Source organism: Drosophila willistoni, chromosome 3R (assembly GCF_018902025.1).
Source record: "Drosophila willistoni isolate 14030-0811.24 chromosome 3R, UCI_dwil_1.1, whole genome shotgun sequence".
In the NCBI taxonomy this organism is placed as follows: domain Eukaryota; kingdom Metazoa; phylum Arthropoda; class Insecta; order Diptera; family Drosophilidae; genus Drosophila; species Drosophila willistoni.
Genome location: NC_061086.1, coordinates 16,926,948 through 16,999,036, shown reverse-complemented (window position 1 = coordinate 16,999,036; position 72,089 = coordinate 16,926,948). Strand labels below are relative to the sequence as shown.

Here is a 72,089-nt window from a genome sequence, read left to right as displayed (position 1 = left end):
GTTACGTTCCATGTCCTGTGCGGTGCGTGCGAATGAGTTGAACTGTCCAAACTGGCCCAACTTTCACAGCAAGAGCAACAACAACAGCAACACGAACACGTTGCCTGACACCGTCTCCGATTCCGCATCGCCATCTTGTGGCCCAATATATGCATGAGGCTCACATAAATCAATGTCAACCATAATCATTTAAAATCAATCAAAATACGAACGCTTTGACTGCAGAATTGCCGGGAATTGGTCGAACGTGGCCTGGCTTGGCCTGGCCGGGACTAAACCCGACAGGTTCACCCCTTTATCCCTCCTCCACCCGTTCACCCTCCTTGGCTAAGGAGCGAGGAGTGAAAGGGAGAGAGAGAGTTCCTCATGTACATGTACATTAGCTGTTCCACCTCCATCACCTCCTTCATCGGCTATCTGCCGTCTATGATCTGGTGGTCAGTCAGTTTCCAGTGTCTGCTGCGTTCTCTGGTCTGGGTCCACCAGTTTTTTTTTTTTTTTGTATTTCAAGCGATTAGCAGTGGCCTCACTCGCTCGAGTTGGCCAAAGCGCCCCCGCCTAAGCCTTTACGCCGTTTCTTTTTTGTTTCCCCCGTCAATTTTGTGTAGTTTTGACTCGTGTGTTGTGTGTATGTGTGTGTCTCAACCTGTCCGAAATGGCCTCGTCGTCTGTTAGATACTCAACATTACCATATCGTTCAATATAAATCCAAAATTCATTCGTAGTCAGTCAGAAAATGCCCTACATGCGTAATTCTGTCTGGCTTTGGCTCCACCTCTGCTCTGTCTCTGTCTTTGACCATGCTATGCGTCATTCCATCATCCATCTAATAGCGACTATAGTGGACAGTGGGTTACCCTTATCCTTTTAGTCGAAAAATTTGCATCAAGTCATTCTAACAGTGTGTCATAATTTAGAGAAGAGTTCAGAAATAGTTTACACTTTTGATGTAGTAGTATCTAATCCTGACCCGTCCTACTCAAAATGATTTTAGTCAGAGATTTGAAAGCAATATTTAACCCCTCTCGGTGTGATTATGACTTCCACTTCTACCGAAAATGGAATTATGTTTGCTGCTTTTTGATCAGTTTGCTCCACTGTAAGTTATGTCGGGAGTTGCAGTTGTTATTTTCTCGCTTTGGCAGGCACCACCGGCGTTGCAATTTTGAAGTTGGTAATACTGTGTTCCTCGACGACGACGTCGGGGGGTATCAATCTGGTTACGAGTGGCGGCTACAACTGCGGCTGGGGCATGCTTATCGTTGACGATGACGCCATTTGTGGAAGGCCTTTCATTTCCAGAGCACATTCAAATGAGTTGGGGCGTAAATTGTCAGTGGAATTATCAATAGATTTAACCAATTGATTCAAGTAAATGTTTATCGATTATAGAGTGAGGGGAAAATTAAATGCCAGCTGGTGGTCAGAATCTTCTACATTATCTCCAACTTATTTCCATTCACCGCCATTATCTCTCATTCCATCCCCATTGGGCAAAAGGAAAAGCATCTGCCAAACGATGTTCAATGCCTTGGCACCTGTCAGTGTGCGTGTGTGTGTGTGTGCGAGTGTGTGTGTGTGTGGGTGAATATATATTGTGTGAACGTCTGCATATGTTAATATTTTCCACTATTTTTCGCTTTAATTTCCTTTTGTTTCACTGTGACGAAAGAGAACGGCCACAACGGGAGCAGCAGCAAATGTAAAAGAAGCCGCCGCCAAAGATGGCTTAGAAAATTACAGGTTCGTCGAGGGAGTAACTAACTGGGTGGGTGATGGTGGGTGGTGGTGGTGGAGAAGAACAGGAGTGAGTCTATCCACTAGCAATGTTTCTATGCCACTTTTGTGTATTTGGTATTCATTTTTTTCTTTGTTTTTTGGGTGTTTTTTTTTTTTGTGCATAATTTAACGCTGAGAAATTCTTTGCCTTTGCTTTGCTTTACTTTGGGACTTTCCCTTCGTTTTGCCTACCTTAATAATAATGGCAATAAATCATAAAAATTGCACCTTTCATTCAAGTCTGGTTCAGAGATTTCGTTCGTATGGTCTTCTTCTTCTCGCCGCAGTCGTCTAATAACAACCTTGCAGGCATTTTTAAGAACCGACTTTTGTCGGTTTCTATATGCATATGTATGTATTTGCTTATATGTATATATAATTATATATACATATGTAAAGGCAAGCGCCATTCCTTTTATTTCAAATATTTGAATTTTTGGTCAAACTTTTCGTTTTGAGTTTCGTGTGTGTGTGTGTGTGTTTGTTGTTGTTCCATTCTTTTGTTGATTTGCGTGTTTTGAATAAATTTTATGCGTTTGTAGTTGACATGACATGTGCGTGCAAACATTTTTCATTTCCATTTTTGTATTTCTCGTTAGCATTTAAAAATATATTCGTAATTAAACAAAAACCAACCAACAACAACAACAAAAACAACAACAACAGCAACAAAAGAAAAAGGAAATATTATGCCACCAATTGAGTTTTATTGTCGTCGTATGTTCTGTTCCTTTCGGTTGGCACTAGTTGTTGGATAAGGATCATGTTGTTGCTCATTGCACTAATTACAGGACTCATTCATAACTCTCCAACATTGACTTCATGTGTAGGCGAATGCGTGATGGAATTTGTTTGGTTTTCGTTGGTCAAATACAATATTTTACGGGGCAAACAAAAACTACTTTCGGCCCTTGGAATTTTTATAGGGAATTTCTTTATATTTTGGTCAACCAGAGTAGGAATATGTAGATGAGTATTTCCATTTTAAGCTTTAGTTTTCATAAAACGAAATAAAATTACAATATTTTCCTCTATTTCGTCTAATATTGTGGTTGAAATATAAAAAGTAGATAGAATACTTTTATATTTATTATAATTTTAAAGGTATACGCTGATGTCTTTTGTTCTCCAACATAAAATAAAAAATGAAAAATACTTTAAAAAACTCGGTTTCAGTTTGCTATGTTTATAAGATTTTGGCCAAAGGTCGCTTAGTTTAGTCAAAGAAGTGAGATTTTGCGACCTCTTGCCAAAGTTATTATATATCAAAGGCCTTTAAAGCTGTTCTAAGCCTTTTTTATGTTTCATATATGTATATATTTGCCTGATGCCATCACATTTGAAAAGATTTAATTGTCAGTGTCAAACAAACAAAAAGATTTCATTTCTTGGGAATTTTTGCTTTTCAAACTAATCCCCCAAGCCAAATCCATTATTTAAAGAGGTTTCCATAAATTATGCCAAGTAAAGATTTCAAATTATTTGTCCACTGCCAAATGGAATTTGTTTTAAAAACACACAAACAACAAAAGTGCTAGAAATTATTTAGCAATAAATGTGCTTTTTAATTATGACAAGACCAAAACACATACATACATACATATACTATGGAAAATGGGGAAAAGTTGACAGTTTTCGATGCTGTCAGAGACGAGAAACATGAAACAGCAAAGAGAAACTGATGTTTATTATTTTAAAGAAGCATTTTTTAAATATATACTAAACATATTTTAAGTGTTTTGCAACATGTTTATGAGACGCAAATGTAGGAGATCTAAAACACACACACTCACACACTCACACACACACACAGAGACACCCATTCACACAGATGTTTTTGGGTTAAAAATTATTCGTAGGGACAAGGAGCTGGCGTCGATTGATTTATGGTCCCAAATTGAGGAGCTAGTGCCCCGGCACCAACCATTTTGGGATCGGTTCAGTTTCGGTTTTGCTTTTTGGCAGCCAAATTATATGGCTTTTGTTGTATAGGAACCAGTGTATTTATATAGTATGTATATATATATCTAGAGACGTATGTATATATTTTTGTATAAGGGCGCAACTTCATTTTCATTCAAAAGTTTCGTCTGGCGCCTCACTGCTCGCAGCTGCAGAGGAAACAGATGGACCTAATTTTTCAATAATTATTAAAAAAATTGATTTCAAAGAATACTGAAAATTAATTATAATTTAACAGAGAATAACTATTTCTGTCGATCAGCTTAAGGTGAGTTATGTCAGCTGTTTTCTATTTCACATAATCTTTTGAATTTTCCTTTTTGTCCATAACAAAAATCTTATCATTTTACCATCGAAACCTTGAAAATTTGTTAACTTTGTTGTTGTACATTTTGTGAACTCATTAAATTAAAATTTTTACAGCTTATTTATTATTTCATTCACGTCAACTCGTCGTTGACCCCCCACAAGACCAAAAATAAAAACAATATACAACTCCATTCACCCCCCCTCCAAAAAAAAAAAAAATGTTGTTAGTTGTTGTCTGTTTTCCTCTTCTTTCCTCTTTTTTTCTTCTTTTTTGTTGTGTGCTAATTAGTTGAAAATTTTATTGTAGCTAATTAATTATGTGACACGTTTATCTAGAGAACATATTTTATTTTCGTTTGTTTTAAATTTTTTTTTTGCTGTTCAACTTTGGCACTGACCTACGGAAATGGAAATGGCTATGGAGACGAACCCTACCTCACTTCCGACCTCGACCACGCCCTGTTTTTGGGGCGGGGATGGGGGGCAAGCAGGCAACAATTAAAAGCCAATAAGCAGCCAATTTCATGTAATTCACTTAAACCTCAAACTCAGTTAAGAATCAAATTCAGTTTCAGTTCCGCTCCCTCTCGTTCTTCTCTCTCACTCGCACTCTCTCTTTCTCGCTGTCTCTATCTCTCCTGTTCCCGTCGACAATACGAGGCCATAAAATGCCGTTTTACTGCCATTTGGGTCTGGGCCTTAGTCTGGGCATGGGCTTTGGGTATGGGCCGCCTCCAGCCAGCTGCGGTCTTTGCGGCCAAATGGCAAAATGATTGCTTTTTATGACCTCATAAAATTAGATACAAATCGTTTTGTCGACATTTATCTATCGCTATGTTGTGGAGTGTCTTTAGCTTTTCTTTCCACTGACTCTCTCGAAAATAAAAAGTATGCCAAAATATCTGTGTGTGTGTGTAAGTGTGTGGTGTATGTGATGATCCCTTTGGTTAAGTAAATAATTTAACGCCTTTTATGTTTTATGTGGCAATTATGAAGTGCTTAGCCTCTTCTCCTTTGCCCTGATTTGGTTTGGTTTACTCTAAGACTGTGTTTTGGGCTCGTTTTTACGACCTTCATTGGGATGGGTTGATTTTTATTGAGTCATGGCTGGTTAATTGTTACGCCAAAGTGATGAGAGTTTTCCTATAACGATTTGGTATGGTAAACAAAGTCAACCCAAAACCAAAATTGCTTTAAGATGTATTGAAATGTTTGATAATTCAATCAAGAAATGGATCAATCGATATTTCTCTTGGGAGAAATGTAAAAATATAAATTGATAGGCAGTTAGAGTTTCACTCGTTGTTAAAATCGTTGAAATCAATTTAATAAGACTAAAAAATTTCTTAATTTTTTAATAAGAAAATTCACATTCATTTGAAAATGCCCCTAAGCAGAGACTTCAAATTAGTTAAATTGTTTAGCCAAATGAGAAAAATGTCTTATTTTTACAGACTTTTCATTTTGAACTTATTTTCCAAGCGAATAACAAAAGAAGTCTCAGTTGAGGCAAACAAAATTTTTAATTAAATTCATTACAAAATTCATTCGCATCGAACAAAAGTTTACTGGAAAATGGTGGAGATTGAAGAGCAGAATGATGAGATGAGGGAGCGGAGAGAGGAGAGCGGGGGTAAGCAGCAGGAAAAAATAATAATAAACCGCTGCTTGAATTCGATGCAGACACGGGCGGATATTTTTTGACGTTGCCCAAAGGAGAAGACATGCTGGGCCTTCCCTTCACTTCCCTTCCCTTGCCCTTTCCCCAGTTTCAGAGGCAGGCCAGGCCAGAGAGGCGTAAATGGTTTCGAGGCCAAAAATGAACTGGTCAGACGAGAAAGGGAGAAGAGAGTGGGGAAGACTCGCAGCTGGGGGGCAACAGCAAAGGCAATATCCTTTTAGGACATGAAAAGGTGGTTGCAATTTTGCAGAGTGCACAAATAAAAACAAAAATTGAGAACTTTAAGCAATTTTTTTGCTTGCCTTTTTTCCTCTCTTCTTTTTTTTTTTTGCATATATGTATGAATGAGAGAAAAATTGAAGAAAATCTTTTGGTAAAAGGTGTCACAACTTTAATTTCCGCAGTAACGCCACAGGACCAACAACAAAACAGCACCACAACAACAAAAAAAGAACAAAAAGAACTGAATGAAAAGGCAGAAGGAGAGGGTAGCAAAAGCCATGCATGTTCACTTTGTATGTAAATCATGGTGGAGAGCGTCACCAGCAACACACAGGATACACTGGGATACACAGGAAGAGGATGAAGAATGCCAACTGAAGGAAGGAGGCTGGCTGCAGGATGAGGATGCGCCGTAGGTGGTCAACGTGGGGATGCACGTACGTACATACATACATACATATATGTATGTATGCCGAGTAACCGAGACCGCAGAGGGCGCCGTAAAAGCTTTTTGTGTCAACGCCATCAACGTTGAAATCAATTCAACCAACCGCCGACTACGACGACGACGACGTCGCCGCCAACGAGGACAACGGCTACAACGTCTGCTCCTGGCATGGCAGAAGAGGATGATGATGATGATGACGACGACGATGGTGATACCCAACTGGTTATGGTTATGGTTGGCAGACTTTTTCATTGTGGGGATGAGCAAAGGAACTTTCACCTACGCGTTTGCCTGCACAGCAGGAGCCACCAGTCAGACACCAGCCAACCTCCAGCTAGGATGGGATGAATATGGGGTTCAAGAGAGATGCCATCAGCAAGTGTCAATAGCAGCAAAACAGCGCAGGGAATTATGAAATATTTTATTAAAAGCGAAGGCAAACGTTGGAGGACAATGGATCAAAGAGAAGGAGTCCATGCTGAAGATTTTACATTGAAAGAGACAATCAGAGAAAATGAAACGGGACGAATTTCCTGTTTAACATTCTTATCCAATATAAATAAAATATTTAATAAGACTAAGTGTAAGTCTCTATCTACATATATCAACAGTAACAATTCCATTTGATAGATATATTTCTATTTTACAATTCGATCAACATGTTCTTATAGATTTCATTAAGTCTAAGGGTTGATTTTTCTCCAGACAAGATTTTGGGGTAGTTTCTAGCACTGGCTTCGGTTTTCGCTAACTTCCAATATTCTCATTTAGTTGAATCATCGCTGAAAAATTTCATTGCCTAATCTGTATGTAAATGCTATGAGAATTTGAATAAATTCCTAGAGTCAAGTCAAGTTTCATTTGCACAATTTACACAGAAAATTAAATTCAAACTGTCCTCGTCCTGGCTCTGTCCTCATTTTGCTGTCCTTCCATTCCAAAAGGCAATAAAATGAAAAAATTCCAATGCAACGTTTGAAGTTTATTGGCCATAAATAAGATGGGAAAAAAGGGCAGCAAGCGACTCGACAGCGATTGACAATTTGATTAAAAACAACAACCAGCAAAACACCATCAAGGATGCAATTCATTAAAGTGAAAGTGTGGAAAATGAAAATTGAATTTTCTACATGCGAAAACTTTTGCATACCACTCAGCCTGAGTAATTGTTGCTAATGAAAGGGCAGGCCAAGCAGTGAGGAGGTGAAGGTGGATTTTAAGTGGCTAATTTCGCTTTGAATGCCAAACCAAAAGAGGAGAAAGAGGAGAGACGCCAACAGTAAAGGTAGTAAGAGCAGGAAAATGAAAGAGAGACAGAGACAGGGACAGAGGGAGTGAAGAGAGCGAAAGCTTGCTGCTGCTGAAAGGGAATGGGCAACAGGATGACAAATGAAATTGCATTCGCTGCACAAAATGCAAATGAAATGCATGTGCAATGGCCATGTGGAGGATGCCACCAGCAGCAGCAGCAGGCAGAGGAATAGGAGCAGGAGAAGGGGGAGGAGAAGGAGGAGGACAATTGAATGCAATGTGCGAATGTGTGAACATGCATATGTATGTATGTCCGTGTGTGTGTGTGTGTGCGAACATGAGTGAAATGTCCACCAATGCAAATTGTCCGTCCCATTTCTGTCCTTTGTCCCTTGTCCCATGTCCCCTGTCTTCTGTCTGTTGTCCTGTCCTGTCCTGTTCTGTTTTACAAATTTTGCATTTATTGCCTGTGACAAAATATGATACGAAAATTAATATTATTGATTAAATAATTGAAATTGGCATTGCTCTGCCACCCATACCTCCCATCACTCCCCCTTTTTGTGGTGCCCCTCACTCCCTCACTCCATCATGCAATTGTATATATAGACAATAAATTATTATTCTGTTGGACATTTTGTGTGCACATTCTATGAGTTTTGTTTTCTCTGTGTTGACACTTTGACTGGGGGTCGCCTTTTGTCATCCTGCTGGAACATTCAAATTAATTTTGAAAGAAATCTATAACTTTAAAGTCCTATAAAGAAGATTATAGTAAAGAAAACTTCAGCCAATATCTGGTAAATCATATTTTTAAGAGTTAAATCAAACATTTCAGAAATTTGTAGATGGCTATGTAAATTTTACTATTCATTTTCTTTCCACCATTTTAGTAATCCATTTAAAATTCAATTTTACTTAATAAAGGTGCGAAAATATAGCAAAGTCCTTTGATACGCTTCGAAATTCGTCCTTTATTCATTTCTAGAAGTCAACATATTTCCATTTTTTGCTCATTTTTCATATTTTCCACACTCTTGTATAATTTGCATGGTAATTTCTTGTAATTTTCCGAAATATGACTAACATATGTATATTTGGGCATTAAATAAAATTGCATAATTGCAAAAAAATTTGTCAAAGTCATAAAAACTGATCATTAAGCTAATAACCATGAGAGAGATAAGTAGATACTTAAGGTTCAGATTTTTGACCTTGCTACACTTGGCCAACCACTACACATAGAGAGAGTCGGATTAAGGATAATAATAAACAAGGATGAAAAGTCATAAAAATTGCTGTTTAGGCTTTTCACTTTCCGTTTCCTTGACCTTGCCCATTTAGACAATTCTATTGCATAACATTATTTCGACCTATTCGAACAATTGGATTTAGTGCGTAGGTAAAAATCCACAACAATTGAGTGTCCTCGCTGTGAAAGTGTAACGAAAACGTAGTCCTTGTACGAATTGCATAAGTTTTTCTTAACTGGACATAAGAAATTGCAACAATGCAAGAACTTTCTCTTTTGCATCCTGGGACTAATCCCTTTTTGTGTACTGTTGCACTTTCGCTATTGAATTGAAAAGGAGTTGAGGTCCTTTCTGTTTTTGTTTTGTTTGGAAAACAGGTTCCCGGTAGATTTGCCTGCAGTCCAGGAGGCCAGCAGAATTTGGGAAAAAAAAACATGAACAAGTAGTACTCACGACGAAGATAGATTGTGTGTGAAGAATCCTTTCAAATGATTTGTTTACCAACACACAGCGAGTTCTACGTTCGTTTCACCATAACCATTCCTTTGCCTTCCTAGCCATCGAGCTGGTGCTGGTGGCAGCTGTTGCATTTTCCACGCATTTATCACACAACGCGCGTCTTTCTCTCTATCTCTCTCTCTCTCGCTGGGTCTTTGGAGTCGTCTTGGTCCTCCTCATCAGCTGGTTTTTCGGAACATATTTCAATGTTCGTGACTCTCGATTTTTGCCCATTTTTACGTTTTCATCTACCCAAAAACAGGGAACCAACGTTCGTGTTGCTTGTCCGTTGTGTCTGTCTTTGGTGTCTGAAACGTTTTTATTTTGTGCGATTTAATTTTTATTATAATGCTCTATGGTCAATCGCACACGGAACGAGAATGAGGTAAACAAGATGATGATGAGCAGGAGAAGGAGGAGCGAGCAGGAGGAGTCATCGTCATCGCCATCGCCATCGCCATCACCTTAGCCTTTGGTTTATCGACAAACACTTTACGTAGCGAAGGCATCACGGAAGAAGACCATTTGGCTGAGAGGTGGCAACAACAACGGGCCAGGGTAAAGACGTCAGAGGCGTTGATTGCTAATGGAGTACGTAGGGGGTTAAATTTCAGACGATTTTTAATGTAATATATCTCTGTAGTTAACTAAAAACTATCCTTTAACATGAATTTGCCTCTAATAATTGTTTAACTATTCGGGAGTTTTAGATCAGTCAAGCAAATGATTTTTCCAACTTTTAGGGCGTAGTAATAAGTAAATTGTGAATGTAGAGGAACAATTTGTTACCTGGTTAGAGATTACGATCTATTGAAATTTAAATCGAACTTAGCCGGCTCGAGGTCCAACTTTTTTCGCTTCATTTAGTTGGCAATGTAATTCCCAACTAGTTTTAGCGTTGAAGACATGGTATGGCTATTGCAATTCTTGAGTTCTTTAGCAAAGTCTGCTGATGATAGAACTTGGTAGTTCTTGAAATAGCTATACAGACAACCTGCTCACCTTTTTGTGCGTTGCCTTTGACATAATCTTCTTTTGCAAGATTGACCTCGAGCCGGCTAAGTTCGATTGGAATAATTTGTATATATATTGTTTTCCTCCTGTTATTCGTTTGATCCCTTCTTACATAGTTCGCCATCTATGCATTAAGCTGGACTTTTATTGATGGCATTTTTTCGCCTTTTTTTTGTGTTTTTTGGTTTTGGATTGAAAACATGTTTGTCTGAGTTTTTACCAGCAACAAAAACAAACAACTGCTTTAGCCGTTAGCTTTTACTCGGTGCCTTATTTTAAGCTGCAAAAGGTTCAATTTCAATCATTATGCACTCGGGTACCATAGATGCTGCCCGTTGTTCACCTGCCTGTCGCTGCTTATTAAATGATACCAACTCCGGGCAGCTAATCTCACTTGTCACTCGACGAAGCTGTTTGTTTTTGCTCCTCTCCTTCTAAGTGGCATCTGTGGATGGCAAATGCTGGGATCATAGCTCATAATGCTTGCCTCGACTTGGCGGCGGCATTGGCAATCTTCAATTCATTTACATTTTTATTCACGCAGATTAACAGTATCACAGGCATGTCATCATCTTCGACGGCTTATACTAAGAGCCAGCCAGCTGGCAATGCTCCATCTTCCATCCCAGAAGGCAATGCTATTGGAGTTGAAGGTGGGTAAGCAAAAGAAGAAGCAATCGCATCGCCTTTTCCCCCATATGCATGTGCCTCCTCCTCCTCCTCCTCCTCCTCCTCCTCCTCCTCCTCCTCCTTCTCCTGCTTCGTTTAGGCACTTTGTGCACACGTACGCCAAACTGTTGCAATGTCGCAAATTTTTATCGCACGTCTACAAGAAATTCAACGCGTGCACATTCCGCATTCAGTGCTCAGTGCCCAAACACACACAGCATCAACAAGAAGGCCAAAGAGAATATATAGTACAAACAGTGGGCAAAAATCTATACCCAAAACCAAAGCCAAAATGGTTTATTCTACATCGACTCAATCCAATTTAGAATAGATTATAAGGTAAGGTCCTTTATCAGTTTATAAATTCACTTCGAGTGAACTATTGAATATAGTTCTATTTTAATTAAAATAATTGTTTTGATTTACTTCTCTTAAATTCTTGCTGAATTCCCCATAGTAATAACTAAAAAGATTTTTAATTCAACTCAAATCTTCTGTTTGAAATTTCGAAGTTGGTAATATAAACAGATTTTTCATTTATCTAAACAATTATAGTTTAAAATATCATAAGAAGATATCTTTGTTGTTTTAAACTCATTTTGATTGAAGTCTAACCTAATGTCTTCTCTCATCGATCTCGGCCCGATAAAGAAAAAGGTTAACATAGATATTCTTTAACTATAACTCGAAGTATCTGATGAGTTTTGAATATAAAGCAAATAATTTTTATACAGATGTCTATCTTAAACTAACCATGATTCTAGAAGTTCTAACAATATCTAACGATATGGATCTATCGTTATAAATATATCACAACTCTTTTCTAAACCACTCTAAGCTTTATAAGAATTTTTTGCTACGTGTCGTTTGTTTTTGTTGTGTTCCTTTTTTTTTGTCAGTTCTCAGACCAAGGTGACATTTAGGTATTGTCCCTGAGTCTCTTCTGCCACGTTTTGCTTTCAGTCTGTGCGCGTAGATCTGTGTGTCTATTTATTTCGCCATGGACTTGGACTTGCCTGGCGGATTTGGACTTGGTGTTGGAGTCGGGAGATGGGAGATGGAGTTGGCAGACTGCCTTAGCTGCAATTGACTTGCGCTTGTTTGATTGCATTCGAACTCGCACCTTGGAGCTGGAGCAGGAGCAGGAGGAGAAGGAGAAGGAGGATATGGATGCTGGATGCTGGATATTGGAGATGAAGAGTCGCCTGCTTGTGGTTTCGCCTCTGCCATGGCCTCTCAATTCCCTCAATTCTCTGTGTCTGTGGCATTTCGCAACGAAAAATAAAGATGTTAAACGTTTTGCTGATTCGTGTTTTATGAACTCAATTTCAATTTATAATCTCTGTTGCCACTCAATGGCTTTGGCTGCAGTTTTTCGAGTTTGAGGCGTTTTAGCCTTTTGTGTTATCGCCCAGAAATACTGCTCAATTCTCTGTAGCTTTCTGTGTTGGTTTGTCTGTCTGTCTGTCAGTCAGTCAGCCAGTCAGACAGTCAGTCTATCTGTGGGTTACTTAGTTAGCTGCTGGCTAACTCTTGTTGTTGCATTGTCAAGTCTGCAATTTTAATGTTGACAGAAATCAGATATAGGTAAAGGCAGCGCGGCCCAAAGGAATGCTGCATGCACATTTAAGGTATTCGGCTATATGTTGTCTGTATCTCTTTGTCTCAATCCCCTCCCCAACCCCCCCTGCAATTGAGCTTACTTGAGTTTAACAAAGTGAGTGAGTAAGCCACTCAGACAGAGAGAAACAGAAAGAGAGACGCCATCAAAGCAGCTGTTGGAATAATGTTTGCGTGTTTACCTGCAATGACACCAAGAAGATGAAGAAAAAATTGATCATTTGTACAATTTGTTTAGATGCATAACTATGCAAAATTATATAATTGCAATTTAACATAGAATTATTAGTTATCCTTTATGGGAATAACAAAACGACAAGTGATAGATACAGATAATTTTCAACGTTTTTAAGAAAACCATTTAAAATCCGAGACATCTTGAAGATGGAATTAAATTATGAAATATTCTTTCTGAAATATAATCATTATTAATTTGAAGACCTATAATCTTGTCTTGTAAAGCTTTAAGTCAAAGTCGATTTCATATTCAATAAAGGAACATACATATTCTATCTTATCCTCTGATGGGACATACCATTTTCTATATCCCTTGATTCTTTTTCTTTCATTCTTTTTATTAAGCATTTATTAAATATTCTCCTACTTAATACAATCGTTTCTATATAAGATTTAACGAACCAACTTTTAGCATATATTTAACATATTTTTTTGTTTATAAGTTTGCACACTTTAAAGCCGCAACATCGATATCGAGAGCAGCAAAAAGAAGAGAGGAGAGAACTCAAACTCGACATGCATTTTTATCAGAGGGTAATAATTCATTACACACTTTTTTTTACCAGCCATCGCCTGGTCTGCGTTCCGCCCCTCGTTGTTGGGTTACTTGAACGCCTTAACGTTTATGGTTAACTGTGGGATGGACGATGCATTTACCGCATTCGACATGACCAGCACGAGGCCCCGTTAAAACCCCATACCCCCCCTCTCTTCACACACCACCACCTTAACGGCATTGGCAACGGGAACGAGTGTGGCCCAGTCGATTGCGTAAAAAGCAAATGGATAGAGGATCAAGAAGTAACAAAGTGAGAGAGAGAGAGAGAGAGGAAGAAGGGGAACAGCTTTTAACTTTACCGGGAAAAGTGTTTTGTTTCCCTTTTTGATAAGTCAGTTGGTCAGTACGCACCTAGAAAGGAAAATACAAAACAAAAAGCCAGCGGATAAGCTAGTTAATCTACTCAATTAACTAATTGCCGCCGCAGCTACAGCAAACAAGCAGAAAAAGAAAAACAAGGGACGAAATTTTCTCGTTAAAAAGAGAGATAAGATTTCATGAAAAACCAAGGGGCGAAAAGGAACAAAAAAAACAGCAGAAAACTGGAACCATAAATCAATGTAACTGTCAACGTCATCTCTGAACCATCAGCAAGAGCGTCAATATTCTCGCCAAAAAAAAAAAATAAAAAGAAATATAAAACGTAGCCCAAGCAACCCTCAAATGTGAGAGTTCCTTCTAGCCACGCCCTTTTGTGCGCCCCCAATCAGAAAATGGGTTAGTTTTTGAGGGTTTCATTTGCGTCAGCAATATATGAAAAATCAACGAAAATTGTTTCAAAATCCCCACACACACACGCACAAACACACACACACACACAAAACATGATTTCATACAAGAACTTCCTCCGTCGAATGTGAAACTAGACAGATAGACAGACAGACAGACACTCAGACAGGATATTACAAGCTGCTTGTGGGGAAATTAGATCTAACAAACATCGTCTTAAGTACACACACAACTCGTACAGTAAACTCTCACAGTGGCGACTTTAGAGCGGAGTGGGAGACTTAGACAAGAGTCAAAAGGTCTCCCCTGAGATGGGCGCCAAGAAAACGCATACATGTAACTCATAATTGGTTTGATTTTAGGGATGAAATATGATTTTTCACATTTTTAAAGAGCTGTCTACAAAATTCTTTTGAATTTCCTATACACTCGAAGAAAATTCCACTCTATTTGTTGAGAAACAACATTATTAAGTTAAGTTAAAAGAGCTTGAATAAAAAATAAAAATCTATTTAATTAATACTTCAACTAAAAATTAATATCTCAAAGTTGTTGCTGGTGTCTAATTTAAAACAGTTAACAAATGCAGTTAAAGTGATTATTAATTTAAAAGGATATTTAAGATATCTGAAAACTCAAAAGTACATATTTGAAAATTATAAGGGAAATCGAAATTATTATATATAAGGACTCCGAATCTGCTTGAATTTAGGAAGAAAGGTGGAAACGAAAAGTCATAAATTTAAAAAAATAAATACTTTTTCAGCCTATTGCATACTTTTGGGAGCGAATTTCGGTGATTTCCGCCCTTGCTTGTTTCAATTGTTTCATAAACTAAACCCAACTCGTTCTTTAAAAATCAAAGAATATGTTCATTTCGGTTTTCTAAGCCGCAACTAATATCTTATTATATACATATATATTATAAGATATATTGTGGATAACTTACAATATTAACTAATTAAGGCGTTTGACAGAATACTGAAGAAGTTAAACCCTGGGTAGTTGGTAACAAATATTAGCAATTGAACTTCTTTGGGGTTCAAAGTATTTTAGGCTAAAACAGAACTTATTTTGAGTAACCGATTCTCAATTTCACTACAATCTTTAAACCCACTCCCCAATTTTTTTGTTTTTTTGCTACAGATCAATTAGAATTTAAACATTTTCGAGGTCTAGCCAAATGAATTCATTTGTTTCGTTGCGATGAATCAGTTGCAATAACAACAAATAAACTTTTTGTGGGCGTGTCAAAGGAAAAAAGTTTCATAGGGGGCGTTAGGCGATTTAGCCAGCCAGCCAGCAACATCAAGACGAGGTGGAGGCAAAAGAAATCCGCTGGCTGCACCTTTTTTTGTGGTTTCTTTTTGATTGTGGTAATGAAACCGGCTTTTTTATTGAGAGGGGATTAAGTTGTGAATCGTGAGTTTAGGTAAAGTGCAAAGTGGATGAGCTTCAACGGCGACTCCAACTGAGTCGCGAGGCCTGCGGTGATTAATCCATGAAGTAGAAGATTTTCACCTAAAGATACTTGGCCGAGCAGATGCAGCAGCTGTAGCCATATGAAGGTTGCAGTCATCGTAGTCGAAGTTGAGTTTGTTGTTGTTGGAGTTAAATGTTGTAGAGCTAAAGTCGAAGTCGGAGTTGGAGTTGGAGTTGCAGTCTGGCGATATTTAACCCATGATTACAATGTTTGTAAATTTTGTTGGGTTTCTGTTGCTTGGGGGCAATTTGTATGCGAATTGTACCTAAATTGAGGTGGGCGGTAGGCGGGGAACAGGTGCTTGTTTCCCCTCCTCTCCTCCTCTCCTTCTCTCGATCTCTCTTGTTCTTCCTATCTGTCTCCTTCCTTTTCTGTCTTTCTCTGTGCTTCGATCATGCCTGGTAGTTGAGCAATTTATTATTGCCGCAAATTGATTTTTATCTAGCCTTAATCGATTGTTGTTCTTATGGAGTTAGCCGTTGTTTCTCTGCCTTGCCCTTCCCCCTAAACATTCACCTCCTTCTTTCATTCCCCATTTACCAGCACAGGCTCAAAGAGGAAAATTATTTATGTAAGTTCACACGTTGTTTTACACATAATTTATTAACCGACATTTTCTAGTGCAAAAACGTTGTGAATTTGTGACCTTGGGGGCAATGTGTGTGCCTATGTGTGTGTTAGAAAATTGTCTGTCTAGTTGTTGTTGTTGTTGTTATTATTACTGAATGTCTGCCGGGTGTGAAGGTGATTTACAATTGGCAGTATGCCTGTATTCGATTTTGGTGGAAAACCATTGGGCAAAAAGATATTTATGACAGTGAAATGAGCGGCAAATTGCTTGCAATTACTGAAAACCAGCGCGTGTTTCGCCTAAAGACCAATCATTACTCATAGATCGGCTAGAGAAAACACGATTTCAGGTGGAGAGTGGTGCGATCTAATTTGTGATGACTGAAAGCCATTACAAATGGTTCTGGTTTCTATTTTTTTCAAACTAGATCAAGCGCGAGGTGATAGGCAAACGTAGAGAAAAATGAACTGAGATCCTTTAGAAGAGGATTAAAAAATACTCTGAATATTTATATATATATTTATCATTCCATATGAAATGAATTGTTCTATATCAAAATATGTTTTACATGCGTTTCTTTTTAAAACATTCATGTTATTTTAGTTTCTTAATAGATGACATCAATTTATGTATAACTAAAGCCCAAGTATCTAAAGTTATAATGCATACATAATAGATGCTCTCATTTTTGCAAATGGCCGCCAATGTCAAATCTGTTTTGACATTGAGGACTAGACAGATACAGAATACAAGTGAATAAGCCATGGAGCGATACACTCCCCAAGAACGCGGAATAATTCTGAAGGACGCGTTTCTGGGTCGCTTAATTTCGCGTTTTGGCGATTTGCACTGGCACGCCAGATCGCCCGATTTAACGGTCCCGGACTTCTTTTTATGGGGTTTTTTGAAGTCCCGTGTTTACATCAACAAGCCTGAGACCGTGGAAGCTGTCAAGGCAAATATCCGACACGAATGCGAGAATTTATCGCGCGAAACGCTCGCCGATGTGATGGAAAATGCCAAAACGAGCCCGTATGGCAATGAATTGTGACGGCGCCCATTTGTCCGATATCATCTTCTCGACTTAACACAATTAATTCTAAAGGTATAAATGAACATAATCAAAAAACAGAATCGAAGTTTTTCATTTAGAAAAAAAATAAGAGCCAAACAATATCGGATGACTTCTTTTGCGCCACCTCGTAGAAGCTCTATTACATAAGTGTTTCTCCTAATAGAAATTCGAATACTTTTATAAGGTGAAACTTTATTTTGTCACTTGACAAGTACTTACTTAATGCTTTTATATTCCACAGAATTGTCTTTTTTAAAGCATTTAAATTGTTATTAACATTATGCATATTAAAATATATATATTTTTTGTCATCCCTTGGCTACAAATCGACGCGATTGTTGATTTCAATTCAATGAAAATTGTAACAACTGCCATAAAAAGAAAAAGTAAAAACCGCAAATGAAACAGAGCCCAGTTGTTGCCCGTATTTTGTATATACATATACATAGATATACATATATATATATCTGTAGGTATATATATATATTAATTTGCGAACAATCAAAAATCGACATGTGACACGCGTTTTTTTTTTTTAAATTTATGCGCTACGAATTGCATTTGCAATGTTTTTTGCAACCTTTTTTCCTTTTGCTCTTTGTAGTTGCAAATGCAACATCACTGAATGCAAAATAAGAGAAAGAGAGAGGGAGAGACAAGATGATGATGATGCTGGTTGGTGGCTGTTGCTCTTCTTCCTTATGGGTTTGTCACAAATAATAATAATCATCATCAACGAGAGGGAACAGCAGCAACCATGTAACCGACCTGCATCTGTCTGTCTGCGGATGTGTGTGTGCGGATGCGAGTGTGTGCCAATGTGTGTGTGTGTGTGTATCAGACATATCAAAAACAATTCGAGCTCATCAGCATCATAGTCGTTGTCAGGGCCTCCCCTCATTTTGCACGACAATTCCTCCTGTTCTGCCACACACACGCCATAAATCAATGTTCGATTTTTCCAGCAGAAGGGAAATTCGCAAAAACAACAAACCAAGCAAAGACAAAAACAACGACAAAGAGAGAGTGCGACAGAGAGAGAGGAGGGCGCAAAAAAAAGCTGCAAACCTACAATTGGAAAGACAGGCAAGGACACAGGACATTATGTTCGCGCCATGTTTAAAAAAAATATATATTATTTTGCGCTGTTTGTCTCTGATTTTCAATTCTTGTGCGTTTCAGTCAGCTCATGCGTTACATATTTTGTTGTTCTTTTTGTTGTTGTTGTTTTTGGTGTTCTTGTTCGACTGTAAAAATGCAGTAAATTTTGCTGTTCTTCTTGTTGTTGCCGATGACATGCGGGGCGCCGGTTGTATACCGCAAAAGTAATATGTATGTGGGTAGCAATTAAAAAGGAAGAGCAAAAACTGTCACCCACTGAAAAAGACTCGGGAATCAGGTAAGCCAGAGCATTACATTAAAACGAAACACATTAAGCATATTAAGAGCAAGGACTAAATCTTCTATAGAGCCTAGTCTCTGTCTCATAAGTAAGTCAAATTTTTGAATCATCAAAAGTTTTTTCATCACCCAAAGACACCTCATAGACAAATCTGACGGAGCGCATTGTACATTCTGTTATACCAAAAATTTAATCGAAATCCATCAAAAACCACCGAAAACAAGCAATTTTTCTTGCAGTTTATCAAACAGTTAAAAATTGGAAACAAGTTTCAAGCACTGCATTAAGTAAAGTTCAAAGTTTTGGCCCCTTCAAGTGGCCAGCAGCTGCTACAATTCAACAAAATAATACTTATACAAAAGAAAATGTACACACAGATACAAAACTTTTTATAGACTTGTCAAAATTTTACCTTCAAATTTTCTCTATATATGTGTATATATGTCAGAAATCCGTTGGATGTGAAACCCCAAATTTGGTTAAAAATATGTGTATGTACGGTAGAGGCAGAAATCTTTGAGGAAGATCACTTATATATATTTGATTTGAGGAAGATCACTCATATATATATATTTGATTTTTGGGCCCTATTTGGTTATGGGCTATTTGCGATACTTTTTCCGTTTCGTTCTTAGGCGCAGTTTACGTTTCTCCAAAATAATTGTACACAATAATTTCATTTCCGTTATGGCAAACATGTTGTTCCAGACCGATATCGATTTCGTAACCGGCGCGGCTGCCTTCGTTTTCTTTGATCATTTAATAAGCATTTCCATGAGAATATACGAAATGGATTTTATTTTTGAATTCTTATTTGAGCACAATACCGAAAACAGAAAGTCAATGCAAAATTATTTTGGATTGGATTTTTGCCGTCGGCAAAACACAAAACGCCACGCAACGAAAAGTTTTCCCTCGTTTGGTTTATTGTTTTTCTCGACTCGATGCCATGAATTTGCCAACTAAGTATGCCGGAGGCAGCCTTAGGAGCCAGAACACTCCAAATGAATTTATTTTCTTTTCGGCCAGGCCAAAATCAGACCAGACCAGACCAGCCAGCCAACATCCGTCTCGTAGTGTAAAAAGTAACAGATGATGCTTTACGAAACAAAAAAAACAACAAAGACAGAAGAAAAACGCTTAGCAGACAACAACAACAACAATGTGCGAAAGAAGAGCATAAATTATTTCCCAATAAGAGGACCCTAAAGAGAGATGAGAGAGAGAGAGAGAAAGATACAAGAAGAGTCCCTAGAAATTTAGCTTAAACATAATAATAAGGACATTTTTGAAAATACCCATAAACTTTAGCCAAATGACTTCATTTTTGGTTAAGGCAACACTACACAAGTCGAGTGCCACTATAACTCTTCAGTTCGGGTTGAGGGTTAGAGAAATTGAGAAAGAGCGAAAGGCAACATCATTCTCTTAGCCTGTTTCCAACATGCGCAGTTTATGGCCAACGATGAGCACCGATGAAGAACCTTATGGGTACTAGATGCGAGGGAAGGCTTCGTCATTGAATCCCATTCCAGCTGAGGACAGGCAACAACACACACACACAAGCTGACGGCAACAACAAGTAACTGAGAACAATGGGAGCCAATGGGATGATTTCGATCTTTGCATCTTTCATATAGATAAGAAAAATGAAAAAAGAAATACCTTTACGATATCTTTGATATCTTTAAACTAAAAAACTAAGCTAAGTAAAGCCAAAGATCTAATTAAATAAACATATATCAAAAAAGAAAGAATATTCTGCGAGAAAATTACAGAATTTCAATTAAAAGTTGGCCAAGGAAATCTAAAAACTTTCCAATAAACACCAACTATCCATACATTTGTTTAAGAAGTTAGGCAGCTTATATTTGTCTAGATTTTTAAATTTTTAAAATATATGAGAGCCTGGATATTAACCAAGCCGCAAGGTCGATCGATAAGGATTCTAAAAAAGAATGAGCAGGCTGTCTATATAACAATTTGAAGAGGCAGCAGGTTCTATTACCAGCAAGAAACCAGATCTCCAATTATCATACGACTTTTTTAAAACTCTTGAACAAGTTGAGAATTTTAACTAAATGAGGCTAGCAAAACTAGAATTCAGGCAGTAAGTGAAAAATAAATTAAAAGGACTTTTGAAAAACTATAAAAAATATATTTTAAAATCTATTATAAAGCTCTAATTCGAGGTTTAAGGGGATTTTTATTACTTCATTGATGTTTTCTTCTTTCTTTTGTGCTTTCTAAACAAGTTTTAGCCCACTGTGCCTGCTGTTGGCAACATTCTCATTGTCACCATTCGCCAACATCGTAAGCATTATCATCATCCACATCGTCATAGCCATCGCCATCATTGTGCAGCATGTAAAGGCAGCTAATAAAATTAAAATGCCATATTTCAGCCGTTGATAACAATAAGTGCGCCCAAGTTGCCATCGTCGAGACTTCGTCTCCGTCTCCGTCTCCAGCTCTCCAGCGTCTACATCGTCTGCAAAGTAGGAAATTATTTTTTGGCACGAACGGCAACGGCCTTGCGGAAAGGAGAGTCCAAAAAAGGACCCGAATGCCGCACAAGGACCCACAGCCAGACTCTCAGAGCCTTAGTCTGTTGATATGACAAAAGCAACGCAAAAATACCTGTAGGATAAAAGTTTGATGTTTTTTTTTTGGAATTTGAAGTTATTGATTTTTGCTTGTGGCGAAATTCTTTCGTCTCCCAAGAAAATTATGAATATTGAAAATGAATTTTCAGAATGGAATGAATATGTGGGGAAGGAGATTTTCCTAATTTGTGATAAACATCGCTTAGACAAGCAGGAAACAGTAAATGATTTATGCTGACTGGATTTTATTGATTCTATATGCATAAGTATATAAAGGTGGTGAAAGAGGGGCCGAAGGGGCAAGGCTAATCTATTAATGTGAATATTTATTCACAAAGACAAAAAAAAAACAATTTGGCAGCCCCGAAATAAGTTCGAGGTACACACAGAGACACAAGGAGAAGACTGAGAAGAAGTGTAATTAAATTAAAATTCCTGTTACATGACAAGCCAAGGCAAAAGTGTCGACACACACACACACACATATATACATAGAGTGAGAAACAGGATCCATGTCCTGGCATGTATGTGTGTGTGTGTGTGTGTGTGTGTGCATCTCTTGAGCTCGTTTTGTGCAAACTAAGACACGTTGTCAGCATTCATGTCACCGAGTAACTGGAAAGAGAATATGCCCGGAACATGCCAGCATCGGCTTTGGTTAGGGGCAAAACTGCCTTTTGAAGTGGCTTTCTGCATTCTAGAAAAGATTTTTCATTAAAATTTTACCCACACTTAATAGTTTTTCCGGATTTGTTTTGCTAGAAAAGCAAAATTCCTCGCCAAGTTGAAGAGCAGAAGGAAGCAGAGGCCAAAATAAAAAAAACAACGAAAACAATTTCGGTTTATGTATGTCAAATTTAAGGATTTAAGCAAATGTCAACTAGATAGGAAAATGCAAAATTTTGGCTTAGTTTCATTCTAAGTGAAACTATTTAACTTTCTTGAAAACTTCACATAAGAAATAATGTTTTACCAAAGTGATCAATCAGCAGTTGCTCTTAAATCTTCTTTTTAACTACTTACAATAAGAGGGTTAGAGTAAGAGGGACCGGGTGGACCACCCCCTTGGATCAGCCCCTGGTGCTGATCTCTAGTATCTAAAAGCGTTAATTAGTATCTAAAAGCATTTTAAACATTTGTTCATTTATTTACTTCTCTTCGCTAAAAATTCGAATAAGGTAAAGGATCAAAATGTAAAGTTTTTCATTGGGCTTGAGCTCAAGGAAAATCTTTTCTTTTTCAAGCCAAATTGCTTCAAGGGCGACCACGCTTGGTGTAGCCCGGCACTCAAATACATATATGTACATAGATTCCCTTAAATATTTCAAAATTGATTGCAAAGACTTTTGTTAAAAGAATCTAAAGCAGTTTGTCTGTATTTAAGAAATATTTCTATCTGCTTAGTTAACTTTGTCTAGCTCGGTTTAAGCCAAAAACTAGATTGAGTCAAATTGAGAATCAACTTGCGTAACTTTCATTGACATTTTCTGTGCCTAAAAACTTTACCGCCAATTCGCAGTATGTAGAAACATCAAAAAAACAGATACAACATACATGAATACATATGGGTAAAATCGCGTTCTTGTGGGCTAAATTCCCTTAGCGGAGGTTCCAAGAAACAACACAAGAAGAGACAACAACAACAACAACAGGAAAGCTCCAAAAAAAAAGAAGCCAGAATTCGTTTTTTGAGTTGAGTTTTTCATGTATTTTGTTTTTGTTACGAAGAACATTTAAAGAACCTCGGAGACCGCAAAAGAACTTTGACATTTTCCTTTTTGTGATCAACGTCTTCGCCTCGCCCCTCGACCGCTGCCCCAGTAACCGTCCCTGTCTCTCCTGTCTGTCGCCTGACAAACCCCCCCTAACCTAGCCCCTAACCATTCCTTTCTTGCCTGTCATTGTGTGTGGAACGTTTTCATGTTTTTGAGCGCAAAAGTTTTTGGGATTATTTTTGTGTGTGCGACTTTTTGGTTTTGGACATGTGAAGAAGTTGACTTTTTGACTTTTTCCATAGAATAACAGAGACTTTTGTTTCAAGAGAAGTTGGTTTCCGTTTTGTTTTTTTGGGAATTAGTTTGCCGCTACCCTCTGAACTAGTTTGACCTTCACACCACTAACTATGTTTATCAATTGCAAATACATTTTGATAGTGAGGCATATTTTCACTTCCTCCACTTTTGCCTCTGCTTGATTAATGAAATCGATGAAGAGCAAATACTGAGAAAGAGATACAGAGAATAAGAGAGAGAGAGTGTGAGACAGAGAGATATGGGGAAATACAAAAACAATTCTTATGGCACACGCACATAAATCAAAGTCGCAAAACTACAGAAAAAGTGTCAGAGTTTTGCAAATTACTTGGAAGTGGCGCACAGCCATCGTGACGTTGACATCGCCATTTGCTGCCTTTCCGCCTCCGCCTTCGCCTCGACATATCCTCTCCAATCTTCTAGTATCCTACATATGCACATATGTATGTACTACTGTCCTATGATGGCCTTTGGGGAATTGCTTAGCACTCACACACACACTCACATACACGCACTGATACTAGCAGAAAAGCTGAGGCTTAGCTAAGTGGAGCAACATGTGTGGGTGTCTTTCAGTGCCTGGAACAATTGATACATACTGAAAATGTGCGAAACTACAGTGTAATCTGGTTATGATGAAATAAAAAGTTTACAGTTTAGACAATATTCAAACAAGATAAAGGTAAAAATACTTTAACCAACTGTTTAAGATTATTTTAATAATAATATTCCAAAGAATCGCTTTAAATTTAATTACTTATTGATTCAACTTTAAAAGGAATCGAAAACTAGTAACAGTAATATCGTCTCAGAAGATATAAAAATTGTACTTTGAGACATCAAATAATCACTTATATTTCTAATAACTAAATTTAGAATACTTTACAAGAAAACTCCACTAAAGTTTAAATAAACCCTTAATGTCATTGATATTATGTTTAAAATGGGATTTTTTAAGTTTTTCCCCTTGGAATCGAGAGAGAATTAGCGCCTTCTGACATATTAAAGTAGGAAAGTAGAAAAACCCCTTTTCATTTATTATTTAAAATTAATAGACCATTTGGGGATCGATCGGGTGGAGCTAATTCTGGATAAGAATAATGGAAATTCAAACTTTTTCAATATGGATATTGACGTCTGCTCTCGAAGCAGAAAATTGCGCTAATCAGTCGCTCCACTGGCGAGCCAAAGAATAATATTTACGAATATAAGAAATAAATATAAATCAAATCATGCAGCAAGAAACGAATGGGAAAAAAAGTTGCCAAGCTTTATTTTGGATAATATTCAATGGAAATGTGTGAATGGTGGGGATAAGTGGGGTTGCTCTTACTCTGGTTTGCTCTACCCTTGGTAGAGCAACAACAAAATATTTGACATTATTCCAAAAGGCCATAAATCACTTCGATATTCGAGGCCCTCATAATTAGAAATTAGTTGTGGAAAAGTTAAAGTTAAACCTCAACTGAAGCTAAAGATGGCCATGGATGGAAATGGAAGTGGAAATGGGTAGCCAAAGTCATCCACTTTGACAGACTATTATGCGGAGAAAGGTTTCTTTCACTTTTCATGGCCAAGTGGCACCAGCAACGGAGGAGGACGACCACGCCAACTACGCCAACGACGACGACGACGAAGAGCGAAAGATGTTCTCGCTGCGGAACTGTCATTTCCGTTTTACTTGTAAAATGAACATGGAAGTAGTATTCAAAGGCAAATGTAGAGGCAAGAAGAACAGCTCAACCAGGGAGGTGCGACGGAAAGCCTGGTGTAATGGTAGGTGGAAGGGAGGAATGAGGGGCACAAGGAGCAGCTGACGCTGACTTGTTATATACTAAACTGCTGCAAGACAGGCGGAAGGATGAACCAGAAGCGAGTGCTGCTGCTGGGGCCAGACCAGAGACAGACAGACAAACGGACGGCAGGACAGACGGACAAAACAGACACAAAACGGTGAACCAAGGAGGCAAGAGAGGGCGAGAGAGAAAGAGAGAGAGACAACAGGAGGCAGGATGAACGGAGAGACGCACAGACGGACGGACAGTTGCGTTTAACGTTTTTCGCAAAAAGTTTCATTCGTTTTCGTTTCTCGTTTTCGTGTATTTTTCGCTCAAGGAAATTGCCGGCGAGTCGGTGTCAGAGTTGGCTGAATACTAGAGAAGTGGAGGGGGTGAGAGAAGAGTGGGAAATGGGGGCAACCCAGCCAAGCATTTCACTTCAGTTCCCGCCGCAGCAAGACTCTCTCGCTCACTCTCACTTTGCCTCTGCTCACTCTGAAGGTAACAACGCAAGAAAATGCCAGGCAACAAGACAAGCAGAACTGACGTAAAAAGATTTTTGTGTTGCCTTCATCCCACCCACTGTGCTTACCTCCCAACCCCTTTCCCTTGCTGCTCTGAAGCCCATCTTGGGGGAGTACTTTGAGTTTGACTTGTCGAGGGGTTTGCCATTCCGATTGAGAATCATCATGAAGTGGTATATACATATATTTTGTTTATTTTTAAACTTCACCCCCTCGCGCACCCCGACCACTTTCAATAACACAAATATTTTCTTAAATGCCACTTCTAGAGAAAAAGAGTTTAGAACCCAATTGAAAATTCAATGAAAATAAACGAAAATTGTACGTGTTTGAATGTTGCCAATACTGAAAATGGATTACAATTTGAGCAAAGTATAAATGGATTATACAGGCGATGAATTCAATGTGAAATCAATATAATATTAAAGAGATATTTGGCTTTTTAAAAAAATTGAAATATATAATTTAAAACGTAAAACCTCATTTTAATTTTGGAAGAATTCTTTGCTTTATTTGAACTCCTTTAGCCCTAATGAATAGATTTTTGTTGTTGACTTTATTGAATGACTTCATAAATGATTTTGGATGACTAGTGTATCTTTCTTTTCATAAAGAAGTTTGTCGAATGAATTCGAATAGATTCATGACTAACTTAAGTTATCCACTTAATAAGCACTCCAACTATAATCAAATATACCTTATTTAGGGTCGTATAAATCACAAAAAGTATACGCAGAGTCTCTCGTATATAAGTAAGAATATTTTAATTGGAATTTAGTTTATTTGGATGCCATTTAAACAAAAAGTTTTTTATTAAACAAATCTTTGAGTTTTAAAGGACAAGACAAAGTTAACTTTTGAATAAAATACTGAAAAAATTCTCTTACTTTATTCTATGCTCATTTCAGAATTCAGCCGTGACCTTTAACGCTCAATATCTGCATTACTTATACAATTTTTGCACCCTCATTTTCCAGTACATATATATTACTTTTTTCTACCATTTTTTTTTTTGTTTTTTTAACAAAAATGTTTTTTCTTTTGCGTCACGCTTCCGTAAACATGAAAAGGAAGTGCACGTCAAAGCTTAGACACAAACCACGAAGCGTAAAGGTGCAAGTGAAGCTAAAATAACAACATTCATTGCAATTTGCCACCCGAAACCCCAACAACAATGTGTAATGTAAGTGGAAATGGAAAAACCCAAGCAAACGAACAACAACAATGGATTAAAGGGCATCCCATCTTCATCATCATCTACTTCGTCTCTCTTGCTGCTCGCCCTCTTGTTTATCTCCTCGAATGCAGCAATGCGTGCCAGCGAGAATTTGTTGAACAATTTCGCTAAAAACGTTAAAGAAAATGAAAAGGGAAAACTACTAACTATATAACTTGCTACAATGCAAGAAAGAGACAGACGCAGACTGAGATGGAGGGAGACAGAGAGATGGAAAAAATGCTCACAAATTACAAACAATTAAATGGCGAACAAAGTAAGCCAAAAGCCGCAATTATCACATCAAAAAAGTTTCAGTAGGGGCAACCAGGAGACGAAGAGGAGAAGATGAAAGACTTTAATTTATGAACTGCTGCGCTATGTGGTTACTCAGCCGCAGCTAGGCTACTAAACCACTCCCTCCCTCCCTTCATCCCATCCTCCCCATAGTCTTCTTTACCTACTTCAGCATTATTTTCACTTGTGGAGATATGAAGAAAAACTAACCAAACAGGTGTCAGGCCATAAACAAGCAAATTTCCCAAAGTCCAACTAACTAGATGGATGCTATTATTAAAGCAAAAATCAACTACTAAATGGAAAATGCCTTTATTCTCTCTCACAAAGCATTGACAACGATCCAATTTCATAATGAAAATTTTGTGTTGCCGCTGTCAGTGCCCCTTCAATTGAATGGGAAAAAGAGCGAAAAAAAATAAATAAAACTTTTGCAACGCAATAAAAATAATACAAAAATTTCGCACGTGCAGAAAAGTTATCGATTAAAAGGTACCCTGTACTTAATTTTCAATTAAATCAATGGCTTAAAGTCATCTCAACCTCTCACATTTTTCTTTTCTGAGTTCTGAGAAGTCGCCAACTGCAATGGCTATATCCAAGTCGGAGATTTACACTATATAGGCAGGAAATGTGAAATCGAAACGGGCAGTTCGACAATTTGAATATACTATTTCATCCATAACTCCAGGGTATCGAAAATAAGACGATGAAGATGAAGAAGTGTGGGGCATAGACCCATCCCCCCCACATCCAAGAACAAAATTCAGCTGACAGGCCATCGAGGGGGAAAATGCGCGATGGATAGAAGCCGAAAGAGAGCAAAAGAGACAGATGGAGGGAAGCGCTTGTTGTTTTATTTTTTGTTCTTCTCTATAGTTGTATCGAGTAAACGAAAAACAAAAACTTTTTTCCACTTGAGTAACTTAAGTGCCAATTCCCCTTAAAAAGAAGCAAACTCAAGACAAAAAACAAAAAAAGGAAAAGAACAATATTTTCAAATCAATGAAAATATGAGAAACCGCATACTGAATGCTCTTTTGTTCAGCTGCGGAGAGTTTATGAATTGGAAATTTAATTTATAATTTAATGTTTAAGGATTACTGATTTTTGTCAAGTGATACTTCTATATTAAACACCGTTAAACAGTGATTTCTTTTATTTTCAAGATAATGATATTTATATATTTCTCATATTATATAGAATATGATTCTGAGAGACCTGAATGATGATATACTAATTTTTACAGCCTAAGCTTTTCATAAATTATAAATGCCTTTAGCAAAATAGATTCCATATCCCATGATAAGTTGAACCAAAGATGATTATTTGAGAATTATTCGTTAAGGGGGAAAAACACATTCACATTAGACGTATATACATAGAAGGATGTGTGTGTATGTAAAAAATATCAATTTAAAATGAAAATTTTAAAGTCGAAAGTCTGCATAATGTTAAATAGAAAACTAGCCTATCAACAAACTCTACGAAAAACAGAATTTTCCTAAGATGTACATTTCCCAGACTTTCGTTCAAGTACTTTTATTAAAACTACACTACCTTTTAATAAAATGTAAATAATTTTAATCATTATCAGTTAATACTTAAAATTTTGAATATATTTAAAAATAAGAAAACATGTTTAATTAATAAAGTTAATGGAATCAATCATATCACAAGAATTTTCTTTATACGGAGATACATTTGTATAGTAGATTCTGCAAGTAATTTATGTTCAATATAACTAAACGTGGTCTAAAACACATCATTAACAACCGAATTTTACTAGCTAACTTGTAATAAAGGCTAACATATAAATGAATCAAAAGTCAATAAACCATTCATTGCTGGTTTCATTATCAAAATATTTCACATTGATTCTTATGAGATCCAACTAAATAAAACACACACAAAATTAATGCCAAGTTAACTAACTAAACTTAAGGTTTTTTTTTCCAATAATTTAAATCAATTAGGTCGACTAACAAATGCCGTCGGCTCATAAAAACGCACAAAATTCAAAGATTTAAAAAATTAAATCCAAGTTTTGGAAAATAAAAAGGAAATTCTTTTTCGATTTTCTTAATAATTAAATAACTAAAGGATTTTTGCTGATTGATTTTAATGGAGAAATTTGCATAATGGCCGATCCGTTGCTTAGTCATAAAGCACTGCCATAGGCTTTGAGCACACACAAACAAACACACACACACACACACACACAAGTCACTCACACAACTACAGAGGGGAAGGGCGGCCATTGATTTGCCGACGGCAATTGAAAGGAGAAAAAGGAGAGAAAGAACAAAAACAAAAACGCAAGCGTCAGATGACTTTGAGTGGCGAATGCCAAATGCTCATCATCATCCACCAACGAACATCTGGAATTGGTCCTTGGTGCGACCACCACATGGCGGCGGCGACGGCAACCATCACCGAGAACACGAGAGAACACGAGAACAAGAGAGAGAGAGTGTGAGAGAATCCCATAACTGGAAACAGCTGCGCAAAGAGAGAGAGAGAGAGAGCTATTTAAGAGAGTTTGCTCTTTGCTTCGCTCAACTCTTAATCCTGCATTAACGTGTCAATTATCTCTCTTCATTGATTATATATATCAAGCTATCTCTTTCTGGCACATCTGCTAAAGAAATCCCGCCAAATTCCAAATTAACTCACTGGAAATCTCTCACGCTCTCTTTACTCATCTCTCATACTGGAAAGTTTGGCCAAGAAGTAGAAGAGTAAGTATCAGGATCTGGAATTTGTTTTTAAGAATTTCAAGTATTTAAGGTCAAGCATAATACCCGACTTGCATATATGTATAACATAACGGTAAGAATATACGTATGAGGTAAAAACTAACCCGCTAAAGCAAAAACAAAAAGTCTCATTCCCTACCGGGCACGTCTGACCCCTTTGAAGGTAATGACTTTTAGGCCAATTAAGCACACGAAGAAACGAAATTGCAAAAATTTACGCATAATTTGCATTATTTTTGCTACACTGAACAAAACTAAAATTAACTCAATGAAAAATGTTGTCAATAATTTATCGTCTTAGTTCGAAATGGAACAAATAGTTAAACTTTTGATTTAATATAATAATAATATAATATTAAATAAAACATTAAGAAATATTTTACTATTAAATAGACAGATCTAGGGGGAAGTATGAGACGTCTGGACTGGCAAAATCTTTATTTTTATGTAGAGTTTGTTTAAAATGATACCCTAATCTAGGATATTGAAACATTTTATCTGTATTTAATTTTACAAGGAAAGGATCTTAAGTCGATTCTCTAAACTTCAACTTGTTAAAATAAATTAAGATTCTATTTATAAGCAGCACTTTTTTTTTCAAATTATTTAGTTTAAGCCAAAGATAAATGACAACTAATTACATATTAATGCCAATTAAAGACTTGGGTCACTAAAATGAAAAGGTAAAGGTTTTATCCTAACTAAACTTCTGCAAAAGTTTTTAAACATTTAGAAAGAAACATTAATATCACCTTATCTAATCAATCAAAAATAAGTATAAACAAAATTGCATATTTGAAGTAGATTTATGTATATAAATATAGAGAATAAAGCCAATCAACGAAAGATTCGATCACAAACATATTGAAATACCAAAACTGTATATACACGTGTTTGTTTCAGTTTTTTTTTTTGTTATTTTTTTTTTTTGGTTCTTCTGACCTTCGCATACCAATTCGAAATCAATATTCCTGCTGTCAGTTGGTATCGATAACCAAATTGGCAATCCCCCCGCGACTTGCTCAGCAAAATAATTAAGTTCTCAAAGAGCGAGGGACAGACAGACAGACAGACAGATAGAGAGTAAGAGATAAGAATCATGTTAGCTAGAGATCAATTAGTTGATTTTCAAACCAGCCAAAGCATACATCATTTTTGTTTTCACGCCCCCTCCAGCACATCAACTCCAATTCCAACTCCATCTCCAGTTCTATTCCAGCACCACCTCTAGCACCACCAGCCTGTCCTCCTTTTGTGCCGAGTGCATAAATTTACATATGAGAATGGATTGAGAAAATGCATTTTGAAAGGCTGTTGAAATGCTGCAGAGCAACCTGCAGAGAGACGACGAGCACCTGCCTGGATTAGCTGCAGGGCAAAAAGATTGCCAAAGTCCAGAGACCAGAAGAGTCCGAATCCCAGTCCCAATCCCAGTCTTGGCTGGACATGCACATGCTCGGACAGGGAGTAACTCATTTATCGCTGGGGATACGGTTTCTGCTTCGATTTCGCATACCCTCTATAAATGCTGGTTAGCAAGGTATATCGATTATACTTCAGAATGTTTATATGTGTTGTTGTTACTTGTCTAATAGATCGTTTATCTTTATTAACGAGGACAGTTTCATATTACAATGTTTGAGATACATTTAAACTATGTATGCCTTTGGCTAGTGCGAAGTATCGCGACATCGGCTACCTGTATTTTATTGGTCATAATGTTTTTTCCTTTCCTTTCTTTTTTTCTTAACGTATTTAAACAACGAATTTGCATGCTCTGGAAATTGTGTTTTGAGGCTTGTTAATTTTCGACTAAAAATCCAATGGACTTTACCTAAAAATCCCCCAGACCGATCTCACACATTGCGTGACTTGCCATCAGACTGTTCGACCGACTAAGAGACTGAGAGGCTTACGCATGCGCGCGCTTACAAACGCCAAAACTCAGACAGGCAAAAACAACAAAAAAAAAAAAAACAGAACAAACTCACACACAATCCATGGAGGAGAAGGAGGAAGGAGTTGAATAAAACGAAGGGAAAATGTGAAACAAGAACCAAAACAAAGTGTTCAATGTTTCCGTTTCAAATTCTATGGAACAAGACATTTGCCCGAGAGCCTCCCCTCTCTCTTCCATTCCTCTACTCACTGACCAGTCCCAATCCATGGGCCGACTATGTTCTGTGCTCTGCTCTAATGTGACCACAAGATCCCCATTCCCATTGTGAATGGCCAGCGGGAGACCTGTGGACTGTGGGACAGAGACAATTGGCGCGCAAACAATTGTTTCCCTTTTGTTTTTGTTGCTCTTGTTTCTTTTTTTCGGTTTTGTTTTTCTTTGGAGCTACAAAAACAAGTTCGGCTTTTGGCTTTAAGAACCACCGCCAGAACTGTTTAGAGCTTCCAGGCAACTAACCGACTAGCACAATGAGTAAAAAGTATAGACAGTGGTCTGAAAACTATAAAAACTAACAAAAAAAAAAAACAATTTGTTTGGAGTAGCATTAACTTCTAGTTCAAAAAAGATTAGGCAACCTAATTAAAAACTAGATTATGTTTAGGACTTCGAAACATTCAAATACAAATTAATAAAAGCTGATTATAAACAAACATTAAACAAATTATTGTTATTAAAGTTGATGTTTGAAATATATTCAAAATATGCATAATCAAATGGTTTATTATTCAATACATTTGATTTATAAAAAAACGTCTTGAAACATTGTTAATTTTTCGATTGTTATTCTCAGAGATTTGGATTGTTGTTCCACTGTATTGGGCCAGTTAGTTGGCCTCGCTCAGCTGCAGTACTGGGCGATTGTGCCGCAGATAAAGGAAAGGCACTTGAGCATTACAACCGAAACCAAGTCGAAGAGCAAAGGCAACAGCTTGCCTCCTCTCACCTTCGCCCTTGCCCAATAACCAAAAAGACTTCTTGCAAATGGGGGCCGAACCCATAACAACAAAAAAAAAAAGAAACAAAATCCAAAAAAAGTGCAAGAGAATTAACAATTCATTTTATTGTTAAGTATGCCTGGGTCTTAGGCTTGAGATGCCTAGGAGAATGGGAAATGGTTGTAGAATGCGATGGGTAGAATGGATATTCTTCCGTTTTGTTGTGTGTGTGAGTTGGCCTGGCTAACTCTTGTTAGGCCTTGTCTGCACCTCTTTTGGGTCCTCTGGGGGCTGCAGTCTTATAGTTAATAATGCGATAATTTCATTTTCATTCAAAGCAAAATCCGGATGCAGGAGCAGAGCCAGCTACTGGATTACGAGCTGTGTGTTGTTGTTGTTGTTGTTGCTCTTTTTTGTTGCTGGCGTGTTTGTCTGTGTTGCTGGCAACATGTTGCTGATGCATGCGCAAAATTTAAATTATGTTGTTTTTGTCGCATGTTTTTCGCTTTTTTGCGATGCGCTTTGTCGTTTCTTTAACTCACTTCGCCCCCTCTCTCACTACCTCCTCTGTCTCTCTTTCAATGTTTCCCTTTTTTTTTACATTATCAATGAATAAATGAAAATGTTTTTCGGTCCTGTTGTTGTTGTTGCTGTTGCTGCTACGCCTGGCATGCAACATCTTCTTTAAGTTGCTTGGGTTTTATGTCACAGGCAACTGTCATTTGTACATTGAATTGCTGCTAAAAATTTGCATAAAATCACAGGAAGCACTTAGGATTAATAGGACAGGTCGAGAAGCAGGCGAACAGCGATCATTGGTTCAACATAAATTGTGAACAATTTTTCCCTCTCGCCCTTTGTTATCAACGAGTTGGGTTAATTGAATTATACCTTAAACAGATCAGATCGAATTATATTGAATGTTGTTTGAATTACCTTTTATCATCCCAAACAGTTTTGTAATCCATAAAAGTCGGCTGTGCGGGTAATCCAAATTGCACAAGAGAGCTGCAAAAGACACGGAAAAGATGTAAGATGTAAGTATTTGGCCCTCTATCGTTTGGTAGTGTAAACTTAAACAAGTTAAATTTTGATTATGTCTATATGAAATATTTTATTCACAATAAGTGTAGCGTGTATTGATAATAAAATAGGTTTAAGTGGTTTCTTAACTTTATTCTAAAAACAAATAATAATTTTCTCCACCGAATGAGTAATAAATATGTATGTTGATTGTATGAATATAACAAAAGCATGCATCATCAGTGATCAAAAACATTTATGCACATACGAAACACTATCCATCTAATTTATGTTTGCCTGATTATTGCCAATAAATTGCCTGACTATCGTCAATAAATAAGCTCAACTACGTTTAGCTTAAAATTGTACTTAAGTATTTAAAGTTTGTATAGTAAATCTGAATTTTAATTTCTAGTATGGAATTGCAAGGTAAAGGAGCTCAATAAAACTGAAGGTAAAAGCGTTTTGGCGTTGGCTTCATAAACCGATGGTCGAAAGAATTTAAAAAGCCCTTTCAGTAACTCCCTGGTTCGACCTATATTGCAATACGGATCGTGCATTTGATCTCCTCAATATGAGTTGTACCAAACCCATTTAAATTCAGTACCAAAAACAATTTTTACTATTTGCTTTTTACTTTTTGTGACTTAAATTGGAGTCACAATTTTAGGCTTTCTTCCTATTGTAGTAGACTTTAACCTATTAACCTTTCTTCTGCCTTCCAACTTTTCTTAATAAAGTCATAAATTGTGAAATTGTCTGATTTATACTTCTATTTCGGCTAGAAGGACTTACAATACACCACTTAGACTCTCCACCTGTTCTACCGACATGACCCTTACATAAACCTTTTTGTAACCTGCAGTGACTATAATAGAATTTGCCACGTTAATGGCTTCCGTTTATAACAGCCGCAGTCCTGTCTTACCTCGCTTGAAAAACTTACTCTTAATATATTATAAGTTATATTTATTGTTATTAATTTTAAACTGAAACCACTCCTTACTACTGTAATCATTTAGTGTGTGTATGCACCTTGGTGCGGGTAGGCATTGGCTTGAAATTTGTATTTTCTTGGGTCTCTTGGGGTTCAATGGTCATTGGGCCACTTCTACGTACTATGCGTTGCATCTGCATCCTATGTATATAGTATAAGTAAATTCCTTTCCGAGTATATAACAAAACAGTAAGCTATTTTATAAATAGTTTACACATTCGTCAAAGAATGTTTTGTTTGCTTTATCAAAGTCTCATATTTATATCAGCTCGAAAAAAAAAGTGTTTGTCTTTTTGCAAACCGTTGAATTGTGGACAATCGTCAAGTTATTGCAATTAATAGCCTCAGATATAGCAATCTGATGGCAAGGAGGAAGAGACGTAGCCCAATTGTCATTGTTAATAATGGCAATGGGCTTTGGTTACACTTTGAATCCGATTTCGATTCCGATTTCCGTGTCTAAACCAGGTGCATACATGTGTCACTCCGCCTTGGAGGAGCCGCTAGCTCGGTAGCGGCTGTCGCTTTCATATTCGCACTTTTATCCCAAAAGAAAACAAGAGGAAGAAAAGAAGGCAAAGTCTTTGAATTGCATTGAAATTGCATTATTAACGCCTGTAAAACTGAAGGAAAAAAACAAAGTCTCCTGCATTCAAGGTATCCATGGCAGAGGATACCAAATTGGAAGTTGCAGTCGAAGTCAAGAGACACAGTCAGAGTCAGAGTCTGACTCTCAAAAGTCCAAGTCGAAGACTTAGTTGCTTTAGGTGTGAAAATAATCTGTTTAACGAGGGAGTTTTACAAAAGACCCCGCACGGCAACGTCGGCAACGACGACAACAACAGCAACAAAAGAGCAACAAAAGAGGCAGGCAGCAAGCAACAGCAACAAACGAGCAACAATAATGACATTTGGCGCAAATGAATGGGTGGAGAGCAGGCACAAGAGCATCCAAAGCATCCTCAAATTTCCTCCACCTCCTTCTGCTGCTGTTCATTTTGGTGAGGCGAGGTTTACCGCAAAAGGATATGACAGCTTCGAGGCAGAAAAACAGCAAACTGGAAGCTGGCTAACAGGAAACTGACACTTGGCACTTTGGGTCTCTGTTCCCACTTTTTTTTTTTTTTGGGTCTTCCCTTTTGCTAAGCCTTTGCACGATCACAAGGCGCTGACGTTAAAAGGTGGGAAAATGTCAAAAAATGGCAACGGCAAAGTGTTTTTTTTTTCTTTTTGGTTTTTTAACCCCCATTGACTTTAATGGAAATATCGAAATAATTGCTGAGAGATAATAAGGAAACAACGGGAGTTGTTTTATGATAAAAGTAATACATATTTACATTTTCGACAGCAAATTCAAAGGTTTTGAGGGTTAGCGAACTTTTTATGCAAAATCCATTTACTAGTTTTAAATTTTTGTTGCAAAAAAAAAAGAAAGTGAATTCCTCACCACACGTTCATTTCTATTTCCATCCAAATCCCATTTTCAAGCCAATCCAAACAAACAGAAAATCAAAGCAAAATTTATGTATATGATCGTGCTCATTTGGTTTAGTCATGGTCGTGACTCTAGGGGTAATATGGGGCAGAAAACCCAATCAAAAGATTCTCAAACTTTTCTTGTACAAAAACATATTTAATTTTTTATTTTGAAGCAAAAAAATTAGCATTAAGTTTAAATTATAGTGAAAGGAGAGTCCCGAGATGGTCTTTTCTCAATAGATGGTCTTCTTTTAATATAGAAATCTCAAAGCTTGAGCAAAGCTAAATTTCGTATATTATTAAGCTACAGTTTGCAGCTCTTCTTAAAATCGTCTAGGATAGAGTGAAAATAGTTCAAATATTAGTCGCCAGAGGGCCTAAATATGGAGAACCCTTAGTCTCAAGTACACTTTGAAGACCTTTTGGTACATGGTTCTGTAAAATTTGGCCTTAAGCACCTAGGATTGCTTAATTGAACATAGCATTGTGTCTTTTTCTCAACTCTAGCTTAGATTTCGTCTACGTCCATGACCTCATCCATCCATCCATCCCCAGCGTTGATCATACATGCTCTGGCGCACGTAGGTACCTACATTCCTATTCCAATACCGCAGACCCTTTGGAATGCAAAAACGTTTAATGATTCTGCTGCCTCAGCTGGCACCCAAAACAAAAAAATAGGAAAAAAAACTCTGCCAGAGGCCAAGAGACCACCTAGGCTCCCCCTCTGTCTTTCATATGCATAATTTTTGCGCTTTTTATTTGGATTGTTTATTTGTTTTGATCGCAAAATACTTTTTTTTTTTGAAGTCGAAGCGTGGGGATTGACAGATTGACAGTCAGACAGGCTGGCTGGCAGGCAGGCCTGGTCAGGATTGATTAGATTTTCCCAAATCAACTCACGACCAGCATTATCAAAACATCCATAAATATTTTTGTCATTTGGCCAAATTGAATTTATGGCCAAGAGTCGTAAAACAAAAACCGTAAAAAGCTTTTCGATCGTAAAAACGGGCGAAAACGTTTCGTATTTTTGAGTCTTCTGCTTCGTATGCGTCGTTTGTGCGCAAAATACTTAATTAATTGAGGGTGTACAATATTCCGGTGATTCGTGGGTGGCCCAAAGCGTAGTGTACGGTGCGTTTTGTTTGTTTGATTTATACACAAAACGCGAACGCACGCGGTTTAATGAGCCGCATTTGCATGCGCAGGCGCAGATCGACACCGAAATGTGGCTACACACACACACACACAAACACACACCCACTTATTTTGCAGTCTGATTTAAAAATAGACAAAGAATTAAGGAAAGACACAGAGTGAGAGAGAGAGGGAGGAAGGGAGAGGTAGAGCGTGGTTGGAGAGGGGCGGAGTTTGTTTATTTTCAAATGTTTCAAATGGCATGTAGCATGTCAATTTCAATTTCAATTTCAATGGCGTTTGGTGCCAAACACTTTGGTGTCGCCATCTGTTGGTAAGCGGCCGAAGTTGGCTGGTACTTTGAATTGTACAAACTGAAAAGCTTTATGGAAAAAGGACATTTCTTCCCAGGCATGTTGTTTATGTCCCTACTGGGGGATGAAAGTGTATATTGCCCTGGTACTTTTTTTACAATTTTAAGGATTCAACTAAAGTTGAAGGAATTTATTAGGAATCTATTAAAATGAAGGACTCTTTAGATATATAAAGTTTTAATACAAGTACTTTTCTTGACTTAAAGCTTTGCTTGCTGATAGATGTCCTGGGAAAGCTTTTTTTCGGAGAGAATTAGCTAGGATATTCGGAACTTTTATTAGGAAAAGCTTTTATGCCACATATCCTTCCTTCAAAAAGGACATTTCTCTCGATATTTAGACCAAAAATATCCCTTTTATGGCATTTCAAACAATTTTTTATGCTGCTTACTAAAAATAATCTTAGCTAATTCTATGAAAAACCTTGACTTTATCTTGTTTTTCCTTTCGACCAATTGAATCGGTTAATAAATCAAAGTTGATCCCAGATTTATGTGTATGTATCACTCCTCCCAACATAACGGCATTCACTTCTTCATTGAAACTGGACAGCAGAAGTGACAGTGACTCACGGTAAAAAACCAACCAAAAAAAGAAAAGGTTGCCGCCATTGTCTTGTGAATTTAGATTACCACGAGATAGGAACGTTTTTTTCCCCTTAATCCACTGACCATGTGGTAAGTCAGTGAGTAAGTAATCACTTACCGTTGTCAGTTACACGTCGTAAGTGAGATTTTTTGCCTTTTACCCACCGCTTAACTCTCTGGCCTAGCCCTTCGACGGGCATTTAGCTACGCGGAACGTTTAGTCAATATTTCGTGGTTGAAGCTTTTTCATCTGGACCGCTCGTTGATTCTTATCGCTGAACAAAATTCATGACATGAAGTGACCGAAACAACTGCGATCAACTCATAGTCACATCATGTACGACAAACTACAACAGCGAAAAAATACAAAAATTGAAGTCAAGTTTGATGTGTGCTAAGGAGGGGTTTGGGGTCTGGGTCTGGGTCTTTGGGACTCTGGCGCTCTATGACAACAACAAAAGGCGACCTTACCGACACATCGTTCATTTTAATTTGCACAATAACTCACTCTGCTCACTACTGCTGATATTTTTTTTGTGTTTTTATTTCTTGTTTTACATACCCTGTAATCAGAGATGATTTCGGATCTATTGCGTTTATAAAAGGTTCGACCTGAGAGATTAAATTGGAACTGTGACTGGAAATGAGATAGAAAAGACACTTTCAAATCTAAGTGGCACTTTCTTTGAAAAACTATATGCTAGACATAAGTCTAGTAGTTTAATTTTCTTAATTTTCCACTTTGTCTTAGGAGCTTTTTTAACTGGATACTTGGGGAAAAGAATCCTCTTAAACGTAACGATACTTAAACAACGCATTTCGGTATTTTGTTTCTAAGATTGTTGTGAATTGAAATTTCTTGAATAGGAAAACTAGAAGTAAACTTAAATTTTTGTAGGGAAAATTGTGCCTTTCAGAAGTAAGAAAAAAGTTACGACTCCTCAAAAAGTAGAGAAAGGTAAGTCTATTGTTGGCTTTGCAATTCTCTGAATATCTTTCAACTCTTTCGACTGAAATTAAATATCTTCAAAATCAAAACAGGGTATCATTTAGTTCATCCCAGTTAATGTACATTAATTTTCTGTGCAAAATGAAAAAAATAATTACCCAAGGCAGAACGCAAAAAAAAAGACTGATACCAAAAAAAAAAGAAACACAACAACAACAACGAAAGGTTAATTTAAATTTCAAGTCACACAAGACTCTACACGAGTTGTTGCTGTTTGCCACTTCTTGTAGACACTTCCCCTTTCCCCGCCCCATTCCCCCCCTATATCCCATCCTCCTTCTCGCAACAGATAGTGTCACGAAAAATGACTTACAGGTATCTCTCTGTTTCCCTCTCCCTCTCTCTCTTTTCTGTGTCTCTGTGTCTTTTGTACTTGACCATCTTTTTTTCGTTTGGATATTTTTTTGGGTATTTTTCTCGCCTGCAATTCATCAAAATGCAAATCTCGTTGCCAAAAAAATTTATTTGGTAAGTAAGCGGACCAGCTTTTTGTTCCTATGTAGTTTAGTTTTAACCCAACTTCACCTCCCTTTCGTGTGGTTGTTGTTGATGACGATGATGATGATGATGATGATGATGATTATTGTTTATTAAGTGTTGGCCACAAAACATTAAATTAAAAGGAACTTTATTTTTTATGGCTTTACGTTTTTGTCATTTGTTGCTGTGTTTTCGTTAATGTTGTTGGTTTTTAATTGTTATTACTTGTGTTTTCTGTCAATGCGTGTGGCATTTTTTTTTTTTTTTGCTTGACAATTTACAAGTTTGCACAATTTTATTTTATTAATCAACCATTTTTGTGGTCTGGCTTGGTAATTTCATTTTCATTATTATGAAAACGTAATTTGATTTCAATTCGAATTCGAGTTTAATAAATGGGAATAAATTCTTTTAAATTCTGATATTCTCATTCAATCCCAATTTCCGGCCCCCCTCCCTCCCCCGTTAAGGGGTCATTTCCATTTCCATTTGCATGATGCTGGGATGCCAATTGAGACTTGGAATTTGCCATAAATTGCATGTGCGACAACTGCTACAACTGTCTCTCTCTAACTCTATCTCTTTTACACTCTCCAATTATCTCTCTCTCTCTCTCTCTCTCTCGCTCTCTTGGCCTTTTTGCAATTTTGCCCCAAAGTTGCCCGAGAATGCTTTCTCAATGAAGTCAGTTCATTTTAAGTTCAACTTATGATGCGGCAGATATTTGTAAAAGACAATGTAGGAAAATATTCCAACAACAACAAGAATAATATCAAAGTGTATCTTTGTGTGTGTATGTGTATGTCGGTGTGGGTGTATGTGTGGGCGGGTGCAAATTGTGCATTGTAAATGTTGAGGCGAAACTTGGTTTGAATTTTGAATGACCTTGGCATAGAGGAAATGGCAAAAAGCATTATTTAAACTTAACAAGCAGACAACTGGGGATACACACACACACACACATACACATTGACAACAGATGGTACATATGTATGTGTGTGGAGAGAGAAGATGGAGGCATGTTTTGAACTCAATCAGAACACGGCAACCCATTAGAGTTTCCTTCATTCACCAGGGAGGGAGTCAACTGGATGGTTTATAAACCCAAAAAGGGGTGTGACAATGGCCCTTCCCACCTATATAGGTATACATACATACATATACACACTTTATGCTTGTATATATACATATATATATACATTCATATGTATGTACGTATGGTGTGTGCGTGTATTTTGCTAATTTACTAGACAGAAATACGCCTTTAACCCACCAAGCTCATTTATTATATATATAAAAGACTGAAACGGTTGAGGGAGCTGGGAGAGACAGGTTCCTGGTTTTGGGCTAACTGGAAAAGCCAACGGCAGGGAGCAGGATCTGGCAGCTGCCTTCTGCCTGATTGCAGTAACAAGAATAGCCGCAGGAGTCATCGTCATCAGCGGCAACAGCAACAGCAGCAGCGGCAGTCCCCAGTTCCCCCTAGTCTTCAGTGTCCTCGGCCTCTCCCGTGCCTTTTCCCCCTTTTTTTTCCACCGTCTCTCAAAAAACTCTGAGGGTAGCAAAGTGTAAAAATCGTGTTAATTTCGAGTAGAAAAAAACAAAATCAACAGAAACATGAACAGAGATTCTTTGTGATTTGGGTTGTAACCGTTTTTATATGCGTTTTTAATTACGAAAATTAGTTTTATCCGGTGGTTAAAAGGGCTGAACTAAGCGAATCAAAGCCGTGATGGGTTCTGCCCTCAGATTTATGTCTATATAATACAAATAAGAATATAGATTTACTCTATATTAAAATGTAATATACCAATATAGGGACCTAATCCTAATTTTGATATATTTTGAGATGAAAATATCTGTGATTGGTTTTTCAAATAGTTAAATGAATTTCAAAATACAATTCAATTCAATTTCGATACAAAAAGTCGTTCTGTAGGAACGAATTTTGGAATTGTATGCTTTACTTCTTATTTTTTCTTTCCTACTTGTCATTCCCAATTAGTTTTATTGTTGGAATAATTATTACCAGATTTATTCCTTTGAGTAAAATCTTTCTTTAAAGAAAACTCTTAACCTTACCCAACCCAACTCATTTCTTAAGTTTGAAAGTTTGGATGGTAATTTAAACTTTGTATGAAACTTTCGATAATTTTTCTATTTTTTAAAAGTTTGATCATGGTAATGCTAATTTTCTATATATTTATTCTTTTGTTGTAAGTAAATTTTTATATAAAATATATTTTCATTCATTCAAAGTATGGGAAAAGTTCCAATTTAGCATGGTGTCGTCTCAACGATGATTTATGAACGTTGGCCAGAATGAACACACTCACATACAGAGGGCAAAAAAAAACGAAACGAAAAAAAGCAGCTAACTCTTGCCTCGCCTCTGACCGTTTTTCCTTAGCTAGAGAGCTGCCGTCCCCTCTCTAACCCCCGATCTGGTGTCTCTTCATCACTTGCACATGTGTCGCCTGGTGGCCCTGGACTGAGATTTTCCACCACCAGAGTCAGAGCCAGAAGCAGAGGCAGCAGCATCGCCATTGTCTGTTCGCTATCGCCTGGGTTTTGGGACGGTCGACGCTAAGCAGCGGTTGCCATGATGGCCGCCAACCTTATCGCTCCTGACCCACCACCAACACCGACTACTATCACCACCCAGAAGCAGGACCACAAGCACAGGATGATGATGGCGCGCTGCCTATGCCACATGTTGTTGAGCCAGCAAAAGGATATATATTCTTTTTCTCATTTTTTGGGTTCTAGATTTTTTGGCTGCGGTTTCAAGTTTCAATATTACACTCATCCATTTGCTCGATGGAAACATGTGTGCGAAAGACACTTGAGACCTTTTGCTCAAATGTTGGGAAAAGCGCCACACGTAGATGGAAATGCCAGGAAAACTAAATAGAAAATTCTGTCATAATCAAAATGAAGTTAACCTTTAAACAAGTTGCCTGGCACCTCAGAGATACACACTCGTGCGAGTCCTTTTTTTTCGGTGGGAGCGGGGGGTCTATCCTTGTCTGTGTGTGTAAAGTCCGCAGTGCCTTTCTCTTACTCTGTCTCTGTGTGTGTGTGTGTGTGTGTGTCGAGTTTGCGTGCATGTGCGACTATGATTAATTACTTTTGCATACATTTACATACAAATTTGTTGCCACATTGTCTGCCTCTGAGCTTCCCTTTTTAACCTAGCTCTTTCTCTTTCTCTTTTGCATTTCTCTTCGGGGTATATTTTTCCATAAGGGTTGAGTTGGAGTCGGAGACCAGGCCGAGTGCAGGAGGGTTAATTTCATATGATATTTTTCATTTTGTGCGCAAACGAGCACGGAAGGAAGTTGATTTGACAAAAGTTTTTTTTCTGTTCTTTTCTCTCTCCCATTTTTTGTTTTCACAGCAGGCTGTGTGTGTTAATTGCGTTTAAATAATTTATAAAAAAATGTTGCGTAAAACCTTAATTGGAGAAAGAAACAGAAAGAGGCCGAAAAAAAACAAAAAAACACAGGGAAAGAGGGAGATAGAGGCGGATGACCGGGGAAATTGTTGGGCTGACCAAGGTGAAACCTTCATCATCCATTTAAATTATTACTGACGAGCCACTAACGACTTCTCGACCAAATAAACAATAGTTTATGCTTCATTTTGTATAACAATTTTGTCCAGAATGTTATAAACACTTTGAGCTTAAAAATAAAAAGTTGTGAGACTTTAGATATCGTCATAAATTCATTCATTTGGATCTTTTCTCATTCTACATATTCAAATTTGAAGTGTATACACATTTTTTAAAAGAAGAATACCTTTGAAACTTTCAAATAAAAACTTTACTCCCAATATTGACTTAAACAAATATATCTATTTAAAGACTGTTCTTTTACTTACTATCTAAATTCAATTTAGATTAAATGTATTAAAAACTAACAAAGTAAAAAGAATTCTACATGAATTAGTATCAAATAATAGTGAAAGTAATGTTTAAAATTCATTTCTTAAGATATTTGGAATTTTATAATTCATTTCCTAAGATATTTGGTATGTTTTTCAAATGATTCAAGGTTGCAAAAATAAGACAAAGGCAGATGATAAGAACTATTTAAAAATAAAGTTTCGAACTTTAGAGTATAAAGCTGACAAATTAATGGATTTCAGGCTTTAAGTAAGTATTAGTTTTAAGTTTTCAAAAATATTAAAACGAATTTAAACAATTTCAATAGAAATAAATTAAAAATAGCCAAAATAAAATATCAAGTCAAAATACGATTCTTGTTTTGTTAAATTATATGTCAAATACTTGGCATACGAATCAGGCAAATTTTAGCCCACCATCTACATACAACACACACACACATGAACCCACTCACCGTATACCTATCTCTCTCTTTTTCGTTGTTTGTCTCTGTCGCGCTTGTGAGTAAGCGAAAAAAGGCCATAATTTTCCAATTAAGCGAAAATGAGCGATTTATTTGCCATGAAATCAGTGAGAATCGCCGATAAAAATCTCTTCATTCTGTTGCACAGTTTGTAGCTGGCCATGGGCCATGTGGGAGCCCGGACCCTGAGTATCCAATTGGGTACTGAGCGGGTAAGGACGGGGAGATGTGCTGGCAGGGGGTGTTCCCCTACGTGTTGTTGTTGTTGTTGCTGGTTTTTCGCTTTGCTTGCAGGAAAAGTGCAATGCGAAATGTTTGCCGCCACCGCCGCCGCCGCTTGCAATTATTTATTATGGCGAGTCAGAGGACGCAGCAGTGGATAGACGTAAAGAGCAAGAGGTTAGCATGGGGAAAGGGGCTTGCGGGGCTGGGGAGGTGTGTCAGAGGGCGTGCAACAACAGCAGCAAAATCAGCAGCAGCAGCTGCTGTGGGTGGGTGGATGATGTGAATGTGGAAGAGTCTCTCTGATTCTGAGTCCACTTAACCCCAAAAGCCAAGCGGTCATACACACAGACACACACACACACTCAAAGGGGTTGAGAGAAAAAAAAGTGCAAGAGGAAACGAGAGAGAGGTGAAGAGCAATGACATTGCATTGCATCTCTCATGGTCTCTTTCTTTCCCTCCCTTTCTTTCTCTCTCTCTCTTGCTCTTTCCCTCTCTGGGAATTGGGAAATTCGTGCCATGATATTGTTGCATTTTCTTTTTTCACGCTTTTCTGCAGTTTTTTTCCTTTGCATTGCTTTCGTTTTTCTTCCCTCATTTAATTTTTTCCCGATTCCCAATGGAAAATTCAATGGAAAATTTAAGTTTGACATCTACAAATGGCATTTAAATAAACTAAACATCAACTAAATAAATCTTAGTCAATTTAAATTTGAATAGAATCAGTTTAATGATTGGTTTTTAGGCAATTACTAGGTATAAATATATAGAAATAGAATCAAAACCTTTGAAAATTTACAATTTATATAAGTAAATATTAGTTTAGAAACAAATTATTCACTGGTTTAGCTTAATTTTTTGATTATTATTAAAAAAAGTGTAATTTGCATCTTTAAGTAAAGTTTAAACTTATTTGATTTATTTTTGGAGTTCTTGAATTGTTTTTTTTTTGTATTCTTAATACAAATAAACTTTATTATATTTCTCGCTGTTTTAATAATTCTCCAAGGATCAGAATGGACAACAATGTTTCTTCTATTTGTTGTTGTTTCTTTGTTTGTGTCCAGCTCAGCTGATTGTCTGTTGAGGGTTGCCAGTTTCAACCACCAAAAAAAGAGAGAAAAAAGTTCTCAACCAACTCAATGGCAACTTGTGTTGCATGTCCAGAGATTGAGAGACGGAAGGTAGGTTTAACTATTTAACACCTGTTAAAGGTAAAATTGTAGTTAGTGCTTTTTGTGTTCCTTTTTTTTATTTCAGTTGCCTTTTGCTCTAATTAAAAATGCAATTTTGGCCACACGCCAAATACAACACCTCAACACCTCGAATCGCATGTCCAGGGAGAAGACTTCTGGTTACGGGAGCCTAATTCAATTGTAAGAACTTGAACTGTTTCTCTGCCCCTTGTCTTGGTTCATTTATCAACAACTTTTCATTCGCACTCCAATGTATAGTCAAGGGGTTGGGAGGGGAAGGGTGGGTAGGAAGATAAGGGAAATGGAATTGGAATCCCTTTTACACAGGTGCCAAATGCAATTTGTGTTGCATTTTTAATTTGTTTGTGGCCCTAGAGAATGAGAAAAATGTGTTGCCTTTGCCATGAAGTTCAAGTTGCTTCAAGGGCAATGCGAATGGCGATGATGGGTTTATAGACAAGTTATAGATTCATCGATCTAAATGATAATATTTTACAAACCCCGGATAAACCCTTTTGGCACCAACTCAAGGTCAAAATTTCATACAACTTTAATTATTTTCATTCTTTTCACTCTCAATATATGTTTCAACATCTATAATTTCTTGTCTTATCTGTTATATGTTTTATGCTGTATAAAATGAACTTCATCGACCATTTAAAGGTTCAACTCAAGCTCCACAATGCATCTTTTTTTATATATTGTCGTCAGTTGCCCAAAATAAAAACAAGATATAAAACTATATAGACTGAACAAAAACTGTCGAGCACTCTACGAATTTCTCTTCCATCCCTCAGTTAAAAATAAAGCCCAAAAACATTGCATAAAAGAGGGGAGAAAAAAGAAGAAGACCAACTTTAAAAAAAACAGGAGTAGGTACATAAATTTAATGCATTTTCCATGCGACTTCTCGACCCGACGGCACATGGATTTCCATTGCCATTTCCCCCATTTTATTTCCATAGCCATAGAGCCAGAGCCATTTCCATTTGGTTTCATTTTATTTTCTGTTAATTTGGTCATTGCAATTTGCAAAAATTGTGAAATTGTTGCAGACATGGACAAAAATATTCAGCCTTTTCGTATGAAAAATTAATTCTGAATTCGTTAATTGAGTGTTTATGGCCAAGTCTGAAAATATGCAAAAACCATACGAGCCAGAGCGAGAGTTCGTTCATATATAAAATTTTATGCAATGGAAAAACTCCAAATAAATATGAAAACAAATTAAATGTAAGAGATTTATGTATGTATGCCCACCCCCAAAAAAAGGGGGCGGTAAGAGGAAGGACTCCACTGCCCCTAAAGAACTATAGAAGGAATCGCCAAAAATGCATTTTGAAAATATTACAACATTTTAATGACAGTTTTTAGTAAATTTATGCAATATTTTTTTAATAAATTATTATTATGGTATTCAATGAGAAAAAAAAATAGAGAAAAAAAATATATTAATATGTAAATTGAAATGTATTTTTAACTCATCTGTTTATATCCTCGCTTTTAATAATCTACAAAAGGATTCATTTTAACTCTTTTTTTAAAAGATTACGAGCCGAAATTGTAAGGCCAAACTCAGCTCTGAGGCTGGTTATCATATCAATTAGTTTGCCATTTCTTGAAATTTTCCTACTACAGATTAAACACCTTTAAAAAATACATTTCTTAGAATAAAAATACATAATTCACGTAGCGAAAAAGCAAAGGAAAAAAAATCAAATGTCAGTCAGTTGACTTCAATTTGCATACGAACTTAAATCATTTTGCCGTCTTTGAGTGTTTTGCTTGACTACTGAGTGAATGAGTGTGCCTGTTTGTGTGTAAGTATATGTGTGTGTGTCTGTGGGTGAGTGTCAATATGTATGCGCATAACAAGAGCAAACAATATTTCTCACATAAATTCACACTTTAACCAATTTGCATGCAATCTGCGGGGGTGAAACAACTCCGAGAACCCAGACCCTTACACCCCCAAACCCAACCCACTCCCACCTTCTGCTCTCAGCTATAGTCAGACAGACCATTCAACCGACCGACAGACCGACCGACCCTTTTGTCTGCACACAGTGCAACGCCCCCTTTGCTGCAGCCCACAAAATAAAGTTTTCCCCCCCATTTTGCGCATGATTGAGATGGATGTCAGGGAGAGGGAAGTATGTATATGGAAATGGAGATGGAGTCGTCGACGGCGGCGACGGCAACGGCGGGTTATTTTTTGCTGCATTCAGTGCAAAAACTTTTGCATATTTAAATTGGCGCGCCGACGGGCTGAACGAGTGAGTGAATGAGTTTGAATGAACTCGCCGTGACCAAAGAAAGAAACAAAAAAAAAAAAAAAAAGGGAAAACCAAATACAAGAGCTACAGAAACGCCGAAACGCAACTCTCAGCCCACATTCAAAATTTTACTCACTTTCCGCACTAACCAATTACAAATGAAATATTTAACATGGAAAATATAGTGGGACGAAGAGAAGAAAAGTATCATATGAATGGATAGATCAAGCAGAATTCATCAAAATATTTATGGCATACAAAAGTGGGTTGAGATGATGAGCTTGATCGAAGCTAAAGAAATTCCTTAGGAGTTGAAATTATTATAATGAAAAGTTCATAATTTAAATTACTTCGCTCTCCTTCTTATCAACTTCCTAAAAGAACTTTATTAAATCAATTACTTTTACCATAAATCTTCTGATCATGTTTTGAAGTTTGAATACATTTTGAAAAATGGAAACCACTGTGCCTAGCAATTGTCTGTCCTTCTTCTAGCTTATATTTCAATGTTTTTCTTCGCATTTTTCTTTTGACTTGGCCCAACATAACGAACTACTAAACCAAGGAACTGCATATATTTTCCTTTTCTCCACTTTTCACAGTGTTGGAACTTAAATCAAAAGGTGACTAAACGAGAATTTCCTTTTTAAATTAATAAACTCGAACTCGACCCAGTCGACTGGGTGGCAGTTGGGGTGTAGGCCATGAGCTATAGTTCTGACCGAGGGCAGTCAAAACTTACCCGTTAACTGCGCTCATAAATTCTGCGCAAAAACTTTCGCACTGACATGCAGAAAGTTGTTTTTTTTTTCTCAACCAAAACCCTTTTTGGGGTGGGAAAAATTCAAAAAATTGTGAAATAAATTTTAGCCAAAAAATTGTTCAAACTCACAAAATTAAGAGCAGATACTTGGGAAACAAACGCTTACCTGAAATTAGAGTAGAAATAAATTAGAGATTTATATTATATTTGTTTATTAAACAATATGACAAATGGCAAAAATTTATGTCTATTTATTTTGAAATACTAGTTTAAACTAAAGTGAAGATAATGATGCCTGCAAATTTATTAAATAGATTTATTTATACATTATATGTATTTTTTAGCCATTTGTTTTAAATAAATTGAGTCGATTGATTTCTTTCATTAGATACAAAATAAAACAGTTATAGTTCAAGGATCAAATCGGCAAAGCTTCAGCTGTTCCAAAGTTGGTTCAATAAACAAAACACAAAACCCTCTCATCATCGAGGGTGGAGAAATCAGATATATATATATATTCACATGTGTGTATATAGCTTTGAGTTTGTGGGGTCTTATCTTGGATGTTTTATCAAGAGCAAAATGCGAATTGTGCAACCCATGAATGAATACCAAGTGAATGCCAAATGTGGAAGTTAGAAGCGTTCCATCCTGACTGCCTGAATGCCTGTTCCCCCCCTGTCACCCTTCATACGTTTTCGTTGCCTTCTCTCTCTCATTGCCATTGACGAGTTCGCCTTCGCCTTTGCCTTTGCGTTTGCCTTCGCATTTAAATTGTCTGCCTCCGTCCGGGCATTTTGATAAGACTCGTTGCGTTTGGCTTGATAAGAACAGCAAACGAGGACTCGAAGTCAGTCACATGGTTCGACTGCTTCCTGCCGCAGGCAGTTCACTTGGCGAGGGCATTTGTGCCACGCGCCTTTCGCATAGTTGGAGGGTTGCTTCTTCTTCTTCTTCTTTGTCGTGGTGATGATGGTGGTGACCCCTACGCTGCAGGCCAAGATGTCTGCCTGCAAGTTTTTTGCGATATCTCATTTTTATAATTAAAACACTTGGAATGAGGCAATACGGAATAGCACTGGAGAACAAGGACTGCGGCTTTTACTGTGTTTCTGTGTGTGTGTGTGTGTGTGTGTGTGTGTATGCCCCGCCAGCATTCCGTCCGGCATTCCAGCGGAGCAACCGACCGAACTCGGTTGCCAACTGCTCTACTATATACGATTCGAGGGTGATATTTATCAGCTGCTGCCATGTGAATGTGTGGTCCGAATTGTCGGCCAGACAGCACCATATCCTTGGCAACAATCTTTGCCAGCTGATTGTTGTGAGTTGTAGTTGAACCACATTGAAGTCCCATTGAAAAGGGATGAATGTTCAATATTCTTTAATACAACTTTTGCATAAAACTTACAATTGGCCACATGTCTGCAATTAGCCAATAAAATCATCAGTTTTGATTCGTTTCTATCGGAACCATCGAGTAAAAATATCCCTAACATTTCACATTATCTCAAACAAATTTGACCTCATCCATAGTGCTTAAAGGTCCCCAAAATTAAGAACTCAAGTTCGTTTCATGTTTTGGCTGGTAATTAATAAATCATGTCAGCGTCAGGCAGAGCTGCTACGGTGGGGAGTGTAAATGTGTCAAATGCAAACACGCAGACCCACAGAAACCCCATAACCCGGCAACATGAAAACTCTCCCCGCCCCCCCAACAAAACAAAAAAAACGAATCCCTCACCCCGAAAGCCATGCTAAGTTGAGCCAAAAAATTCAATACCCAGAGCCAGGAAATGTCAAGAACGAAGTTAACCAACGAACTCAACTGGCAACGAAAAACAAAACGTTGTTGAGGAATTTTCATGTTTGGTAGAAGAAAAAAAAGTTACAAAACAGGCGCAAACAGGAGCGGGAGCAAGGGGCGAAAAGGAGGTGTGGCTGCCGCCAACTCACACGCACAATAAAGAAATATATATATCCAGAAAATAGAAGCTAGCAGGGATTTTCTGTCGAGTTTTCCTTTTTAATAAATTAAATAAATTAAAGCTGACTGAGAATTGCCTTATTTACCTGGATACATACATAATTGTGCAGGTATATAACGAAAAACCGAACGATATATGCAAATATATATGTATGTGTGTATATGTGTGTGTATATAGCCGAAAATGAAAACAAACAATGTGAAAAGGAGATGGCCTTAGTCAGCCATCTCTTTCTCTCGGCCTCTGTGTGAGTTTTTGGCAAAAGGAAATGATAAATGGTGTGGTAATATAAAAAATGGGAAAAACAGCGGGACAGCTCGCAACTAAACCAGAGGGAAAAAAACGAAAAAGAAACAACAAAAAACAAAATGAAAATAAACGCTAAAAGAAAAACAAACAACAAAGAGTATCAGAATCGTCTAGAAAGAGACAAACCCAGAGGGAGATAGAAACAGCGGGAGAAAATATTTTTTTCCTCTGTTTTGTTGGTCAGAAAAACAAAAATGGGCGCCGCCGCCGCTTTTAAGCAAAAATACAAAAAAAAGGGAAACACAATTTGAACTTTGGTAACAATTTTCTATCTATGTGTTAGCGGGTTTCTGTGTTACGCAATTCGCATCCCCAAAAACGAAAAACACCAAATACTGGAAATAACATAGACCCAAAACACCCAGTGACCCTAATTTGATGTCCTTAGAGAAATTCATTCCTATTTGCCACACTGTGAGGCCTCAGCCTGTGGCAGTCAAGCAAGCACCCCATACTCTTTTGTTTTAATTTCATTTATGGCTTCCGTTTTGCCTACTTTTGTGCTCCGGGCTCGCTCTCTCACCCGGAGTCCTTTTGGTGACTTATTCCCACCATTTCTGGTCTTTTCATTCCATTTTCATATGATTTAACACATTATTCGTTAAAGGAAGTTAGGAGTAACTTAATTTATTTCATTAAACAAACATAATTTTTGCAAAATCCAGAGAAAATAAATCTTTTTGGGATAAACTGCAAATTTTTGAATACAATGACAACTTTACGTTAGAAAAACTTTTGTACAAAAGAAACTAGTTTCAGTAAAGGAGCTAGGAAACTAAAAGTTTATTTCAAAACTTCAAAAGTGACTAAGAAGTTGATCCTCAAATGGTTTCTTTAGAACTTTACGAATTAATGGACACTGAAAATGCTTAAAAGCTGGTGTAAAATTTTGTGAAATTGTGTCAATACAACAAATTTCAAAAAATTCCAAAATAATTTTATTTAAAACAAACGAAAATCATTAATCGGGGTAAATTTATTAGCCCTTTAGAGTTGATAATTAACTGTAACTGGATGGGTACTAAAAAGATCTAATTCTACGTTAATAAACGAACTCACAAAGATATTAACATTTAAGCAAGATAAAAGGAAAATCGTATCTAAGTATATAAAACAAAGAGTTCAATAAACTAGTTAATAGAATTTAGGTCTGTCTATTTACAAACAACGAAAGAGTGTTTTCAATTTTTAATTAAGAACTTTCAATTTAAGGGAAAATCACACGTGTTTTGCTTATTCTTTCACCCAACCAAAAAGAAAAAGAACCAAAGAAGCAGACTAAGAAGAATGTTTTATTTTTGAAAAATTAATTTTTGTAGAAAAACAAACACAAGCGACAAAGACTAGAGAGAGAGAATGGTAGAGGATGGGGGCTAAAAGGGGGCGTGAATAGAAGAAAGAAGACCCTAGAAAACAACTTTAATACATATTTCGCTTTTGTTGTTGTTGTTGTTGTTGTTGTTGTTTTTGGCACTGAATGTTGTTGTTGGAACGCGCCAAGCGAGATAGATGGATGACTCTGGGTGCCAAGATTTATGGTTGATCAAGAATTTTCCGTTTTCCTTTCTTGTTTTTTGTTTATTTTTAGAGATTTTTCTTTCCATCTTATTTCATTTCGTTTCGTTTTCAGTGCAATGCTCTCTCGCTCCCCCATTTTCCATTTTCCAACTGCAAGAAAAATCTCTGTTTAGGTGTTGTTTTTTTTTCCTATTTTTTCCACAACGTTTTTCCGTCCTCCAAGTGCGAAGAAGAGAAATGTCTCTTGGGTGTATTCATATTAGAGTCGAGCCATAAATATGCCGTCCACCAGACATCCGATCCAGGCGAAACTTCAGCCAATGGATGAGCAACGACAACGACAAACTGGGCGTACGCCTTGACGGATTGGACGGATGTTTGCTACGTTCGATGTGTTCCATCGGTCCGATCTGCTTGTAATCAACTGGCAAACAGTGCGAAAGCGAGTGCGCCTTGGTTAATTGAGAAACTAGTTTCAGTTCAGCCCAAGATGTTTTGCGACTTGACAAAAACGCCAAAGAAAACACATAAAACTTGTTCGTCCCCAAGCATAAAACGGCACAGGGTGGCACAGTGGGCTGAAACTACATTTAATTGAGAAGACTCAATTATATACTATTACTAATAACCATCCATTATCGGGTAGTGAGAAACTAAATTATCCAGATATTCATTTTGTAATAATAAACAAGGACAAATTTCAAAGCAATTTTATTGAAATGATCCCGAATGAAATTTTAAATAAATTCAAATAGATGTCAAAAATTACATCTATAATTTTAAAACAAATTTTAGAATATAAAGTGAGCTGATAAAATATATGCCTGCTTGTGTTCGAATCGAAAATTGAATAGAGCGAGTTACGTTTTTCTTGAGAACATATGTAAAAACGTTCAAAGTTTTCCTAATAAACGGAAATTTAATTAGGTATAATAAAAAAATGAAAAAAATCTATTGATAACTTCAACACAGCGCACTTAGTTTAGATTGATTATAAATAAATTATAACAGAAAGTAAAGAAGCTTCAAATATTGATTTGAATCATTCAGAGCTTCCTTAAAGAACTAGTTGGTAGAAAAGAAATCCCTAATATCAAACGTCATGACACTGCAATATACTTATTCTAAATATTCATCCCAGGGTATAAGCTTGCCTTTATTTTCGTTCGCCATTCTTGTTGTTGTCGCAGGAAGTGTTAAACGGAATGTTTTAATAGCTGAGGAGGGCTTCAAAGGTACATCTCTGGCTTTTTTTTTTTGCTTCGAATATTTTATGCAAATTACTTGAACCTGAGCTAATAACATGTTCCGAGTGAGATAAACGAAAAAAAAAAAACATTTTCATTTCTGTAAAACGAGTTTATGTCTCAATCCTGGAGACAAAAAGGATCGTATCTTATGACTAGGGATAAACACCTACAGCAGTTTTTTTTGTCATTGAAAATGAAAGAGAAATTTGTTTCAAGTCAAAAAATATATAAAAAATCGACAGAAACAAAAAAATTGAAATTAAAACAAACGAACACGAAAGGTGATAAATCAGGTGACACAAAATTAATTGAGTTATTCATCGGATATCGAACAAGACTGCTGCCCCCAGTCCCCTCTCTCTCTCCCAGTCTGCTGCACCTGATACTTGTCGTCGCCGTTGTTATTTGGATGTTTTTGCCATTGGATATCAAGTGAGACAGAGAAGAAGACTGTGGAAGCGAGACAGAGACAAGCGATTTCAGAGATCCGGCCCAAAGCCGCACCTCAAACCGCAACGAGAGGAAGACTGAAGACATCTTTTCTGATTTTGGATTAATTTGTTCTGCAGTCAAGTAATTCCCCCACGCCCCACGTCTGCATTGCAGGCCCATTGCGTCACACTAAAAAAAAAAAAGGTTAAAAAACACAACAAAAAAAAAACGTATTTTCGAAAAAAATAAGGAGGAAAACATCGTGGCACAAGTCTCTCTACTCTACCTGTTGTGTGTGTGTGCGAGGAAGAGAACCCTGGGCTGGTTTCGGTTTTTTGATTTTATTCTGGTTCGTTCGTTCGTTCGTTTTTGGCTTTTTCGCAGCGGAATGATATATGAAGTATCTCATGGTATGACATTAACAGCACACACGAACATGTAGTTTTGTTATTTATTGAGTTTTCAGATATTTTGAAGGCATTAACATTGAAACAAATTATTATGATTACAAGATTTATGACCCCGACAGCAAGTGAAACATACGAATAATCAAGTGTAGATAAACCAAAGAGAGAAAGACCAACACAAAAACAAAAGTAGAAAGAGATTGAGAACAGCCATCAAAGAAAACAACAAACAAGAAAAACTGAAAACAAAAATATCGCATATCTCATTTGAATGAATTTTGTCCTGGACATTCCCCAACATTCTCGAATGCAACTGGTTTGTCTGCATTTGATTGATTGTGATATCATTTCATTTGAGTTTTATGCCATTTTTTGGTATTTTTATGGACAGGACGAACAATTTTATAGATATTTCAATTTGCATCACATTCCGGAACGGAATTCCTTGGTAACAAGGACATTGCATGGATGTGGAATTTGTTTTAAATTGTGACTGTTATTGGAGAAAATTATACTGATACTAATTTCAATAATTTGACCAGTAATATTTCAAACTTTAATACCTAATCAAAGGATTTCATTTCAATTCGAATTTTAAAGGGATTTTTCTATGGACATATCGCATGTTTTACCCTCGATTAGGTATTTGTTCAGGCTGTTGACCGTAAGCCCACATCACATAGTTGATTTGCATGTAAATTGTCAAAGGAAGTGATAAACGAGTGTCCAAGAGAGCGAACAACTCTATAAAAGTAGCTTTTGTCTACCGTTTCTATGAAAATCTAATAAAAATGTAGCCAAACAGACACACACACACACACACACACACACGCCCTTTTGTGACATGACAGAGAAGATGACAAATTGTTGGACAGACTGACTGACAGCAGCAGCAACAACAGCAACAACAACTTCATGTGGCAAGTGCACAGTGCAATTAGTCAAAGTGGCAAGGTATCTACAACAACAACAACCACAACAGCACCCCAAGTCAGAAAAAAATAGCAATAAAAAAGCTATAAAAAATTATGAAGAATCGCGTTTGGTGCAAAAAAGTCATAAAAGTGTGATAAAATTATATAATAAAAAAAAAAGAGAAGACGAAAAATGAAGGAAAAAAAATACATTGACAAGACTGAGGTTAATGCCGGCACGTAGCTACACGTGCTACGTGCGTCAACTTGTGGCAATTATGAAGTCCACTCCGCGTCTGCAACGGGCAACAAGCACCCAGCAATCGTCAAAACTCTGGGCCAGATGTCCGCCTTTGAATCAATAAATGCGATTAGAAAATACTCACAGACAAGACCCCCCCCCCTCTCCTTCTGCCGACCCAGACCAAAGAACAAGGCGCTTACCTTATCGCCAGCAAATCGTCTGCAAAATGCATCCGCCATAAGAAAAAAAGCAAACCGTCTGCACTTGCGCATTTCAACTAGCCCACAACAACCAGCCAATGGCCAATTATGCAATTGGCAACCAAAAGTGTCGCGTCTTCGTGCTTCGATTCCATCGAATCGAAACTCTGCACTTTTCTTCATTTTCTGCGTGGGTCACTAGACGATGAGTCGTCCAATTCTGTGTACCAAGAGTGGACGTTGGCTATTATAGCCTGGCCAGCGTCCAGAGATTATCAATGTTAATAAGGCTATAAAATTGGCTACGCTTTGAGTTGATGGTGTGCAACTAAATCGTTTGAGATAAATATATTATTCGTATGGGAGGCTGCCAAACAAATGTGTTGAAAATTGCTATTTTAAATAAATCTAATCCATGGGCATATGAATCTAATCATTAAATGTGATAGAAGAACAAAATGCGTGAAATAATGGGTTTATAACTTCTTCAGATGGAAGATAACTTCATAACTGATTATTGATCAATATAAAATCTTTTTGTTGTGAAAAGTTTCTATTGAAATATACAAGACTAATATTAAAATTGTATATTTTACTTATTATTTGTGAAGCACATGAATCCATCAATCTTGGAATCAAACAGGAAAAGGATAGGGAAAATCTTTAGAGCAATATATGTTGGAGGAGACCTCATATAAAAAGGACTTATTTCTGGAATTCGAAGAGAAGAAGACTTTTTTTTTCCTTACTCCACTCCACATGCTATTAAGCATTGGAGTTTTCTACCATCTGCAACTGGGCAGATCAAACAATATACAAATCTCAAGAGGTTGTCACAGTTTCACATGAGCTAGTTAGATCTTATGACTGTTTGAGTATCCTTGTTAGTTCTGATATTAATAGGCTAAGGATGGAATTCATGTATAGCCATCATATTATACATCTTATACAATTTCGTTAATCGAATTTTAGACAAAAAAAATAATTTGCACCCATAAAACCGAGAGTCTAAAAGAAAACTCAGTCATAACTTTCAGTTAGTCTTTCGAGTCTTTCAAAAACGTTTGATATTATGAACTAATTACTTTGGCTATATGTATTTAAACATACCTACTTATATCGGAATAATAAATACCTAACTATACATACCTACTTATATCGGAATTCTAAATACATACATATATTAAGCGGGTTCTGAATTCTGCAAATCGTGCACTCCGTCTATCACTTTTCCTTTCATATCATAAGGACTAAGTTTTAAACTAAACTTCTAAAAATGTTTGCCTGATTTTAGCAAGATTAAATCCTACCCAAATTATAATTGTAAACTAAGAATTCTGATTATAAATTTGGAATATACATAGTTTATCTAATTAATAATTGGCAAATATTTCATTATGGCTTAATAACTAGATGGGATATCACCAATTATTTTCTTTTCAAAATTCTTTTAAAATATAAATTCCAAAAATTCTAAAAATCATTACCTAAAGCCCCACCAAAATGCTGATCTTCATGACATTCGCCATATCGGATATAGAATCACTTTAAGAGAGAGAAAGGAACGCAACAACAAAAAAAGGTGGCGTCGGCGGCAGCCATAATGCTGAGGTCTAATCTCTACCCAAATACTCCATGGCTGACATTTCGGGGGTGAGATATATATCCATAGACACCGAAGTGTCGAGAGGAGGGAGGGTAAGAGATGCTCTTTAACAGCTGGACAGCTTCGGGTGGAGGGAGTGAGATGGCAATAGAGTGTAGAGAATATCTTTTCAACCATCTTTGATGATGAATTTGAAAACCTAACCAGCAAGAAAATAAAACTAGGTTTTTTGTTGTTGTTGTTTGAGCGGGGGTGAGAGGATACTGACACAAAAAGGGAAAGGGAAAATACCAACACAAAAGAAAATCAACGAATAAGGAAAGAAAAGAAAGATGAAACAGAGCAAGGCAGAGAGATGAACAAAGATGAACCAAAAATTAAAGCCCATTAATCATTTTGACTTATTTCTTTCCTCTTCGTTTCGTTTCGTGAGTTTTTTTTCTCTCTCTTTTTTTTTTGGGGTTCGGTTTTTGTTTCGTCTAAAATTAATCTTGATGCCAAAATGTTGCCAGGGTAACCACAAATTGTGCAGAAGAGTGAGAGAGATGCCACTACGAATGAGTATAGGGAGTGAGTGAGATGGGTGAGAAATACGGTCATGGGGATTAAAAGGGCAACCAACGCGCTCGCTCATAACAGAAAAGAAAAAAAAACAAAAATTATGAAAAAGGCAAAATATATGTCCGACTACACATACATTCAACCATATTTTGTCCAGTTCTCATATGTATATATGCCAAAACTGGTAATCTGTGAATCGAAATCGAAATCAAGCAACTTTCGCGCCTCACTAGGGGATTAAAGGCGACGTTGACGGTGACGTCGGTTGTCCCAGCAAAATAATTTAAAACAGATTAAACCGTTACGGCTGCCATTCACACCACATTGCGTCCTCATCCTGTCCGCCAGCCAACAGTCATCCACCCCCTAGCAAATGAATTTGAATTTGACCAAATGTCTTTTGCGAAAACACAAAGCAAAACTCGTCCTTTTTTGCCTTGCCTTCTTGCATATGCTGCAAATTTGCCAAACTGTATTGGGAAGGGTGACTGAGTGGAGTGTTGGAGTGGGGGCTGATGGTCTAAGGATATGCGGTGGGATTTGCCACTGGCACTGTTCACAGATACACAGAGGGTTGACTCTCTCTCTCCCTCTCTGAGTCCTTGCCCCATCACCCTCTATAGAAGAGTGGCATACTTAAGGGGCGCGTCGAGTGAAAACAACAGGACGGCCATAAAATCGTTTAAATCAAACGGCAGAACAAATTGGTTTCCTTCAAAGTCGAAAGCTTTATTGGATTCGCTCGACCAAAAGAGGGGTTCGGGTTTGAGTTTGGATGGTGGTGGTGGTGGTTGAGGTTGTTCAGGTTGAGGCGAAGAAAAGATGGTTGTCTTTTTGTGTGTGGTTTCAAGTAGTTTTTGCCAAGTGTCCTTTATTATATCAAAGAATAATGAGTAAACTATACGGTTTATTCATCCCGATTTATAAATCTTATAGCTTTATAAAAAGCATGAATATGAAAATATCTGTTTATTGAATTTAAAAAAAACACAATCACTTAATTATATTTATCTAGAAGAAGTTGTTTGAAGTTGAACTTATAGACATATATCTTTACGTATACTGGAAGTATTGATTACTTTGTGACTATTATGTGAAAAAAGTATATATGTATACCTTTTTATATATACAGTAGAATCAAGTTATAACGACGCTCAAGGACTAATCGGAAGACTTACTAACCGAAGGCCCTTTCATATAAGTAAGTATTGGGACCAGCCAATCACTCATTGAACTTTAGTCGCTATAACCGGACGGACGTTATAAGAAGAGTCGTTATAACCGGATTCTACTGTATATGTTTAAGATATTACTAAAGTTAGAGTTCGTATCACAGTCGAATTTTGTTTTAATTTCATTTGGTTTGGCATTATAAAACTGTTTGTGAGTTACACTACTTTTCCGATGTTATAGTGCACTTTTTAAGCAGATCTGTCCTTGATATTACAACTCACCAAAGTGAATGTAAATTCTATATAATATATCAATTGATTATGAATCGTTTCTAATCCTTTTTATACAAATTGTTATATCCTAAATCGAATTAAGTGGTTTCTACATTGAGTTGCTAAAATGTGTGCAATAAAAGTTCAGTGTACGAAATAATTTAAGAAAAATTTAGGTAAAGTTTCGAAAAATCTATGTAGAAAGTTAATCAAATTGAAATATCACTGATTCAAATAATTTTTGTCCCCTTTTCGGCACTTAATACCAAAACCTAATTAGTTGACGAAGTGGTTATCTAAATTCGATGGGTTCTCTTGCCAAAAATATTTTCCAGGCAATGGGTATAGCAAAATCGACTATTATTTTCCGTTTGCCATTTGTAAACTTAACATGATTTACATTCAAATCGATTAGATCTCTTCAAAGTTGTGGGTACTTTCTGTGTGAATGCAAAATCTTATCGTGAAAGATTGAAGTTTGACACGATTTACGTACATATCGAAATGTAGGTAAATATATACGTACATATGTACGTATACCGGTTAGCGCTTTTCTAAGACTTTGTTTTTTGTTGTATTTGGTTTTAATTGTGAAATTTCCACGAAATTTTGCGAGACAAGTTTTTAGTGTTTCGGTTGATTTTTTTTCACTTTTTTGTTTCTGTTTTTGACTTTTGCTGGAACTGACACGATTCCAACAAAATGCGACGTGGTTGCCGCTGACTGGTCGACTGCTCGCTCCACTGGTTGGGGGCTTTTGGGGGTCAGTGTGGTTGTCAGAGTAGTGAGCAATCCGGACCGCATTTGTGTCATTTCGCGACAACTTTGACATGTGTGACATTGTTATTTTTTTTTTCATTTTAGTCTCTTCCTTTCTCGTCGCTTTGCCTCTTCTGCTCTTCCTTACTCTTTGGTTGATTGTGTGTGTGTTTTTTTTTTAACTTTTTCTGCCCTTTTTTTTGCGACATTTTCGTGTGTGGCGGCTTTTGCTTATTTCATGTTTAACGCAGACTTGTCCATGGCTACGCTAGTTGGCTTAGATACAGACATAGATATAGGTTTTTATACGATATAAACACACATACTTATATATATATACTTATGTATGTATTCATGTATGTTTGGCCTTTTGTTTGCGTTCAAATTTGCCGCCAAACTTTGTTCGCAGTTTGTGTTCTCATTTTTTTTTTGCTCGTGCCATTTGAACAATGAATTTATGTTTTTTTCTTTGCTGTTTGTATGTCCAGCGGCAAATTCGTCTGAAGCCAAGCTAAACAGATGCAGATACAGATACGTTCTCTAAGATATGTACATATCACAACAACAACAACAAGACGTAAAAAAAAAAGGAAATGCTCTTGAAAATCTAGAGCGTTGCTAATTGTAAAAGAAAACAACAACAAACAACAAAACAAAGAAATGTGTTGTAAAAAATGTGTTTTAAAATTTCTGAAAATCATATTTTTCATATTCATAAATCTCCCATGGTGGCAATATGCAAATGTTGCGCAACATATGTATGTAACTATGTAAAACACATACATACATAAGGACACGCGTTGAGAAAATTTTTGTGTAGTAGTTACTTGGAAGTTTTACTTTTGGATGGAAAACAAAGATTTATGACAATTTTGACTTCTTTGCACACTTCAAATAAATCACAGAGGAAAAAAAAATGTTCTCCTCTTTGATGGGTTTTGTGAAAATATTGGAAGTAAATGTGATTTATGATGGGAGAGAGAGAAAGAGAGAGAGAAAAATTCCCACAGATTTCAAGAGTCCAATAAAAAAAAAAAAAAGAAAAACAACAACAAGGACATGAAAATTAAACCATGACTCAACAGAGCCTTTACATTAATAAAGTTCAATGAGAGATTTGAATGAACCAATCAGACATTTGGATTATAGTCCAAATGAAACTCAAGTACAATCCAAATCCAGAAAAGTCTTAGATCTACTATATATATCTCATCTAAATTGTATAAATCAGTAGATCAAGTGAAGCTCAAATCCTTTGCCTAATTTTGTATGTTTCGTAGTCTAAAGAAAATATTTTAGTTTCTTCTTTTAGATGCCCAATCGATACTTGAAGACCAGTTTATTGTGCCAATCTCTCTCTACTGCCTTCATTTCGTTTTTATTTTCTTATTTTTTCTTAATCCTTTGCACAATGGCTAAACAGAATTCAATTGATTTATAACCTAAATGCAAACACAAATGATATTTGATTTATTAACAACAAACAATAACAGAAAAAACGAGAAAAAAAATGAATTTAATTTTCAACTGAAAGTAAAAATCTTGAAGACTTGAGTGCGATTTTTCAGATCACTTTCAGAAAAACCCCGAGACCAACAATGCCAACTCATAAATAATAATTTTCAAAGACCAAGACCAAGAACCACGTAGAGTGAGAGCATGAAAAAGGGAATCTAAAAAAAAAAGAAGTAGGGCCAATCCCAACTGTAAAAACAGGTAACCTTCAGCACAAACGAACAAACGAACACACACAGAAGTAGATGCCAAGAAGTCAGAGTCAGAGTCAGAGACCAAATGCGAGTCAAAGCCAAAAAGTCAAGTTAAAGCCGAGAAGATGCCGAACATTTAACCAAATTGCCAAGGCGAAGGACGCATATTAATTTTTATGAGCGTAGAAAAATGCCGATTGCATAATAGTTCAGACCAAGGGCAAGAGACGACGAGAGGGACCGCTGCAAATGGGCAGGTGACTTCCTAATGATTTCTGTCACATTTCTTTATGACATGTGTAGCACAAGAGAAAGAAATGCATCAAGCAGGTTTTCAATATTTCTTTCACTTTCATTTTCAAGGACATTTTTGGGCATAAAAAAATGATACGTGCCTTTTCTTCAACCTGTAAGGACTTTAGGTAGATTTTCATTCTGTTTTTCACCAAACTTGGTGTTTTTTTAACCATCGTTGCTATTTTTTTGGTGTTTTTTTCTGTTTTTTGGTTTAACTCTGTGAGTTTTTGCTTTCCAGTTGTCGCGTATCTCTTTGCCATAAATCATTGTCACCCGCTTCGGTTCGTTCATTTGCAATGTCATTGCGAGGAGCTTCCCGCTGGGCTGAGTTTCGGCTGTGGCCCAACACGACTCCGCCTCGACTATGATGACGTTCATTCCCTACTGAACCTCCAAAGCAAAAGCAAATAAATAAAAACGCTGTTCAAGTGCTGACTTCTGCAATCACAGCAGAATCGTCCCAAAATATTTGGGGCTCACTTTTTCCAAAGCGTTCTATCGAATTTTCAACTAATGCAATTGGAAACAAGCTGGAAACAAAGCAAGAAATTGGCCAAACTTGCCTAACTAACGAAGTTTGAATACTCTTGCAAGTTAAGAGTAGAGAAAAGAATCAACGACATTTGAAAAACGATTTTCAAAGTGATTGTAGAAGTCGCTCTATCATAACTTTGAATTTTTAAGAGAGAGGAATAATGAAAACACCTTTAAAGTTGCATAAAATTTTTAAAAGTAGTAGACTTTTATCAAAACAATCTATATACAATCGAATATGGACAAAATTATTCATAAATTGACATCTTCTAACCAAAAAGAAACAAAAACAATGAAAAATATTTATTTTACCCATTAGTAGTGAAAAAGGTTTTTGCTACAATGTATCAGATAAAATATCTAAAAAAAAATCCTTTTCTAAAACTAGAAAACCAAATAGCAGTTTTCATTGTTAATAAATTATAATGTTTTTAATGTTATTTAATAATATATGAAATGTATTTTTTATGAGCTAAAATCGAAACCTAAGATTGGATTTCTAAGCTATTTTTTCTTCACTTTTTACGTGTGATTCCCAAGTTGTTTCATCGGTGATATGATAACCATCATTTAAATTTTAGAGTGAAAAACAAAGTTTAATGTTCTTAATATCTAGCTTAATTCTCTAGCCTTTATTGACACCTTTTTTTTATTCGCTTAAAGTCAATTACGTAATAAAAAAAAACGATTAGTTAAAATTTTTAAAACAATAGACATATGCTATTGCATGCTGTTGAAAGAATCCTGAATCTTTTCAAGAATACATATTCTATAATGTGTTAGAATAGAATGTTCGACTACATGACAATATTTTACGTAGATTATCCATTCTAAATCATGAATACCTTAATCTCAGAACAATCTCAAACAAAATAAACATCTTTAGAATTTTGATTCAAAAAATCAATGAATTTTATATCATAATATGATCTAATAACTTTGTTTAACTAATGACAAACAACTTCCTTTAGCAAAAACAAGAAATAAATACAATTTCACAGTCAAATATTTTAGGTTTTCTAAATCAAATTCACACTCCAAAGGTAAAGGCCACCAAAAAAAAAAGAAAAGATTTATTTATATGGCGACAAGTCTTTTGTAAAAACATTAATCAGACTCGAAACTAAACTCAATAAAAACAATAACCAACAGAGAGGGAAAAAAAACAAAAAACGAAACCAAAAAACAAAACTTGTTTAGTTCTTTTTCCACTTTTTGTTTATGCTGGCGGATTTAAAATTAAAATTTATTTTAAAACCTATTGATAGATGGCAAAACGAAACGGCTAATTAATCATATGCAAAAACAAATGAAACAAAAATTCAACCTACCAAAAAAAGGTTAACAAATTTCACAGCCAAGCAACGGCATCTTTTTTTTTTTTGTTTTTTGTTTTTAACAATGATTTCACTTCATTTATTTGTTTTATTGAGTGTTCAAAATGGTTTCAAACTCGGTCTGGTCGAGAAGAAAAAGATTCCCCTGAGAGAGAAAAAGAGAGGTCAGAGGAGCTGATAAGCCGACGGAAATGGCGGTAAGTGGTTTTTGCTATTGATTGCCTGGCAAACAATTAGCTACACTCATTTAAGAAAATAATTTACTTTCTGATAACTAAATTTTATACATATATATCATCATATTATAATTTATAAGAAACACACGATTACATGAAAATTTCAACTTTGTGTTATCGACAATTTTCTGCACAAAGTCCAAATTTTGTTTTGGGCTGTTTTTAAAGCGCTTTACTTATGTATACTTGTCGGATTTTTATGAAACATGTATTATTTGACGGGAAATTCAATTTACTTTCATACTTAGATTAAGAAAAATGGACTTTAGTTTAAATTGGTATCGTAAAACGGCGTCAAACCAAGAGACCTCAAGAATTACATACAAAAACCCGAAATTTCGTTGGGCCCCAAAATAAATACTGGGGCTAAAATGAACATTTTTGGTATGCAGTTTATCCTAGATTACCTAGATCTACAACTTCTTCAAAGAATACACATGTCTAACTATAATATTTACGATTGTGGAAAGACCGGGCTAAACTATTGACCAGAATTTGGGGGGCGCTTTTCGTTTAAAGGCACCTGTAAAAAAACGTCGAAAGCTGACATGACAACAATTACGGGACATTATCTAAATACAATAACCAACAAATAACTGAATGAATTTCTTCATTAAATTTTTTGGGAGCCGAGAAACTAAAATTCAAAGTTTACAAAAAAAAAGGGGCTAACCTTCTGGCCACCACTGTGAATACGATCATAATATCTAATTTTACTAATTTAATTATACAAATCACGAATCTCTCTAATTATTAAGTAAGATACAGATACATCGTATAGTGATGTGAGAAGGAATTCACTTTGTACTGATCCATCAGCTTTATTTTCCTGAAAAACTCGATGATATAAGAAAAGAATCTAACACTAAAATAACGATATTTTTGGGCTTTTGAATAAGTATTAAGGCTACTGTAATAATTATATCTATTGTGTAATAATTATTTGATGAATCTCTCTTCAGTTTCTGTTATTCAATAAACGATTTACTGATGTGTCTTTAACCACTGTAGATATCCCGATTTTGTCTATATTGTTTCGTTTATTTTTCCATTTTTCTCAAAATCTCATAAATCATCGAGATGAGAAAAAGCGAATGAGAGATGGAGAGTAGTGGGAGGGGAGTGGGTGAAAAAACGTTTTTGTGCATTGTAAACGAAAGGCATTTTGAGTTTATGATTTTGTCAGGGCAGTGAAACATTTCCAACTGATTAAATCGATAAATTATGGGAAAATGATTTCATTTTCATTTTCCGACAGCATAAAATAGAAGTGAATCAAAGGCAAAGGATTGACTTCATTAAAGCTTATTGAACAAATCAAAAAAAAACTCTTGCATAAAGAATTGTTTTTTAAATATCAAATAATAAATAACTACAAATATATAAATTTTCGAGGCGCAAGTGCACTGAGAAAAGAGAGTATGAGAGAGTGAATGAGACAGGGAATGAGAAAGAGAAGTGAAGGTAGACAGAGAGTGCGACAAATATGCAAAAGGTCCAGACAACTAGGACAACAACAACAAGGACAACTCGCCGCAACAATGGCCGCATAAATTTTCTATGTATCTATGTGTATGTGTAAACATGTGTATGTGTGTGTGTGTGTGTATGGAGAAATGACTGCATGCAAATGGCGCTGCCCTTCCCCCATTCCTCTTCATCTCGACCTCTCATTCCTTTGCCATCATCATTGTCAGTGGGAATATAGTAGGAAGTGAAACTATGTTGCCCAGGATATGTGCAATAATTCAAAAACCAAATTCCAAGTTCAAAGCGACCATTACTCGTGGACTTCTCTTTCTCTCTCGCTCTGTGTATCTCTGTCTCATTTTTTCTTACTGCTTCTCGCTCTCTCGCTAGCTGCCTATCTAAGTGTCGTTCTTTGGGTGAAGAATCCTCTTCTGGTTTTTGCTTAAATTTATGCAAATGGCTAATAAGCCTGTCAACAGTTTTGCAGTTTGCAACTCAAACTCAAATGACTGATGACCTGAGCTCGCCGCACAATGCGAAATGCAAAATGCTAAAACACTTTTTGAGTTATGAAGTGTTGAACTTGTGTGATGCCAACACACACAAGCAAAAGTTCCAAAAGTTGAGAGCTGAGAAAGAGAGCTTTGGAGAACACTTCAACAGTTCAAATATTCAAATATTTATACACTGCTGCACTCAAAAATTATATAAAAATCAACTAAAAATGTATAAGCTATTCAATTTATTTCATTTATTTTAAGTCCAAAAATATTCGCTTCAAAACTGATTGTTGTTATCTGAGTTTTGCATTGCATTTGTTACATTGCAATAAATATTATGTCAAACTTTTTATTTTGTTTCTATTTTAGTTGAACATTTCTTCTAAGCGGAAAGCAAAGGATCGCACCAAAGTAAAATATAACGAACATTTAAAAAAAAAATAGGTCTCTAGCTTTATTTTTAGACTTTATGCCTCAAAAATCGATAAATCGCCCATAGTGCATTGTACAATTAGCTTTTAAAGTTAAGTACTTATCAATCATATTTTGTTTTAAGTATAATTAATATAAAATATATAAATTGTTAACTTTATTTATGTTTTTAACACAAAAGTTCTTCCTGTCTTTGTTTTTCTTCTAATGTTTTTTCGTCTTTGGGAAAAATGTTTATTGTACCTAATGTACTTTAAGGTAATTTTATATGAATTGCGCTGTGTGTAATTCTATAATTCCTTTAAATAATGTAAACTAATAAAATTTAAGACATACCTTCCTACAGTTTCGACAATTTTTCGAGTACTTTTAGTTTAATTGTTATCGATAATGAAATATTGAAATAAATAATATTTATTATTCAAAATAATACAAAACAAAGTTTCTCAGAAGAGAAATTGATCAGCAAAATGATCCATATTCCTACTTATACCATTAACTAGCCTTGAAATAGTTCATAAAGTGCAGTAACAAGAAAAATTCGGCTTTTTTCGATAATGTCTTTCATTTGTTAAGTCTTGCTCCTCTGAATTGATTTTGTTCAGTTTATTTTTCTCAAAATGATCGTGTTTTGTCTGTGTTAGTTAAGATGTATCCAACATTTACAATATTTCTAAGTATTGAATGCTTTAATGTTATGATTTTTATATATTCTTGCTGCAAACGCTTATCTGATAATATATTCTCCAATATCTTTCTCTCAATATTGTTTTTTTTCTTACTTGATACGTTTTCAATATTCCGTTGAAACGTTATTTCGGTTCCCATACTAATGACATGCAAATTGAAACATAATCTCTCTGGCACATACCTTTTTAAATCCGAATCGAGAATCGTGTGCTGACTTATCCTCGCAGTCCTTATAGTCCTTCTACGTTCTGGTCTTAAAATTCAACTTGCGGCTGCTCGTTTGCACGTGCGCAAGAACTTTGCCTGCAGTCAAGGGGAAACTTTCTTGTTTTCTTGTTTCACAAAACTTTTTTTCCTTGTTTTTTACTTTGTTTTGGCTGCTGTCTAGGCTTTTTTTTTGTTTTGTTTTGTTTTTATGATTATATTATTAATGCTTTGTGTTTCGTATGTAAATATTGCTTGAGGGGGACTAGAAAAGTTGAGTGGGAACTCTTAATTTCTTTTTAGATTATAGTTTAGTATACACTTAAAACATGATAGAATTTGGCTTGGATCTTGATCGACAATCGAAGAAAGCGAACGATTCCCGTTATAAATCGCGAACTATGAACACACAATAATAATAATAATAATAATTTTTAGTTGCTTATTGCACAATTTGATTTTGATTTATACAAAAGTATTGAGGGGCGGCAGACACCTGCCAGACAAAACGAAACCCGCGCGATATTCCACTTTATGAATTTCTCTCTTACTCTCTTTCTTGTGGAGAATATCGTTAAAATTGTCTGGGCCCGTCCAAAATGGACAACTGAGACACACACCGTAAAAGGTTCTAATTTTTTTTACGATTATTGTTATGATTATTTTTATGATTTTTACGATTTTGATGGTTTTTATGAGCTGTCAATTGTCTAGTGTGTTTTCTTTACGTTCATTATTATTTTTTGTTTTCGTTGGTTTTTTTTTTTTCTTTTTGGGACCCGGGAGATACGCGCGTCTACGACAACCGACGACCGAATGCCAGAAAATAGTTTTATGGGGCTGCCCCAAAAGATGCGGTAGCTCTGAATCTGAATCTGAAGCTCTTGGCTGTTGTGAATGCTAGCGTTTTCTGATTGAGCTGATGGGTGGGTGGAGACGGGGGACCCTCCAACAACAGCAACAACAACAACAACAACTACACAGATGATGACGATGACGACGACGACGACGATGATGGCAGCGACGGCGGCGACGGCGACAACAACCAATACGACAAAATAACGCAACGTGTAACACTCTCGAATCGACTCGACTCTCGGTGCCTTATTCTCTGTGTATTGTGTGTGATGTTGATTTCTTTACGACTTCTATCAAACTAAACCCATAAAGCATTCAATTCAAAGCATATACATGTGAAAATCCAAGCGAGAACTCCTTTATTAATCCAGAAGTGCGCCAACTGCCACCACACACGCCTCTGCCGCTGTCTCTGTTGCTGCCTCTGCTGCTGCCACGGTCTCCGTTTCAGTCAACGCAAACTGCAGCAGCGACTGCCTAGGAGTATATAAATAATCTTATAAGAAACTGCTCAGGCACAGCGCAGAAGAGAGTTTTATTTATGTGCTGCGTCCACGTCGCAGTCGACTGTGAAGCTAGCTGCTCTGCGGCGTCAACCTCATAAAGTATCTTCTGCCTCTCAGTCACTCACTGAGCGTAGCCGCCGCCAGGCCAGTGAGTGAGTTAGTGAGCTGCAAAAATTCACAGTTCGCCCACAAACAGAGAGCCAGAGAGAGCGCAAACGAACAGAGAACCCAAAACCCATCGAAGGCGCCGAATGTATCATTTTTTCTTCTTTTGGCCACATTCGTCCATGGTTTGCGGTCGCTCATACAGGCCTAAAATATCTTGTTTTGCGGAACTTTTCAATTTCAGTTTTTGCAGGCCTCAAAACGTATTCTATTCGATATAAGTTGGGAAATATCCATCTGTTAAACGGGTTCATTCGTAATTTGGTATGTTTTATTTCACTTTTTTTTTATTTTATCGTATTATTGGATTTTCTTTTAAGCAACAATCTATCAGGTCGTTTAAGAATCAGTTTCTTTTGAAAAGGATCTAAACTTATTTGATATTCAATACTGTACAATGTACAGCTTAAACAGGAATTCGGTAATGTAGGCGATAAATGCTGTTAGTAATTAGAAATATTCATTCTGTCAATATACCTTTACTTCAAAAGTGGTACTTCTAGTTGTAAATAAATTTATTTTTATCCATATTACATTCCATTTGTTAAATTTAAAGTTCGTTTCGCCCAAGATTTGTTGTTAAATGAGATCTCTGTTTTCTTCACTTGAACTCTATGAAATGGAATATTAGTTTAACCTTACTGAGTTATACTCCCGTATTTCTAAAATATTTCCATATTCAATTAGAATTTGTCAAACTCACAAAATATTATTTCTTAACATCTCCATTTATTAGGTTTTTACGAATTATTATTATTATAATCTAAGTTGATTAATCTTGTTGTTTGAAAAGGCGTTAGTAAATATTTGTTCCTAGATCATTATTTCGACTTGAAATTAAAAAGGAAATTACTTTAAATACAATTTCAACTACGGCACTCGAGTACGAACCGAACTCTAATAAATTTTACAACAAATAATCAAAGTAATTAAAGCATGAATTCGAATACAAATGAATAACATTTTCCAGTTTTAAATTATAATAATATAATTTGTATAATTTATTAAAGATTTCTTAAAGATACTTTTCTTTTTTGTGATTGCCGAAAAGAATTTGTTAGATCCTCGTAATTTCCATTTATAGAAAATATTCAACTAATCTAATCCCATTATGACCTAACAATTGGAATGGATGATGGAAATTCTATGAGAGAGATAGGCAAACGGGGGAAAACAAACGGGAAAAGAATGATGGCCGCCGTAAAGTATGGAAACCGAATCCTTTTTGCCGACGGCAAAACAATCATGGCCGTAGAAATCTCACACAAATACACATATAGGACAGAGACGCTCACGCACACGCACACACGCACATGCATGAACCACCCCACATGAACTCAGCTTGCTCTTGCTCTCTCTCTCTCCCTCGCTCTTGATTTTTTTTGGGTCTGTCTGTGCTCTCTCTGTCTCTCGTTTGGCACAGCTGTTAGTGGACGTACGCCCCCGCCCCCGCGGATACTTGCTGCAAAAGACAGATCCAGATCCACACACACACACAATAACGAAAACTTGGCCGACTTTGCCACACTGCTGCCGCAGCCGTCGCTGCTGACGCTGACGCTACCACTGACGGGGCCGCTGCTTCTGCCATCGCCTCTGCTGCCGGTATAAACAGGGAGGAGTCCGGACAGAGAGACGCGCGCTCGTAAACCATTCTCATCGCGCTGGCCGGGAGGGCAACAACCAAAAACAACAACAACAACAGCAATGCTTGCGTCTCGGCAAGATGGATGACGGGACCCGAACACGATGAATGTGTTGCGTGTGTGTGTGCAACAGAGAGCGCTGCCAGCCTTCTAGCTGTTAGTGCAAGCAAGATGGCATGCTGCGGCCGCGTTAAGTGTGACGAATGTGCCATTATTTTGCTTTATGTGTCGTGGCGCAATGCCTCTGCCGGCGCTCTGCTCGTTTTATTTTTTTCAATTGGTATATTTCTCACATAAATTTACGCAGTCGTCGACGTCGCAGCCACCAGTCGACAGCGCCGTTGCTGCGAGTGAGCTGCGCTAGTTTTGGTTTTTGAGCGTTCTTCTCTTTGAGTGAAGAAGCGAACGCGAAACCATTTGGAATCATTTGGCCTTTTGCCGCTTCAAATGCACAAGGTATCGCATCGCCGCCAAGAAGAAGAAGAGACAACCATACAACAATATTGCCAACGGCAAATCGTGGCTATAGACAATGTCAAAACAACAACGTCAACAACATCATTTTGCTGGGATACAATGACCTTTTGTTTCATAAAGTTTCCAGAATTCGTTAGGATAAACTTTCGAGTTTTACTTATTAGAAGAATGTTGCAGACTTTCTGAAAGAGATCCCCAAGAAACTAGCACTTTGTTTTAATTCTACATTCAAGTTTTTCTTTAAGAAATGTTTTAAAATATTTCTTAGTTCTTACAATAAAAATCGGATAAACCAACTTTATCTGAAACATAAAACTTCTTTAATATTTAGTGTGATACTCTTTCTTTTTAATGGTATCATCAAGGCGTTTTTGGCATATTTTGTATAATTTTTTAAGTGTAGTCTTTGCCAATTTGGTCACAATCTTCCAGAAGTCGTTGTTTTAAGTCAGATATCAAGGAAATTAGCGTTTTGTGGACACGACGGCCCAACTCACTCCACAAATTCTCTATGGGGTTGAGGTGTATCCAATACTTTTGGCCAATTGTACAGCAACCATGACTTTACCTTAAAAGCTTTACACTTCGAATCTAATCCTGGTA

At 36.7% G+C, this 72,089-nt stretch overlaps 1 long non-coding RNA gene across 1 annotated transcript; it reads right to left on the bottom strand.

Moving 5' to 3' along the window:
• Positions 1-33,506: 33,506 nt before the first annotated feature.
• On the bottom strand, positions 33,507-68,001 carry LOC124459774. The gene is made up of 3 exons (XR_006953791.1): positions 67,812-68,001; positions 33,807-33,878; positions 33,507-33,725 (listed from the first exon to the last, which is right to left on the bottom strand). It is a non-coding gene; the product is annotated as an uncharacterized LOC124459774 (long non-coding RNA).
• Positions 68,002-72,089: the final 4,088 nt, after the last annotated feature.